Consider the following 72,089-nt stretch of genomic DNA (forward strand, 5'->3'; position numbering starts at 1 on the left):
AATGTAAAATTGCACTTTGAAGTTTCATCCCCTAGTTGAACCTAGAAAACTATTACAGACAGGGAAAAGTGTAATAAAAATTCTTGTTAGTTTGTCATGGAAAATAATACGCTATATACATCAGTCAAAGAAACCATTAAGAACGTTAAATAAATTAGATTCACCACCCTTGTTATCAAAATGTTTTAAAAGTGATATATGGTGAAGTACTTTCATTTAAATTTTCTCCCAAAATAAATCAAATTGCTTCTGTGGTACGTCTCATTCATGATGTGCACAATAATAACATTCCGGTGGAAAATTTAAACGTCACGTGATATATCTTGGGTGTTGGATTTGGCAACGAGAGGGTTGTGATTGAAAACTGAGTGTAAAGGAACACAAGGGCGATATAGTCGAGGATCGAGAGGATCCGAGAACCGAGCTGGAGGGGAAATGCTCGGATATCAGTGAGATCCGGTGTCGTCGCTCCTCTGATAGAGAGAATACTCGGCTGATTGGAGCGGCGTTGGAGCAATTTCCTTCAATTATCGGAAAGGTGGACAGGTATCGTCCCACGGTTTCTCCCGACGCCGACAACCGACGGTACAATGGACCGCGAAATACATAACGGCCACGTCAGTGTCGACGGCCTTCGAGACGTATACTTTCTTTCAGCAGAACAATGGACTCTATTCGATTAGAATTTCATCGTAAACGTGGACGCAGGGTCCGAGGTGTCCTTGCTTAGGCGCGTCGAGTGAGAAGTTGCGCACATCTTCGAGATATTTGGGAAGACATTCGATACTTGTCTTCAACTTGAGTATATTGTAGGAACCTTTTAATCTTACTAAGAATAAATAATGCAATCACACATTTATAATATCACGTCTGACTTTGCTCACGACTGTTTTTACCATTCACACTCGGAAACAATCACACAACATCCATGCACTCACGACGCTACTCGCAAAAAGGCTCTTACGATACTTAATTTTATTCTACCGCCTTCATTAATGGTCAACGAAAGTAACTCACATTTTTAAAATAAGAAACGACTCATTTTTAAGAATGTTCATTTGTTACTCGATAACTAAGAGACAAGTGAATGAAATTCTCTCCAAAAGTGGCATGCGTTTATTATTACATAAAATAAGATACATGAGGTATTGTTATGTACACAGAATACATATAAAAGATACAGTGATGGGAGGTACTAGAGGTAAATGACGGAGATCGTGGCGTGGTCGGTCTCAAAATGACGGGCATCGGGGAGATCAGTCGAAGATGTCGTTGGGAATGGTTGTCCGGCTGAAGGATTACCAGTGTGGGCCAGCACTGACTAGTCCTCCTACTCCTGCTGGTCCAGCTGATATGCTACCAGATGGTCCAGCGATGATCGCTGGTGCAGCAACGGGGCCAGCAAGGGCTGCTGGGAGCGACGTTGGGCCAGCCAACACTGCGCCTGAAAACAATTACACATCTAACAATGGCATAAATTTTCCACCCTTTTTAACGTAAACTGACAATTGCAATTTCTCTATATTTATTTTTCTTCTCTATACCTTATAATTCTTTCAATTTTCATTGTACCGATATGTATCTCATTGGCTTTTATTTTTGCGATGCTAATGCATATAAAAATTTTTTGTGTGGCTCATGAAATTTTGTTTCACACATTATTACATTTATGTCATTTAGTTGGTGCAACTTGTTTTCAGTTTTTATGGCCTACATGTACACTATTGTACTTTGAAATGGCAACCGGTAATAAACCGAGGCATTTCAGACAATTAACGAGCGTGGAGTGTCGCGTTCAAGATCTCGTTTACCCGGAAGAGCGATAAAAATCAGAGTCCTTGGCGTGGTCAGATTTATCGGTCATTGTGGAGATCAAGTCCGTACAGTGAGTGCAAAGATTAGATACGGTCGTGTTCTGTTAAGAATAGATGCCTTTAGTGTGCCTAATCAACGTAACTGGCTATCGTAAATATTGGAAAATACACGATGAAATTCACGGTAGCTAAATCTGACAAGATAAATATAATAAAAGTGTCTCATTCAAGGAGCATGAAGTCTCAGGGTATTAACTCTTTGCACTCGGATGTTAGAATTGAACATATTCAATATATATTACAATATATGTAATACATCATGAAACATATTGTCAGTGTCAACGCTTCAAGGAAGCTATACAAATTTATAATCAAGTTTAATAATACCAAAAAAGAAACGTTTCCAAAGTTCGACTATTTAATGCATTGTGATTCCCATTTTGCAATGAGATGGCGCAGAGTGCAAAGGGTTAAAAATGAAATAAAAAGAGCTTAGTCCAAGAAGATGGGCGTGCTAAAAGTGTGCTACAACGAACGAATATGATGATACGAGAGTCAACATACCCCAAGGAGACCAGGCTGGAGCAGCAGCAGCGCCCCAATGAGCTGCGCCCCAAGGAGCAGCGGCCCAGGGAGCAGCACCCCATGGACCAGTGATAGCAGCTCCTCCGGATACGCTACCAGAGACTAAAGAAGGTCCGGCAACGGCTCCAGTCACGATAGCGCCTCCATCAACAGCTCCAGAGAGGCGAGCAGGTCCAGTGGCGGGTCCAGCGAGCGCAGCGGGTCCTGCGATAGGGCCACTAAGGGCCGCAGGGCCCACGTGGGGCCCAGCAAGCGCGGCTCCAGGCGCCAGCAGGGATGGCGCTGCTATCGCCACGGACATGGCCGCCATGAAGAAGACTGCTACCGAGTTGCACATGTTGAGAGGTGAGTCGAAGGGGTTTCTCTGTTATGCTTCCAGACGAGTTTGCCTCGATGGTTGGAGTGGATGTGCTGCCATCGAACGGCTTCGGTGGCGCTTTTATAGGGGCATTGGCTGTTGTCTTGGATCTTTGCTGCTCCCGCCAACCCCAAGGGCGGGGCACAGGACACGCCAAACATTCTCTGCGGGCTGGGCGCGTGGCCGTTTCATGGCTTATCAGCATTATGTCAGACATCGAGCTGGCGACACGCGGACAACGATCAACGCCTCGGCAGCGTGCTCGTGGCGCAGGGGTCACGTGCTCTAGTTCAACTGTTGCATCCGTTTCCAGCGCTTTTTACGATTGCTTCTAACCTTGCTGGGATACGTACCCTTTCAACCAGAAAGAAAGATCGTTCAAGCGAAAGAGATCGGTTGCAGAATAGAATTCCGAGTGGGACTTTTCGTCTGGCTACTGGGCTTTGGTAGCTTTCTTTTCGTTAAGAGTTTATGAAAATAGAAAAAGAGCACATGTGTCACGTGGTATGTGAGAATATTTTAATTGCCATCTTTGATAATTCATGTATTTGTTCTTCGAGTGTGGGGTCAGTTTAAATTAGGGATGCAGTGATAAGTATTCGGTGCGCTGTTTTTTTGCCCGTTTTGTCAATTTTCTTTTTCATTTATACATTATACGATCTCAAAGGGCGTCCATTTTAATTAATTAAAGCACCAAAATCGTGTCTTCTTCCTTCTGCTTTGGGAGAATAAACGAGGTAAAATTGATAAAGGAATCCTGTATCTATTACATGGTTTTATCAAGCGAGCACAGCAGAACTAATTTAATTAGCAACGTGTCGTTTGGACCATGAATTTATTAGGCCCTTTCCAATATCAAGTGAAAGAATAAATTTTATGAAATAGAAACTTTCATACATATCGATCTTGGTGAGGAAATTTGCAAAATTATTATCCAGATGATTGATGCTATTATCCAGCTTTTCGTTAAATAAAAATTATAATCAGAAATAGAGAAAATGAAATGAGATATTTCAAAATGAACAAGCAGAAATGTCTCTATGTAACAAATCTGAACGATTCTCCTCTGTACTCTGTCTACATCCACCCTTCTTTAAAATTATTTTTTTAATTATATTCGTTTCAATCAACGATTCAAACGTGCAGTTATGAAATAAAAATATCAAACAACAGTAAATACAACACATAAAATAGATATTCACACATTCGCAACCGCTGACGTGAATTCTCGTCTCTTCGAATCTATTCCTGGCTATGAAAAAATTATGAATACCTTTTTATTTAATATACTACATATTTACAACATTGATACTTTAAAACATATATTGTAATTTTTATCTTCGCCTGTAAAATATCTGCCGGTCGCGGATGTCAAAATAAATATCCAAATCGATACATGTATTATTCGATAATGTTCTCAATCCCTGTCGAAGGAATGTCTTGGCACAGCATGTCCCGTTTATGTTTTCATATTCCATCCGCGGAAGAGGACAGAGAATCATGGTCATTACAAAGGCACCAGTTATCTCGACCTTCGTAAGTCAAGAAGACCAGGTGCACGTCTCGTCCCTGTCTCGTCTATTTTCGCGACGAGGAGACCCTGATTTAGGTGAGTACGCGTCGGCAGTCAGGCCATTACGTTGTTGCATCGTGCATCCGTTTAGGCGAGGCACGGGTTGCGTTGCCCACGCGTCGAAGTCTCCGATTGTCGCCTGGAATGACGGTGTCATTGTAGTCGGGTACGCGTGTGTTACGGTGGCACCAGCCTCGCAATGGATCACCGACCGTGCCACGGATCGTTTGGAATATCATTGCTGGGCGTTGCGTGCACTTTCGAAGGTGACAAAGGTGACCAGCGACGCGATTGTTTGAATAATTGTTTCACGGGCCCCGTGAAATATTTCAGGGGGGGGGGGGCGACTTTAATGCCACGCCTCATTTAGGAGAGCAAGAATTCCTTCCCTTGTATCCACGGAGGCGTGAAAAACGCCATGGGTCTTAAAAAGAATTTTCTAGGATCGCAAGTAACGCTCGATGGTCTGGGAATTGAAAAATGAAAGGCTTTGGTTATAAATGCTGATCGGAGGGTATGAATGTTTAGCATTGAATGTTTCGTTTTTTAACTTCTTTTGTGACTTTTTTTAATACTCCTCCACAATGAAATTTAATATGAATTTAAAGAATTAATTAAGTAAAAGTAAATGTAAATGTAAAAGTTTTGCTGTATTTGAAAGACGATTGCTCACTTGTGTCTTTAATCATCTCTACAAACAGTTTCAACATTCAAATTATCAACAACACGAAGGCAAGAAAAGAAAATGAAGAATGGCTTTGTGCAAAGCGAATAGCGAGTCCTTTGTAAATTTAAAGGACGGTTCATCCCGACATTTTATCAAAAAGAAACCACCGAGTATGAAATGTTTACTAAAAATAATTGAAAACATGTTTATATCAAACTGTAGCATTGTATTAAATTGGTTTTACTACATCTATGTCACGATGGGAGTCGCGCGGATGGCAATGCACATATTTCGAAGTCGTACATTTGAATAAAAAGCAGTGGAACGCCGGATATGTCAGTCAGTGAAAATATATACGGAATGCCAGTGTTTTATTTCCGGAAATAATGCGAATCGTTGAATACTGTATCTCGTGGGCCATTACAAAGCCCGAAACATTGCAAAAGCGGATTACGAAAGCCGTTTAGGACCGCGGATTGCACCCATTCGTTGATTGTTACCGAGTCCATCGTTTTCCACGATGTTTTATTTTTATCAAAATTTGTCGAAACTGTCGTTGCAAATTCGATTGCCTCTCTTGGAACAATACTGGCCCTCCATTTCTAGCTTACTGGGAATTCATCAAAAGCTCCAGTTAACGCGAAAATAACCGAATTTTGTTCCAAAATAACAAATTCAGGGAAAAATATAACTGTAATCGTTTGGTATTGAAGATGAGTCGTGACATGAATTGTTAGTAAAATACCAGGCTGTTGTTTATTGGTTTTTCGTTGCATGATGGAAAAGTTGTGATTCTGGTCGATGGAAGGGAAATTTTGATTTCATGGGTTCAAAAATTGCAATAAATTAATTAATGCAACAATTGCAGCTGATGCGAAGTTTTACTTTCGAAAGCTATTTAAAATATTCACAGCAGAGGGATTCAACATTCTGAATGAATTGAATAGTATTACGAAAGAAATATGAAAGAGTATAAAGATTAATATTAAAAAATATAATGAATTATATATTTATTCACATTTAAAAGTGTATGAATTGAGATGCCCAAAACTGTTCCCAAATTCTCATTAAACATGCAACTTAAAACATGGTCAATCTTCTTATCATTATCCTACACTAGATCTACAATTTTCCCAGAAGAAGGCTATAATACTAACATCAAAATTATTTTTAAATCTAACAAATCCATTTATATTAACCCTCTAAGGACAGAATTAAAAATATTATACTCAACACATTTGTATTTTTATAAATTTAAAAATATGCGTATAAATAAAATTATGGGAAGGAAATGTCAACAAGCACTAGGCGCTTAAAAATTAATTTTAAATTTGTGGTTGGCAGTAGTAACCAGTTGCCTTAAAAGGGTTAATCTCTTCAAAGACCAAAGCTCTTTCTTTTGTCCGCTAATAACTGCCCTGAAAAACGAAGCAAATTTTCCTTAAATTCAACAATTTCTACGTCTTGACGTCGTTGTTTCGTTGGAACGAAACGCACCGTACCGGTATCTTTTAATCTGGGCGCGGTCAGCGTCTCCAATTTGATCAAAGGTTGCGTCATGGTGTTTGCATTCTTCTCCCGGAACCATGTGGGGCTTTTTCACCCCGTCACGGTCCAGCAGATTGCGGGAGCAGCCCCGCCCTTACCCCCCGATAAGTTCACCGACCCACGTGTCCCGCGTAAGGCAGCTATAAAAGCTCACTTAGCATCAGCTTGCACAGCAATGTTCCTCTGTGATTGCTGATGGAAAGTCGCTGCTCGGAATCTCGGTGGCCTCCGTTTACGTTTTCCACGGCTGCTACCCGATCGGTTAGGGGAGGGAGCCACCAAGAAGGAACGTGTCCGGGCCGCTGGATCGCCAATTCGAGATTTAATTAGAGTCATCTGCGACCCTACCGATGGCATTCATAGCCGAGGAGATCGCCACGATGGATCTGGACATCCGATCGAGCGCTGACGTCTCGTGGTCGATGGCCACGAGGAATCCTGAGGTAAGATAGAAAATATACTGGTACCAATTCCATACATTCTTGACGTGAACCAAATGAAAGCACGGATCTCAAGTTTAATTGATTCAACAGGGATTGGAACGCTGGCTGGGTTGTTCGGTATGAAAAGTGTTGTCATTTTTGTTACGTATAAGGTTATTAGAATATGTGTATTAATAGATCGCGTGCATTTGAAATTATGGTTGGTTTCTGAGGAATTATTGTCGGATGGTGTCGGTGTGATAATAATGAAGGAATAAAGTGGAAGATAAATTTAAACTTGGAGTAAGAAATTCTGATATGCCACTGATTTCAAATCTTAATTGATATGTATTGAACACTCAGCATTATTTTGGATGTGGTCATTTTGTCACATCTTACTAATAATTTTGTTTTATTAATATTTCTCAGGATCGATATTTCTCAGTGTCGTATCATCTATAAAAAAACTTTAAAGGAATAGAAATGAAATTTAGATCTTCGAAGAACTTTGTACCCACAGAGAAATCTGTAATATTATTGATAAACGAATTATTCTATTTAATTACGAAAATAATACAAATAAAAGAATAGTAAATTAATTATAATAACGGTTATTTCGAGTCTGTCAAATATTGATCTCCATTTTTATACTTGCAAGTTCCTCCACTTATGTTATTGGCATTTCTACTCTTTACAACATATCAAATTTTTACTTCAACCAAAAGTGGGCCAATAAAGTTTATAAACAGAATTGGATCTCGAAATTTCGAGATGGCAATTTCAATCTCGAAGACCGAAAACGTTCTATGACGTTCGTTGAATATGGACCATGAATATTTAGAGGCTGTCGTTGAAGTAGACCCATATCAATCATGCGAAGAACTTGCCGAAACTCTAAATTCGTCGGTCGTAACCGTATTTCGATATTTGAAAGGTATCGGCGAAGCATCGAGACTAGGAAAATGGACATTGCGCGAATATACGTTCCCAATTCGTTATTATTAGACGTCGGGAATTTGAAATATGCAAGAATCATAAAACATTTAAGCTTAATGGTATCCAATGATCTCTGGTACATTTCTGGAAAATGTGTCGAGATGACTGGTTTCGGTCAAGGATATTTTTCGACGGACACTCTTGTACCGACTGTTGCACTTTGATCTCATGTGCCATAAATGAGAAGTCGAGTAAATATTCACCTTTTCACTTCTCCTCTCTCTGATGATTATTATTAAACACCTTTATTATGCACGTATTACATTCAACTATAATTAATTCAGTTTAATTTGAAATGCATTGTTGAAACAGAAACAAACATAAATCACATAAAAAATCGATGATGTTTCCAGTATCGAATCGCAAGCTATTACAATAAGAAAAGAGTGTCTAGAAATTTTTCCAGTGGGATACATTTCAACTCATCTTAAAAAATTGGAATTACTCATAATTACTCACAATTGCAACGAAAGTTTTCTTTCCATATCTTAATATTAACAAAATTCTGTGCAGGTTGAGTTTCATTTTTATTTCAAACTGTGTACACCAAAGAGTTAAGAACCAGTATACTTACTGGTACAAGGATTATGAGTGAGTTGCAGGTGGTATCCCTTTTTCCACTTTCCTTTTCGAACGGTAGTGCATCGTGTACGAGACGTCGATGTTCTCTCCATTATTCGCGAGTCGAGTAGAGAAAATGGATCGCGGCGCGAATAACGATCGAGCCCCGGAATCGCAACGATACATGTGAGATTTATTCGACTCGTTGCTGGCCGGATTGTCTGACTTGGAAACACGACGCAGCACGCGATATAAATATCCTACTTGCTCCAGAAAAATAGTAGGTTGTTTCAGACCATCTGTAACGATCCTGGGAACCGTTTCCGCAGGAAGTTAGAAAGCAGGCTGGACGATAAATCTCGCGTCTCGAATCAATGTTTAAATACCCACCGATCTTCGTTTGCACACGTTCGATTCATACGTGGCTGTCTTGACACGACGCCAATACGAAAACATCAAGTGTACGCAAAAGTTCGACGGATTCTTCAGCTATGTTCATCTGTCGATAGCAATAGAAGCAATATAAATGTAGGTAGGTCGCGATGTTTTTTTAAAGCAAACCAGTCGAAATATGTGTCTAAAAATGCATATCAATGGCGTTTTGAATATCACTTGCAAAAATTTAATTAAGTAATTACTGTAATTCCTCAAAGAGCCGAAGAGCACGATGCATCGAACTCCATTTTCAAACTGAAAATGTGATTCTGCCAGCTATAACAACATCGAGCAGTTGACTCTGAATAATCGTAAAATAACAAGCATGAGCGACAGAAATCAATCGTTTTCACAGTTCACGTATTCGCGATCCGGGGAACCTTAGCGTACATTTAATGCAAAACGATTCCCTGATATCACTGAAGAGCCTAACGAATCCCTCTGTTTTTATTTCCCCTCTGACATTTGTATTCTCAGGCGAATCACGGGTCAGGCGACAGCGTTCATCGTCGACGGTAGTCGATGGAAAAGGATCCATCGATCGTCCTTCCTCGATCTCCGCCAACTCACGAGGCATTAACGATCCAGCCGTAACCGTATCTACCTCGTTATCGGTCACGCTACTACCTGTCCTTCCCGCTCGTAACGACGCAGGGGTTCGCGTGGAACGCGAAAACAATCTGGCTGTGCTTCTAGCTGTGCGTCCACCGAGATCGATCGCTATGTCCACGGTAGCCGACAACTTGTTCTCGATCGTGACTTATGACAGGCGAAGTGATATTGTCTCGATGCAGGGCAATCTCGTCAAGCCATCTTGGCCACTTAAACTCTAGATACGTGTTTGAATATAAGGCGATGAATCTAGAGCACAAAATAGAAAGAAAACAAGTGTTCATTCTCCAGGCTTTGTATACCGAGATATAACGATTTAAAGAAATGTTCGCGCGCAATGATAGTAGACGGCGCTGTCTATGACGCGCATGTGATTAATTGAAATGGCGCCTAACATCACACGTTGAATATTTAAATTGGTTGTAACTTTGTAAATAAAGCCAGGGCGATGTTCGTTCATCTGTCATTTTTATCTTGTTTTAAGTTCTAGTTTCATCTTCTAATATTATTAGCATGCATTGTTTAGAGACCAACCTGTTATTTCAAATTCGAGTAATGGTTATATGCAATTTAAGTATGCTTGAACCTCTTTGAATCACCAAGAATGTATACATACGTTTGAAAAGAAAGTTTCTATGGAAAGTTGTTGATTTCATTTGACCGAATTGTGCATGTTACATTTGGTTACATTTATGACTTTAATAAGAACTGTCTCTGAAACAAAATCCCCATCATTTGTTAATTGTCAAAGGGATTTCAAATCAAACAAATTAAACTTTGATTTCCATAAAGACTTTTATTTCAACCATGTATTTAAATAGCAGTACCTTGAGAAGAATTTTCTGTGCTTTTCTAACACTTCTGCGATATTTACCACAAAATCTACCTCATATAATTTTAGATTATAACACGTTGTATAATTTTCCAGAATTACTCGTATACATTGTTAAGCGAGCGCTGTACCGCGTGGTCATTAATATGGAATTAGTAATAAATAATGTAACTACACTCTGCATAATTTGAAATCATTGTAACAAGCCGTCAAGGTAAAAACATCGTGGCTTGAAAGCATTTGCTCATAGTTTGTGTATCGTGAAAGTACCGCGTAACGTTTCTGTGAATATTTAAACGATAGGAAAGAATAATGAAACGGAAACAAGATGCAGAAAATATCCGGGAACGTTCTGAGATGTAAAATATTTATGTTTAGTTTAGCTGCAATTACCTGCGTCTCGCAAAGTTGGTAATTAAAAGAGAAAGAAATGAAAGCGTAGACGATAAGCGATTTCAGTTCTAAAGGTTTCATTAGGCTGTTGATTACAATAATAATGGAATCACTTTTCCCTCCAACGTTTACGTTTTTGCTTTTATAATGTAAATGTTTCCGCGTGCTTTTGCGAGAGAGAATGTTGCCATTTTACAGCGCGTTTCCGTTTCTGCTAGTCCAGAGATTCTTAACGTTTTATGTGCCATGAACTCCTTATAGAGCCTAATGGCACCTCTTAAAAAAATGTACATTAAATACGTAGACATAGACTGTGTAAATAAAGAATAAACGGTATGGTATCTCAAACTACTAGGTGTATCTTCGCATTTATACAATAATTCAAAGTTAGGTATCTGTCTCAAATTATAACACAAGTTTGATAAATAACACATATATCACGTATTATACTCATACGAAAATTCAGTCAATATAGTTAACTAAGAACAGAAAATGTAAAGTACTTAATGAAGCCTAGAACAAACATAGCAAACCTTCATTCTATTACTACAGTATATATTTCTGAAATAATAAATTATTTTAAGGAACCATATATGATATTTCTGGTGTGCAATTACTTTTGCCTGTTTATGAACCCTAACGAGACTTAACGAAGTCAACAGACATTTTCGAGTTCATGAATGTCCACTCAGAAGCCGCAGAACATGAAATTCAAATTTCGTTGACATTCGAGATACGAATTCTCCGAGATCTCGAGGTTCGCAGACCCAAGAATCTTTGGTGCTATTCAATGGACGATCCATCGCAATCGGGTGACCTTTTAGAATTCGTGAAGGTTCGCTGCACTCTCGCAATACAATCATTGATGACGAAATTTGGTTGCGTGACTAATCCACCGAGATGGAGCAACGATTTTCTCATCAAGACGGAACCCTGTTCTCGGAACGCCTCCCTAATATCCGCCTTCCCGAGGAACGGCGAAATAGATTCCATCCTGACGATTTTGGTAATAAATCTTCGCGGACTAAGATGCAAGAACAGTTAAACCGTGGTGTATTTCACGATCGCTTGAATCTGGAGATAAATTGTCTCCTCGGTGGTCTCCACTGACTTTGCATTTACACGACGAAAGCGTGCTTCAGTTTCCAGCTTGTAATTTTCTATGCGGAACTTCCGACGATCGTTGGCTGGCTGGTCGCTTCGAGTATTCTCTTTTTAGGGACGTGCAAATTTAACGAATCCTCGGTTGCCCGTATTTCCAATAATTTATTCTTCAGTGACTCGTAAGGGAAGCACCCAAAGTGTAATTCGAGTTTTCGAATGGAACTTAGTAGAGATGAAGACTGCCATCAAGATCAGAGACATGAGGATAGCAATCATAAAAAATTATCATGAAAAGTAACACACGGAAAGATGTACCTGATTAATTTTGCTTCGTTTCCTTGGATTTTGCTAAACATTATATTATTGTTGTGTAATTTATGTGTTTTGTTTTAACGTTTTCATTATTGTATCATATGGTGTTCTTTATACTAATATTTACATACCTGAAACCGCAAGTTAATTACCAGCATGTCAACTACTACACCAGAATCATGTAAGTACAGCAATAAATGAAACTATTGTTTCAGAGTATCTAGCAATGATAATAGCTATCTACTAGATAGTAAAAATTCCACTCTTTAACGCGAATTTTCAAATTATCGAGTTCAAAATTCAAAAATTCAAAATGGCGAACTCAATATGGCAAATTAAATTCATTGAACATGTGAACATACTAGGCCATACATTAGGTAGTTATCAAATTTTTATTAATAATTGAGCAATCTGATTTTGAAATTTTGTAATAATTTTCCTTCTAACCACATATTTACTAGATATATTTAGAAGACTACTGACCTATATAGAAGCAGATCTGTTTACACTATCTATATAGAATCAGGTAGCAAATCTTGTCATACATAAATTAGCAGTCAAGCTTATCGGAATAGTAGGAGTGACTCCGTATGAGGAATTTAAGTAGCCATTGTACCGGTCGTAAAAACGCGTTGAAACGGTTCACGAACGAAATGTTCCTTGCGTCGCAACGCTGACGGCTGAAATCTGCGTCAAGAATAGAAGTGACCTTAAAGAGGTAAATGTAACATACAGATTCTGCGATCCAGGTTCCACGCTCGAGAGCCATGATAGATAACACAGTAAATCGTATACGACCTTCCAGTAAATTATGCACGCGACATTCGTTAGTTCAGCGTTACTCGAGTCGCCATCGTCTTGTCACACCTGTGTCGAGCTATCGATGAAAAAATCGACTTTTGCGCTCCCTTGCTGGGACATTGTGGCACGGATTCGAGTGCAATCACTGGTCCATGAATGCCTTTTCAGTACTCAGAGATCACCGAAGTGGAAACACTTCCAAGTTTTATTTCGAATAACATAGAAAAGATATTAGAGCGTCGGTTCTCCACACTTTTTCCTTTAAGTTCGTAATTTCTGTTTCATTTTATTGTTTTCAAGTAGGTATTTTAATTTAGAACTTAAATATGGCTTGCTACGAGGATTCATTTAATTTTTGAAAACCCCCAACACATGTAAAGGTACAAAATGAAAAAAGAAAAATATAATCTTACAGTAATTAAATCCCAATGACCGATGCATTAATTGAAGGAGTCGTTTAAACAATAACATTAATTGTTTCTATCGTCTGAAACATTACGAAATGCTCTCCACTTAGGAAAACCCTGTTGGCCAATATTTTAAATAATTCTTGTCATTCACATAGAACATATAAATCGTAAAATATCAAGAAATGATTAAAATGATCAATATTCTAATCTCAGATAAAAAACAATCGATCAAAATTGATCTTTGCACACTTCTTCCAATGAATTTAATCCCCAAACGGAAACACTTATGGTTAAATAATAGCGCCCCGATCGAGAATTAAACGTGTTCCTGCCACTGAAATGTCTGTGGGCTCCTGAACGCCGATACGAGAATTCGTGATCAATTAGAGATCGATCTGATCCTGCCAGTCGCGATGTTAATCCAAAGATTGATGGACCGTATCGTAAGTCACGTTCTTAACGACCTTACCCTTTTCCATGTCTCTCGATATACCTCACCAACGTGTCGAATCTGTGTCAACGGTTCAAGTTGACACCAGTTCCTTGTACGAGCCTCGTACAGCCAGCAATAAATGTTCTTCGTAGCAGAGGGATACGGACCACATGATCAATAAAGATCTCGGATCAACTACACCAAACGTTTCCGTAGGCCGTTTCGCATTGTTACTTCGCGTTGCTACGACCGACGTGTTAGAATTTCTGTAAGAGCACTCGACCTGTATTCTAACCACTAATCTTCTTCGTAATACAATGTTCTCTGTTCTATATACCTTGGCACGACTCTAAACTTCAATTGTGTTAGGTGCATAAATACGAAGATATAAGTATTAGCACAAACAAGCATATTTATGTATAACTCTTGATACGTTTTTCGTAAATACATCTATGCAAGAATAATACAATATTTAAATCCTTTAATTTAATTCCCTCTGGAGTACTTTATTATTGTTTCCCTAGTAATTGGTTTTGAGTCATTTTCGACAAGCAAGAAATTGAATTTGTTAACCCGAGTTTCTTCTCTCTGGAATTTTAATTTTATGTCATTTTTAAAGTTTTAATCCAATACCTTATATACATTAAGGCTATATCTTTAAATTTTACATATTGAATAGAGTTGTAACTATTCAGAAGTACCATCGAAATTCATAAGGAATATAAATGAATATGCTTGTTCTATAATAATTTTTATTTAGTTCTACCATCCTATCCAGACTCTTGTTAATTGAATTAGGAACATTAAAACGCGTGCAACATCCCTCTACGTTTCATTTTATATGGTTGGCGAGGTTGCAAATACACAAAAGGGATAAATAATTACATGAATGCGACACGTGACGTCCTTTCATCGGGACAGAGGCTGATAATGCGTCCAACTGGCGTGTAATTAGATCACTGCTCGATAAAATGGAAGAGATAACGAATTTAAAGCGACAACAAAGCTCAGCCTCTGTACCGACTCCGCCATAGCGTGCAAAAAATAAGATACAATTTTGATCGAGCGATCGAACTCCTGGAATTCGCGAGTGAACAACACGGCGTGGCTATGATTGGATCATGTTCGTGTATTATCGTAAGAGATCAAAATTAAAGTTACACCATAAATAGCGAGCTATGAAATTCTACGTCGCAGTGTGCCTGTATAAAAAAATATATTCCAACGGGTACAAAAATAAAACACTTCGTATCAAATAGTACTGTAACCACATATACAATAACCCTTTCGGTCCTGAGATGCGTGTACATTGTACATATTTCAAAGTTCACAACTTTTTGTGTGCAATACACTTGCACATACGCAAGGTATTAATTAATTTCTAGCTCTTGGACCCAAAACTCAAACTGTGTGCAAGTCGCATTTTTAAAACGTCACTGTTCTAACTTCTATAAGCTATTTCATTAATTAATTGTCAGATGAATTTACTAAAAGGAATCTAAACTTAATGCAGTTTTGTGACATTCACACATATAAAACCATGCAAAGGACCATTCTACGGTATACTTTCGAACAGTATACTTTCGATTTGTCCGAAATGTCAAAGCTCCGAAAGGGTTAAGAAAATAGCATGAAAATATATTGTTTTATTATTGTTATCGCGTAGCGGGGATCGTCGTGAAACACTAGCAACCATGAATTTAGCACCTTGAGTTCGTGAAAGGGCGACCGACCTTGTAAACCGACGATGTTAACCGAGAGATATTCAGAAACTTATTTTTCTCGACAGCTCACGTCCATTACCAGTGGCCAGTGTGTATGCCACCGTGGCCAGTGCCGTGGGCAGTGATTTTCCCAGAGGGTCCAGCGATCACCACAGATCCAGCACTGGGACCAGATACAGCGGCGTTTCCTGCGTGAGGACCGGAAAGGACAGCTCCGTGGGTCGCTGGTCCGGAAAGAACAGCTCCGTGGGACGCTGGTCCGGCAAGGACTACTCCGTGGGACGCTGGTCCTGCGAGCACAGCTCCGTGGGACGCTGGTCCTGCGTACACTGCTCCATGTCCTCCGTGTCCTGCGTATCCACCGTATCCTGCGTACCCTGGATAGCCAGAGTAACTATAAGCAGGAGCTGCGTAACCGAATCCTGCGGATTGAAACGGAGGTGAGTGTTGGTGAATGATATGATGATAATTCTTGAACATATTTCAGTATTTGAGTCTTAAAGATTGAAATAGAATTCTATTTGATACAGTTTAGGGAGTATGATGAACCGCGAGAGTAGAGAGCGAGGATGTGAATCTTTCTAGCAAGATTCTGAATTTTAATTAATTTTGACGTGAGACGTATCATACCTTAGCTATTGTATAAATAGTTTATTCTCATGTTCAGGACAATAATTAAAGTAGATAGAAAGTGGTACTGCGCTAGCGATTGTGCTACTGCAAGACTTTGAATTTGAATTAATTTTGATATGGGATATATCATATTTTATCTACAAGTATTACACTCTCAATTTCAGAACAAGAAGATATATATAATTGCCTAGTCAGCATGACAATTTAAAAAATTAGAAGGTTGGAAGTAACAACTTTTCTATTCAATTTAGAAACTTTATCTAATTTATCTACTCTATGTAAGGTCCTCCTCAGAAAAATGATATTATTTATTCAAGTCTAACATAATTTGAGAATTAGATAGGGAATCCGTTGTACTCTCCTCTTTAATTGCTTTACACATACAGTCAGACCCATAAGTACTCGTATCCTTTATGTCCATTTAAGAAAGTCTAAATTAAATGAAAGGCGTGATGTTCCCAAACAAATTTTTCATTAAAAATATGTACAGAAATAGACTTTACACATGCATATATTTAGAATGAAAAATTTGTTTGAAAACATCAAACCTATCACTTAATTTAGACAAATTTCTTCAATAGACATAAAGCTACGCATATACACAATTATTTTCAAACAAATTTTTCATTACAAATATGTACACACATGTACATATACTATACACATGTACAATCAGTGTAATAAGTATTCGTGCAGCAACCATTCAATTTAAATCGGTTGCTGTACGAATACCTCTTACACTTAATGTATATATATCGAATGAAACATTTAATTGAAAACATCAAACCTGTCACTTAATTTAGACAAATTTTTTCAATAGAATAGAGGGTACGAATACTTATGGGACTGACTTTACGCGAACGACCACGAATAGTACGATTACTTACCGCCTCGTCCATCGTAGGGTCCGTCGTATCCTTCAACGTGAGCAGGGCCAGCGATGGACGAAGTGACAACAGCAGAGCCAGCAACAGCACCGGAGACTTGCACAGGTCCAGCAACAGCGCCTGACAGCTTGGCTGGGCCTATCGATGGGCCAGCCAACGAGGCGCCTCCCACGTGGGGACCAGCAACGCTAGTTGGTCCCAGAGCTGGTCCAGCGAGTGCTACGCCGTGTGCGTAGCCGAGGTGACCCCCGTAGCCTCCTTGATAAGCGCCCCCGTAACCTCCATGATAACCACCCCAAATTGCTTCGCGACGCTGGCGCGGCACAGCGGCGCCAAAGGCGAACAGGACTGCCACGATCAACTGAAAATTGGAACACAGTTTTGGTGAGTCTTCTTCTGTATATATTTTTTACGGTGCTTTTGTTTTTAATTTTTATTTTTTGTATATGGCGATGCAGTGAGGAGAAAAATATTAATCTGAGAAATTGTATTTCTTGGGTATTTCTGAGTTATTGGCATTGTTAGTTATAACTGGTTTATTATTGGTCTTCAGAGTAAAATGTGAACGAAGATTTAAACATGTATTAGTTTTGGAAAATAGGGGTAAATGTAAGAATTGTAAGTAATTATGTTAATAGGAAAACCTGGTGCCAAGGTTTCATGTCATTGAACTTGAAAGAAACTTAATGTGTAGAATATTGGTTGGGGTACAGCTCTGTGCTATTATCAACCTAACCTGGAATACAGTATAGTAAAACTGAAATGAAATAATCTAAAATGAGAAGAAGATCCTAATATAGAATATTATAAAATAATATAAAATAAGAAAAGCATCCTGATACTGATATTGTAAAATAATATAGAGTATGAAAAAATCCTAACATGGTATATCATAAAATATAAAAGAAGGAACAGATTCTCCTACATGGAATTAAAAAATAAAGTAGAATAAGGAAAAGGTTATTGCACATTAGGACAAAAAGACAGGAGAAAAATCGAAACACATTCTCCCTCTTCTTCTTATCCATATTATTTCATCGCACTCTTAAAATGATTGCATCGAGCAAGATTAGGTAGCAAAACATAAAGTAATATCACCAATATGTATCTTATCAGTCTCGTCGCATCTATCTTCGAGCATCGAGGTTACCAAAAATCGACGAGAAAAGCGGAAGAATCGCCACTGTCACAACGTCACTGTCGAATAAACCGATCAACTCTGGATCTATCTAAATAATCTCCAGATACATCGAAGCGCGCCGACGAACGATCACTACTCGACGCTTCCGATCGTGGGATCGAATACTTACTAGGGCCTTCATCTTGCCAACCGATTGCTGAGTGTACCCACGGACGACTTGGCCGATCTTTATATACTTCTCTTGGATCCCGACCGCGCCCCCGTTGATCCCTTCAAATCATATCCGCTGATGGTGCAGCGTCAGCCATTGTGCAAGAAGGTCACCGTCATCCGGCACACCCACCCTTGGGACTAGGTGTCCCATTGGCCGACCTTCGGCGACGAAACGTTGAGAAAGAGTTAATTTTCGCTCGGCGAGGAATCTGGGGAACACTTTTTTCCTGCCATTGTTTCTCCACCCGAGTTCGCATTTCTTCACGAACTGCCAAGCCTAACCGTGTCAGTCTTTCTCTCGTCCACTGGTTGGAGCGTCGAAGACCAAAGCGTCGAGTCTCCAGAAATCAGAGAATCGATGGACGTGTCGTGGTTTCATGGGTTCGTGACCTAGAACGAGCAGAAGGTAGATTAAATAACGTGGAATAGAAAAAGGAGTCCGATTGATGAGTATATTTGTGCTCAACTAACTGGGAGATAGGATCTTGAGGATTATTTGTGCAACTTTGTTTGATAGGAATCTTCTTGAACAGGATAGGTATAGACCAAACTAATAATTTATGTATTAAGAAATTTCATAAATGGTAGGTGGATTATTTGTCCAGCTTTGTTTGTCAATGATCGTTTCGGATGGGCTGCGTAGTCCAAGCTAACAATTTACATATTGAGTAACTACGTAAACAGTAGGCGATTATTTCTCTAGTTTAATTTGGTAATAAGATTCTTGGATAGGTTGGGCAGGTCAAGTTAATAATTTATGGGTTGAGTAACTACATGAATAGTGGATGAATTATTCGGTTAGTATCTTTGGACGGTAGCTGAGATGAAGAGATAAAGGTACTTCTCGATAATCGTTAGCAATTATTAAATAAAGTAACAGGTCTACTTTAATCTAGTTGCCTTCTTCAGATAAATCGATTTAATTCTAAAATACTGAATTAAATACAGAACAGAGATTATGTCCAAACCGTGGGGAAGGTAAACATTTTAAAAACTTACATTATAAACAAAAAAAGAGATACAATTCTATTTTCTAACAGCGAAAATTACTAGCACCATGAGGACAGGAAATGGCGGAGAAAATCTATTTAATTCTTCGCCTAAGGGTGAAGTAGCAGAAAGGACGAGTTATGCAAGGAAACGTGTAAATTAAAAACTTTCAAGCGTTGAGACCGTCCTTCTTTACGCTTGAGGGGCTCGAAAAGTCACAAGTCGTCCTTTGCTCGTCCACTGGGTAGAGAAACCAACATCGCAGCTTCCATCCCCCTTTGACGCGACTCGTCGATGGATTTCACGACGTGACGACCGCTTCACTTTATAAGGCGGAACTTCGTAACGAGAGACTGTCTTTTGGTGGCAACTTTCGTCTCCTGTCGGAGTCACTGAATCCCCATTGTCGATGGACGAAGTTGCACCGTTCCAGTGCACGCTGAAATGAACATGAATCGTTCTGCCAGGCCATCCGTGAGAACGTTTCGTCTTCCACGCGGACCAACCGCGCCTCGAATACCGCGATCTTCACCATTCGTTGGTCGATTCGCGATTTCCTCGCAACTTGCTCCATAAAACAGTATATCAATACTTCGGGATGTGGGTCAGGCTAAATTGAGACATATACATTATATTTGGAGTGCTGGAGAATACCGCAAGACAGTATTGTACTAGTGACGTTGTATGAATGTAAATTCTTAATATACAATTGATTTTCTTTAAAATAGTTTCATCGTCAATGTATTTAAATACTTTTACCCGCCACTAAAGCTATTATATTTTTTCGTTCCTAAAGTAAATTGAAATAATTAGATTTAAACTGCAGATGCTTGATTTAACTATCACCGCTTTGATACATACAGTCAGTCCAATAAGTATTCGTACCCTCTGTATTTATTGAAGAAATTTGTCTAATTTGAACGAATGCTTCCTGTTTCCAAATAAATTTGTAATTATTAATATGTACGCGAATAAACGTCCAACACGTACACATTAATCATTACAAATTGATTTGGAAACATGAAAACGATCATTTAAATTAGAAAAATTTCTTCACTATACATAAAGGGTACGAATGCTTATAGGGCTGGCTGTATTTCACCTACGTCCTAGATTAATACATCATTAAAAAGTGATGTCTTTTTGTATTTTTGTATACCACATCAAGCAGTGTCTTCAAGATCAATGAATATTGAATTTTTGTTCCTAGCATGAATAACGTTGGAATTGTTAAAGTTTAAAATAAAAGAAATGACTCAGATTTCTTCAAAATCCCTTTCATTTAAATAAGACGATACGTGCTCTAAAACGTAGCTTAGCTCGTGACGTGTCCGCGGTTAACATGGAATTAAAATTCGAGCACGATCCCATCATAAGTTGCGCGTTATCCCCTAACTGCGCGATACTTTGGGTGCGCGCGCTAGATCATAGCGTGGAAAGTAGGACAGGTAAGCTGGCGGACTTTCCTGGATCCCCGTTTTTACACAAAGAAAACTACAAATTCAGAGACAAGGATCTACTTGAAATTTTTCGACTGAATAAGAGAACGAATCTGTATTAATTGGACTGAATTATATGCATCTATGACGTAAACTAATAGACACGTGCTAAATATAATCAGAAAGTGTGTACGCAAATGCAAAATTAAATAATAATATTATGTGCTAATTGTAGAAAATATTCAATTCACATTATGTGTATTTCATGTATGTTGAATATTTTATGATACGCTACAAATGCATAAAATCCACAGTAACAATATTGAATGCAGATATTACACATATGTAGATTTACTGTTTGCTCGCAACGTGAAATGAACGTAATCGTATTATTGTATTAATACATCAATCCTTATTCTCAAGAGAATTTTAAGAAATTTTCAATTTAATTTTAAGGAAGAAGTAAGGAATAAAGAAAATAGAAGCTGGAAGTACGATTACACAAGGGACAGATTGACGCAACCGAGTGTATAAATTACGGAAAATCACAGTGTAACTGAAACGCTCGGGCCAATCGCACCGAGAGGTTAATGATCACGTTCGGTTATCCTACTTATTCATCCATTTATCGTCACAGCGAATCGCAGCTCATACTAATTACGTTACTCTTACGTCCGCGTAATTGGCTCTTTTGTTCCAGAGGCGCGTTTCAAACGACGGCGTCTTTATTCGCGGTGTTCACATATTCCCCGTCTCCTGCCTACGTTCTTCAACCCTTTATGGTTGGACATATTGGTGAACGAACAATGGGCAGGCATTTTAATAGGAGATTTTTCTATTTAAGATATTTCGATAGTCTATTCCAATATAATTAATTACTCAAACATTTCGAACATTCGTGGAGAGTTTACACGATTCTATTTTATAGTAACACTAGGTTTACACGGTTTTGATCCATTCCTAACTGTACAAGGTTTTACAGAAACCGTTTATATTTTTCGTCAACCATTTATGTTAACCTTTTCCAAATAAAAAGGCAAGTAAAACATTTCCAAGTAAAACATATATCCAAATTTATTTTTGTTTAAAGCTTTTAATCAGTTGTAGTAAATCGACTTCACTTATTACAGCATTATCTCGGTAATAGGAATCTGATACAATTAAACTACTATTAAAATTACTTTTATCCTTTCAACACTATGAAATATCTCACTAGTCTACTATACACTCAACTTTCATATTATCTACATTCCTCAACAAACTTTAACAAATTTATCTCAGATGAACACTCAGTGGCAAAAGAATATAAGAGAATTAATAATTGAATAACGCTTGGGAGAACACTGTTCCTAAATAATTATTTCGTATCGAGTTCCTGACGTTGACCTCTGCATGATCGACCGTATTTAAACGAGCTGGTAAATGCTATTTGCATAGTTCACGCGTGCCGTTTTTATTCTCTCACGCCGCGATTCTTCAACCTCTGTGTTCCCCCTCGAAAAATCGTGGGCGTCGAGCCGCGTCATCCTCACAGGTGAAGCAACCGATCGGCAAGCAGCTCCAAGTCGAGCGCTAGCATTACGGCTGGGAAAGAGTCACGTTCTCAGGGATTAATACGGTTTTCTCCGCCACGTATTGCCTGCAGACGAAGCTGTGGGGCGTAAGCACATCGAACGTGACCTTTCCTCCACGGTTGCAAAGAAAGATGGGATCTGCAGTGCTCTGATTATCGCGCCTACATCGATACACATTTGGATCTCCTGTCTTATAATATAAAGTCACACCTTTGATCAATGACACGTTCACTGCACAAATCAATCAACTCCACTTTTTGAAAAATCTTAAATTTAAGTGTCAAAGCACTTGGTATAGTCATAACTTTTCGGAATGATAAAGATTAACACCATTAAACGACATTTCTTTGGCCACTGAAAAATAAATAATTTATTTCAGAGACCATTTTGATCGCATTTCTCAACTTTTTGTTTTATGAAATCGATATGTGTAGTGAATGGCTCAAATGTGTCACGAATTAAATAGCAGAGGGAAGAATTCAAGTTTCTTCTCGTTGGTAAGAAATAATCTTTTTGATATTATGTGTACCACGATGATGAAATCTACGCGATAGAATGATTTTACATAAAAAAATGAAAGAAAAATGTAGAATGAAGTCTCTGTCCAGGTGGTTTCCTTTCCGTGAAAATTAATTTTGAATATGCGTGGGGCACGCAACAATTTCAGTACAACTAGGTCAATGAATTTGATAATACATGTTTATCATGGTAATATACAATGCAAGAATACGGTGGTGTTGAAACTTTATTCTACATTTTCGACTTAGAATCATCTCCTCTTCGATTACACTTCCAATTATTGAACACCTTGTGTAAATGCTCAGTAGCAATGATTTTCCATAACAAGAATTGATCAGTGGTTTTTTTACAATTCTTTCCGTATTTCTAGCATTACATTCCTTCAGTTAACACGTTGGCTGCCAGACTAAAACTTGTAAAAATTTCTAGCAAGTAAAAAGTTCATCTCAAGACTGTTGAAGATTAGATATTTTAACATTTGTCGTAGTATTTAATTTCGTAATCAACTTAGTTCACAAATTCAATCCAAATTTACTTTCATTATCGTCTCACTTTTTGAATTAATTTGTTTGGTTCCTTACTGGAAAGTCCTGTCACCCATTCCTGACGTGGCGAACAACGTGTTAAACAGAATCACGGGTAAAAAATTGCGATCTACACAGTTAATCGCAATCCACAGGCTCTTCATAAAATTCAAGTGACCTTTACCTACATCCACTCTCGTATTAACCTGATTGCCTCAGAACACAGTTCGGGTACCCTAGTGACTCGATCTCTATCGTCGTGTTTACTATCCTTATGAGAACGGTCGAATTAATGTGAGAACGTCACGGGTAATAGAACAAAGCGTAGCGAAACGAGATCATAAGCGTGGAACGAACCGCGGTAGCGAGTGGGACCTTTGCATCCGTTTTCTGGCGCGATATTAGTCGAGCAACGATTTACGGGCCATTGCATCGATGGGAGGTTCGCTTAGGCGTCTTGAAATTCGTTGCTGGATAGAACGAACGAGGAGGAACGGCCGCCCCGTCGAGATTGAACGTGATCACTGCTAATGGTGAGACTGACATTTGCAGTCATTGTCTGCGCCGCGGCGCAGATGCAATACATTGGGATTCTTATGGGAGCAAAGTAGCCTACTAGGGGCCTGGAGCGGAACCGTGGCGAAAAGTCGAACGTGGCCGAATTGTTTTCCAATTTGGGACATTCTCGAGGCCATTTTGCATCGAAACTATAGGGAAAGTGAGAAATTTTAGAAGAGAGAAATTAACCAAGTGCGAGTGATTGTTGGTATTTTTTGCAAACCAAATGTCATTTTGATTCAAGTTCTGTATTAAATTATTTTATTTACACCCTTTGCACTCGGATGTCTCATATGAGGAGATATCGTGAGTCGAGCAAATTGTGTTATTGATTACGTAGAATAAATTTATGCTAGGGCAAATTTTTAAAAGGTTTCAATGAAAATGTTTCCTTGAAGTTTTCTTATTGAGAACACACGAGAAAGCAAACCAAAGTATGGTATATATACAGAGATTTAGAGAAAAGTATATGAGCAGGCGTTACGTGAAAAGAGTATAAAGTAAATGGTCTCCTAAAAGAGGCTTCAAGGTTTTGTTTTTACTAATAGAATATGTCTGTCAACATGGCGTAATGGACAGTTTCAATTATATTTAATTACAATCATGTGTACTTTATTTAAAATATACCAATTGAACATATTCAATGTGCATTAATACAAGAATATATTGAATACATCAAAAAACAAAATTCTAAAGGCTGTCTTGAAAGATCGTTTATGTTTGCAGTGGTCTGAACGCTTCGAGTAAGCTATAAGAATTAATCAAGTGTAATAATACCAAAAAAGACACGTTTCCAAAGTTATACTATTTAATGTAATGCGATTCCTATTCGCAAATTTTGCAACGAGATTATACTAAACTTATGTTTGATTCGTTTATCGATACCTCTTGAGTAAAGTGGTGTAAATTTATACATCCATGTAATCCAGTAAACCAGCAACAGATCAAAGGATTCGATAATTCTCCGCATAATGGGCCTTTAATCGAAAATTGACCTACCGATTACCGTGTAATTTATCGTCTCGGCTGCATTGCCAAACAATACCGATTACCCACGTGAATCAAAACGCTGCTGTTACACCCCGTGGCTTGTTTGATCATAAATGAGAAATGTAATCGGCGGCTGAATGAAACACTGAATTATGTATGAACACGCGTACCTCCTTCGCTCAAAATGATACAGGAACCAGTCCGTCGACCCATATAAACGGTGGTCCGTTTCGACGACGTTATGAAAATTCACGAAACGCTCTTCAGTGGTCTACGTCCAAGCAACGGACTCTCATATCCATTCAAAGCCACGGGAACGACGCTCCTCGAATTCGTGACTTTATTATAGTCGACCCGTTTCATTGGCCAGAGGCTACTATTCTCTATCCCATCAGGATGATTACTCGAACCTTTACGATGCTGGTCTCGTATAAACATCGCGACGACATCGCGAATTAATTCAAATCACCTCGTGAGGATCACTGGTAATCAAATTTCAATTTATCGAACGGTGGCTGACCGTTGTCTGGGGTTGAATCGTGTCGTTATTTAGTCAAGTAGGTGGTGGAGAAGTCCTAGTAAATTTTGAAAGCAGTTTAGGAATAAATAAATTAATAAGTTATGCGCAGTCAAGAGGCCGAAGAAAAGCGTGATTTTTGTAATTTTTTATTCGAACATTGTTATGTAATGGGCTATTTTAGTCCATGCACAAACATTTTACTGACAAATAATCTTTACAAATTAATTATCCGCTATTGAAATATCCTCGTTAAGATTGTTTCATTCCATTATTAACACATCCGCGACCGCTGACGTGAGTTCACGTCCCTTCAAGTTCTATTTCTGGTTCTGAAAAAGTGATGAAAACCTTTTTATTTTATACAATACATATTTACAACATTGATATTTCAAAACATATTTTATAATTTTTATCTTCGCCCTAACGATACAAGTTCGCGATGTTCAGCTTCAGAATTTGATTATTTTCGTCAGTACTCGGTGTGAGACACGCAAAATGAGCTAAATACATAAACAAGTCCATAAAAAAAGAATCTCCATTTCCATAAGTACGGAGCTGTTCTCTGGATCAATGAGAGCATCGACAAGGAAGGAGAAAATATAAAGTTTACAGAGTCAGTAGCATTAGGAAAGATAGAAGAGTGCATTAGACCAGAATAAGGATAAAGGAGGCTTATAATTGGTCACGTTTAGCAATGAATGTGATAGTTGCATGTTGCCAGGAGGTAAAGGTGAAATTTAATCGTTCGATGTAACCTTCCGAATTCGATCAAGAAAGGAATTGAAAGATCTATGCGTGGGATATCGACGCGAGGATCGACTACGGGGATCACGGACGCATCCACGAGCGCAGTTCCGTTCGATGAAACCGTCAGTCTCATCGGAGATTCAGTGACGAAATGACCTTGGCCGCAAAACCCAGGCTCGCACGCCTCGCGAGCAGATTCTTCTGGGAACTCGTGTAGGTATAGCACACCCCCGAGAGTGAAAGGACTACGCCTGTTCTAACGCTATAACGCGACGCAAGCTAGCCTCTTCCACCATTTTTACGGCAATTCGCACGATTCGCTGCTTCTGGTCAAAAGTCATACTCATTACTGATAAATTCTTCATTGTCTTCGTAAATAGACAATCCTGCATCGGACATGAATTTTTCATTTCTTTTTAATTTATCATGGAAGCTCCCTTAGTTCTATATCTCACTCATACCTTACTTTTTTAAAGAGAAAAAAGATTATTTTACAATGGATATGTATTAAGTGTTTACAAAATGTGGAACTGTGAAATTTATGAATTTATGTATTCAAGAAATTTTATTCAAAAAGGATGAGAATACACTTCTATATCAAAATAAATGAAGAATATACTACAGCATAGGCAAGTCTCTTGTTGTCAGATTTTTAACAGGATGTATCACAAGAAATAACGTATTGTATTCATGCTAGTAAAAAATGAATTAATATAATTCAGTTTGGTAATGTTTACTGGCTCATTGACATATAAACAAGAGTCTTTATGCTACTAAACACATATTTATATGAACAATTGAATAATACTGACCTGTAATAGCATGGTAATGTTTGTTTTTCTTCAAGTTAACGTTTATTGTCAGCAAAAAGCAGCTCTAGAGAACTAAATATCAACTCCTATAATACACATTAACAATATTTGTTCATGCAACGTCCGAGAATATGACTTTGCTGTAATATTACACTGCATGGACAGCGGTACATGCTTCTTCTAAAAATATTGAAAATCATTACTAACCAATAGGTTACTACAATTAGCTCGTGATTTCAGTCAGCAAACGTTTCGTTTTAGTTGCTTCGTGTACCGACGGCCTAATAGTTTCCGAGATATTGGACCACGTAAGTTTTGTCAACGCCCCTTACGCTAAATGTTAGCATTAGTTTAAATTACTTTAAGATCAAAATCTAAATTCAACTCATTCTTAGCACGGGCGAAGCCGTGCCGAGGCCTGCTAGTTGCATATAAACAAGGAATAGATGCAATCCCCCAAATACCTTCGCCGTCAACGTTGAAGCTGTTGCTGGTCGAACATAAAACTTTAATTTACGTTTAACCATACATTGTTACGAACATATTTATTGGGATCCCAAACAGATGTGTTTCCGTATTTCATTGTATATTTTGACCTACTCTGCGAACGACAGTCGTAAAATTCACGAATGCTCGTTGAAGCCGCAGAGAGGCAAAATCGACGAAGTTGTCAATGAAACGGGGGAAAAGAGTATATTAAAAGAGTGAGGAGTATAAAGCGTAGGTAATATAAGAGCATTTTATCTTTGCGGGCAATGATACGTCGGTAGCACATTCGCGGATAAGAGAGTTTAGAACGCATCGTTAACTATTTAAGTGCCCCCTGGGGCAGAAACTATTAGCGTTATCACGCGCGAAATCCACTTTCAGCCTTCCTGTTACCGTCTTTTATAGCAATCCGCAGGAAAAGTGGCCGTGGATGCAATTAGAGCAAGGAATACTCTATCGAAGTAAATATTTACATAAACGACTTACATCTTGGACTGTCCTAAATACCTGCAATTCCGTATTAAAGCTCAAATTAAATCTAACTTACGCAAAAACCTTAACAGTATTAAACACCTGAAATCGTCTCAACACTCGTCACTACATAACAAGATATAACTTTACATCTTCCACTCTTAACCCATTCATATATCATACGGAAAAGTGGACAATTCGTTCTTACCATCACTATGTTATTTGATTTTAATTTCCAAGTAAATTGCCTAAGTGATACAGAGCTTTAATTCCAAAACTATTGGTGAATGCAAAATTTCAAATATGGAAATTGCATGGTAAAATGGGGCTCATGTTTCAGCGAGAAGGAATTTTTGTTAACTTTGTTATTTGAGGAGATATGATGGTCAAGTTTCGTTTCTCAAATGGAACTATATATATTTTTTTATACCATGCGATAGTATTTTTTAAGACGAATTCATTAAGCTTTAGGCTGATCGCACACGGCGCAACTGAACCAGTTTCAAACCACTCTGAAACTAGTTGCATGTAACCGTAAATCTAGGTAAAACAAAGATAGTGGAGTAGGTAAAACAAAGAACGCAAACGGTTTGCAACACTAATTTCAAATCGGTTGCGCCGTTAAATCTATAAAAAAAAAAAAATTCACGGTGGATTTAGATTTCATTGTCGAACTGATCCGATAAAGTTAACTCGGGAAATGTATAAATTCTATTCCTTATTATTGCCGCAATGTCAGTTCTACATGGAAACAATATGAATATGAAAAGAAAAAATTAGAACTTAATCACTCCTGGAGCTACAACAATTTCGTTGCTCGAATTGTATTTATAATATCACCATTCGAAACCAGGAACTTAAACAGTTACTAGCAAGATTCTTGGGAGATCCTTGTCTTTTCACTCAGATCGAAATTTCATTTTCCGAGAAATAGCGTTCTTCGAGTTTTAGTGTGCCCGACTGTTATAGAGAATCGATGGGCTGATACTTTCGAGGGGGATAATAAAAATGAGTGGAAAATACGGTAGTACACCACGTTTTGCCTCTTTGGCGGTATCGTCGATCGGCTCAGACGTTCGCGAAGAGGTTCCCATCGGATTCCGCGAGTTAGCGGGCGCTCGATGGCTTTTATTTTATTCGCGGTCAACTGCAGAGCCGGGAAAGCCTCGTTCGTTGAGTTCACCGGCGCTCGGGAGCCTGGAAGAGATTTAAAGTCCCTTTAGCGGACGGTTAAAGCCGTATTTGTGGCCGACCGATGCTAGAAAGTTCGAACCTCTTTCCCTGCGTCGAATATGATGGGTCAGCGTCGAACGATCAGCCTTAATGCTCTTTCAATCGAGATCGAGAATACTTCTGATCCCGAGCGGAGGATTCCTGAGCTCTTCTCGCTGGCAACTGCTGCTCGCGATCATTTGCGAAACTCTCTCTTTCCCACGTCATATCCTAATCGAAAATGAGATCGGGCTCGAGACAAGCACATCTTCAGCTTGGAATTTTAACACCCGAGGATAGACTTCGAGGACTCCATCTACTGGATCTTTAAGGAATCTATTTACTGATCTTTCAAGGGTCCTTAGTTATTTCTTAAGGACATTTTATTCTTTGTTAAATAGAAATTTGTTTTGGTATAATTTCATTCATCAACATCTGTTGAATAATCAAGTTAAATTATAAGACGAAATTTGAAAAGGTACAGATTTTATACTGAGACAATCAACACAAATTGTTTTCTCGAAACGTGTTCTTCGCCCATTACCGCTAATATAAAGTGATTAATTCTTCATAGATTTTAAAAATAGCTTTCTGTCAAACTTTTATAATACAATTCAACAAGTTGCGTGTTTAATTTATTCCTTAAGTAGCGCTGCGGTGTGATTGAAACGTGGAATGAGCGATAAGCTTTATATTCAGGAAGAGAGTTTTTGCTAATTAGGTTTGAATTTACTGTTGTATATTAAAGTAAAAAAGTCTAGAATCTTTGATGAACTCAAAGTTTAAATAAAGAAGAACTATAGTTTGTTGGCTATCAAAACATAATGCACAAAGCATAAGTACTCTATGTTCAAATATATGAAGTCCTCTTAACACAATAATAATAAATATAAAAAAATATAAGGAACTATAGTGGAACTGATTTCTATAGATTTAAGCATTTAGTGGAAGTTTATTTTTACATTATAGTGTTCCACTATAGTGCCTCGTTCTTAAATTATTACAGATTCTTCGCAGTATTAGTATTTTACTTAATTGTTTTTTTCGATAGTTTCTCTATTAACAAACGGTATATAAGTGTCCTTCGTTAAGAAATATTACGTGTTTTCTTCTTATTTTGATAAAAATTGTATGGTTGAAAATATTTAGCAATAAACACTTCGTCGTAATTACACTTTATTTTAAACAACTTTTAGATTGATCAATAATTTGTAATTTTTAATAATGTTTCTAATTATGTTCATATCTTTTGTAGCTCCATTATTGTTCTCTAATATTGTTTAATTTTTATATGTACACTACACCACCATACAATTTTCAACTATCACTGAATGCATTTACTTATGATGATTTCTCTTAAACACAAATTTTAATAATATATATATTGCAGTTTACTACAACATTGCTAACAAAAGATTCACTATCTATTTAAATAAATAACTATAATACCATCATCCGACCAGCCATCTAAATTCAGTCATTCAAAGCGAAAGTATTGTTTCGAATCTAATCTATAAAAGAACTCGGAGTCCCCGCTAGAAAATCAATGTGAAAGCTTGAACATATCCTGCTCCTACGCACTCTAAAAGCTTCCAAACGTACTGGTGTACAGCTATTCTAAATAACAAAACATTTTTCGAAACTTTCCAAACGCTCTCCAGTATGCCCAGCCAAAGACCCCGCATTTTCTCATTTTCTATTACCGCGAAGGTGGAAGTTTAGAAACAGAGTTTCTATAGAGAATCCCCTAACTCAGCTTTTGATGCTCGTCGTACGAGTTTCCAGTTTGGCCCATTTCACGCGACTCTCTCATCCGAAAACCTGTTCAATTAAAAGGTCCTCGTCGCGAGGTTGCAACGCCCCCGCAGTCTGGATATTATTCCACAAAGCGTCCATTGTTCATCCTCTTGATCATCCTCGCAAGTATCGATCCGTGTACAGCTTACAAAAGCGACGAACGGATCCCTCTGTAATCATCGATGAACCAATTACCGTTTAATGTTGGCACCTCGTAGGAAAGGAAAGACCATCGTCGTAGCTTAGAGTTACCTTTGTGACGCTCGCGTAACCTGCTGTTCGACGCTCCACTTCCGGTAGAATAGATTCTGCGTGGATTTGCGGATTATGTACGTCGAACTCTCGAGGTCGATTCGCCATTTTGATTGGTATCGGGATGCCAGTTGCTGAAACGTTTAAACAAATTTATGTTACACTAGAATTAATTAATATGGCAGTGTTTATTTTGTACAGAGTTATATAAAGTTTGCATATAGCAAATATTTTGTACAGAGTTGAATAGAGTGAATTAAATTTTTGAAGGGAATATTTTTCATATTTCATAGAATGCATTTGTTAAATTGTAAGAATGTTTGATATATGGTTCATTTGTCAGATATCTTTAGTTATTGTTTCTTTTCTACAATTGAATGTCTGTATGTATGCATGTTTACGTATGTTGCAGTTGATTGTATTCTTTATTCAAGAAGTGAAATGGAATTTCTTGTTGACTTCTTTTCGTGTGAGGCAATAATATGCATTAGATATTTATTAACATTCTGCATGTATGGATACGTGTATTTATGAATGTTGACGTTTGTTTGCCTTACATCTCAAGAATGATTTCTCAGAATATCATGAAATTTCGAATGATGATTGCCACATCGTGTGACCACTTCATAAATAGCTTCATAAAAAATTCATAACTTCGATACTTCATACCCTCGTAACTTCGTAAAAGCTTCATAAATACGAAGTATTTCCAACTCTATGAATATTCCAAGTATGATATCTTTCACGTAACATTTTCAAAGTACCCGCAACAAAGTTTACAATGAACAATTCCAACGACCACGTTTTTTAGTAAATCATTGCCCAAATAAATTACGTACCGATGCATGTTTCTCGACATCCATTATTGGATAAAAGGAACAAGGGGAAGTCACGCGGTCGAAATTTCACTCACGGGGCGGAGACACGCGACGCGAGGGGTCATTAGCGCGTAAACGGGCAATTTCGATTCGAACGTGGAACTTTCTAACGAGCTGACGGCTCTTGACAAATCTGTCGTTAGCAAACCAGATCCGGACGATCGGGGTGCAGCGAACCGTAAGCAACAGGCGGTCGATTTCGAGTTTAATGTTTCGTTAGAGTCTCGGTCCCTTAAACGCATCGAGAACGGATATCTTTCTTGGTCAGTTCCACTCTCTGACTGATCCTGGCGTAAGTTTTCCGTGAAGTGGCCGATCCAGCGCTACGGTTACCGTTGAAATTGCCCTTTGTCCAAAGTTTATCGACTTCTGATTGGGGGAGAAAACTACCTTCGGCCAAGTTTAATGAATTGGAACGCGACTCGTTGCGGGCTGTTCTTTCGAAAGTAATTTAATTTAAGATTGTTACGTTAGGAAATAAGCGGTGTCGATCCAGAGCCTTCAAGGGATCTAATGTTTATTTGATTTGCTCGGTTAAAGGGAAGTTGTCAGTTGTCAAGGGAAGATTTCATAGAATTCTAATTAATTTAGAATTTTAATATGGAAGTACTTAGAATTATTGTTAACGTAGAAATTGTGCAAATTCATTCAAGTGTTCTCCAGCAAAATATTTTGTTATTGTTCTGAATGCAGTCCATCGGGTATCTTAGATTCAGGGAATAAATGATCATTCTTGTTTAGAATCATCAGAACAGATTTATATATGAATATATCTGTATTACAATTGTATAGCATAGTAATAAGATTTAGATAATCGATATCTTGTACCTTTTGTCTTTCACTGAATAATTATGGTAACTATTTGTCATACCTACGTTTATTCAAACATATTAAAATTAAAATAATATAATCTCCGTTTTGGTTTCAAAGGTAACACATAATTTCAACGAACCTTGAAGGCCCTCTTCAGACCATCTTACTTAAAAAGAATTAACTGAATCACAACAAAGTCAGAAATGCTACAATAAATATTAAACTTGCTGATGCATCCATTCCAAGAAACCCAAAAAACCCTGCCCATTTATAGAAATGGAATGAAATGAACGAGAGAGTCGAGTCAAAGGTGGAGTGACTTCCAGGAGAAATATTTTAGAAATTCGTAGAGAACTTTTCCAGATTACAAAGAGTTGAAGGAGCGATGGATAGAGGGAGTTAGCAAGTTAACTTCGGTCAAATAATCCTATTTGAATTATTAATATTCTTACCTTATTTCGTGACAGTTCCCTGACAACGATTAATGGAACTTCCAGTTTTCGTTCGGCCTGAGCCAGCGTCACCCTTGTCCCATCTCCCGCGGATGACTGAGCTGCGTTCATGACTGGTACAGTTCATCGTCCCGTGAAAGTCGAATAATCGCCTCAACAACGTTAAACCATAGTAGCTATTCGATAATGCACGACGGCGAGTAAACTTTTGGGAGCGACGACAGCCTTTTGAGCTCGCCAAGGGAGAACGACGTTCCGTGGGAGCTGTTTGCTCTTCGCAAATCGTTTTGATTGAAGGTCGTATTCGGGTCGCGTTCGTGGAGTTTCAGACCTCGAATGTCAGGATGAAATGGTTATGAGTTTAAATGCTTTACCAGACTGTCGAATAGTTTATCGTTTCTTATGGAATGCAAAATAGTAAGAGTTACGTCGATATGAGGAGTAAATAACGACTTAATCAAACTTGGACGAGTTATTATGTATTTCATGTTGTAATTTAAGTTTCTGTTTTTTCTCCTTTGCTTTAAGTAATATTTGATTTCTTGGAGATTCAGAACATTCGAATAAACAGGTTTATTTCAAGGTCTGAATGTTTAATTATAAGGTTCTTTGATAAACGTTAAAGAACAACAAATATGAATACAATTATCTACTTTATTATTTATATTTACAAGCATCTATTTTTATTAATATCTTTGGAATAATTGATAATTATATATCTTCACTGATAATACACTATAATAATGAGTGTTGCCAATCTTATATTTATCTGTTCCTAAATTTTTGATAGCCCCAAACATGATCCAATGCATAAGTAGTAGCATTTAACAGATTGTTGAAAGCTTACAATTAGTCGCAGTGACATTTGATTATCCTTGAAATAGAATATTAACTCATGTTTAATTTTCAAGGCACTTTCATTTTGCTGTCTGCATCCATGTCCTCGAGTATTTCCATTCTCTTTGCCTCAGTGTTAGGATCAAGTAGTAAAACAAATAAATGAATAATGTAAATTTTAATGCCATTGTACTACAATTGACCACGATAAATCGTTAATTTATTTTGAATTTTCAGGTAGACTGTTAAACGTGACGATGATCACCACGATCGCATCGATTTGGCGAAGATTATTCGACGTTTCAGGGGACAATGAAATAATTGCGAGAGTGAGTTTTAAATACTGATGCTTTATTTTATATAAAGTATTGTATAAATGTATAAACGCTATAAATATGTGGTATCTATCTATGGTGGTGGTGGGGTGCTAGTCGTGATCGCAAAGAAAGGGTATGACGAGGGCGGGCGGGGTCGGGGGCCGGCAGCGGCGCGCCATCTATTTACATTCATTCACTCACGGGAAGGGCTGACCTACCATAATCTACCGGTCTCTCTCTTTCACTAACATATAACACGATTATATAATATATGTGTATTGTGTGTCTATATACGAGTACACATATAGTAATAGTGTGTGTGCGCGCGTGTGGCTATGTGTTCATATATATATATACGCGAAGGAATAGTAGTAATAGTATGTATACATGTATATATATATATAAAGAGAAAACATATTATGCGCATGGACGAGTAATGTAATAATAATATGTATGCTTGAGTGCGGTGGTAAGTATAACAACTTGTGAACCAGCGACGAACGCGATCGGTGACGATCTGTCCGTGGCGGTTCATCGGAAGAGTAGAGAGAAGAAAAAAAAAAAGAGAGAGTAGTAAACATGTGTGAAGAACGGCGGCCTTTGCGGATGGTGGACAGATCGCGAGAGAGAAAAAAAATTAATAGAAGTGTGCAATTGGAGCAACTGGATGGACGTTCAGAAAACAGAACAGACCCAGTTGGTCCAACGACGAAGCGCCAAAGCTTGTCCACTCGCTGGGTCCAATGGCGGGGGCAGCCGGGTCCAACGTGCTTGCGTTGACTCGAGGTTTTGTTTTTTAGTTTTTCGTGCGCGAGTAGAGGATCTAAGTTTTACGTTTCGCGAAAGCTACGACCCGCTCGACAACCGTAATGCCGATCAGTTTTGAGAGGTTTAGTCGCCCGGTTGATCGCGACTTTGTGGATCGTCTCGCGTCGCAATGAGGGTAGAAATCGCGGCTGGCAATCGCGGCACCGCTCGGCGTTGTCCTGATGTCGGGTAAACCAGTTGATGAAAAACGAAATTGACTAAACTTTCGACCCGTGTGCAATGCGCGTTCGCGCTATGGACGGGTCGCGTCGACAAAAAGGGAGTGGTCGAAACGGCGCCGCGGATCACGAATGGCCTGGGCCGCGATTAACACCTTCCAATTGTTAAGGGGGAGTGGGGGCTCGAAAACCCGAGATCGATGGCACGGGGTCAGCGTGTCGGGGCTTTCGGCTCGCGCATGTACACCGTGTCTCGATATATACCGACTGGACTTGCGATTAATACTCCGACTATATACCGACTACACCACTAACGCCGGCGCTTTGACCATGTTCCTAGGTTGGACGAAGCTTTGGGAAGAAGACGTTGAGCGCGTTTGAGGATCGTTTGAGACCGGTATGTGACTGTGGTGGGAATGCCGCCGTCGCCGAGCCGAGATCGCTGGGGCCTTAGAACGTCTAGTACTTGCCGAGTACCCCGGGGATGATGGCTCCGTGGGAGCCGAGTCCGGCGTGGATGGCGCCAGACGGTCCGTTGATCACAGCAACACCACCGTCGTGTCCGCCGAGTCCACCAGCGATGCCTCCAGCTCCTCCACCCACAACAGCGATGGCACCTGTAATACCCAAACCCGGTACGATTATAGAATAGTCTAAACAGCTAGAGCTGATTTATCGAATCGGTGATGTAATAGGATGATTATACAGACCAGCGCCACCGAGACCAAGAGCACCACCGCTAAGAGCACCACCGCCGAGACCAGAGGCGGGCGCGGCAGCAGCAGCGGCACCAGAGCTACCATCATCACCGTTTACGTTTCCGCTTCCAGCCCAGAAGTTGACACCACCGTTGGATGGTCCGACCAGGTTAGCCGTTCCTTGGGATGGTCCTACAATGGTGGCGGTACCACCGGAGCTACCGAGGACGGTGGTGGGGCCAGCAGCAGCACCGATCAAGCTGGATGGTCCAGTACGGGGTCCACCTACGCTCTTGGCTCCTTCTTGGGGTCCAACCAGGTCAGAGGGTCCGGTCTGGGGTCCAACGTTGGCTTTGGGTCCTTCGGCGGAGCCAATGTCAGCCCTGCCGCCGAGCACTCCTGCACGAGAACAAACCAGATGAACGTAGGTCCCTTTCGCGGTAATCCTCGCGTGCGAACGAGTTTAATGTTCGGCGTAACGGAACTATCCACGTGGTTACGCACCACCAGAGACGATCTGTTGTACACCAGCAGCGCCAGCCGCCGACGCAGCACCAGCAGCATAGTTGACACCGAGTCCACCGGATCCCAAGCTGGACGCACCGCTCTGTTGGAGAGCGTTCGCGGTACCCGCACCCGCGGCAAGTCCTCCAGTCAGACTAGCGCCACTGGCGATTCCTCCCAAACCTCTGCCGATGCCCAGGCCTCCATAGCCTCCAATGCCATGACCACCGGCAAGAGCGATGCCACCTCCATGGGCGATTCCGGCGCGGGCCGTCGCCACTGCCAGACAGGCGAACACAACCTGCGACAGGGAACGGATTGGCTCGTAAGAATCCTCCTGGAGATGCACCAGGTGCCTCTCGTTCGTCGATAGTATCGACTGGTGAAACCACCGAGTGGAAAAACGACGCGAATAGAGAGACAAACGGTAATGCTTTACGAGAGAACGTACTATTTTTAGAGTAGATTAATGTTAGCTCTTCTAGTAGTACCGATACATGGAGCAACTTAATCGAGTTCGAATCCTCTTTGATCAGCCCGTTCTAAGAAAGAATTCTCTAACCGCGCTTCGAGTGTCGGTAATCGGCAGTCTGGATTTTAAAACGTTACGCGAGACTGTATATCGGTTTACGGAAGAGTCGTTACTATCGTCGCGGATGCAGACTCCCATTGGCTGGTGGTCGATTACCACGGACCCCGGGTCTAGCATAACCGCGGCTTTCACTTTTGATGTTGGCGCGTAGTTCCAATCGGGAAACGATTCCGCGTCACCCGGGAAACCGATCCCGATCGGCTCTCGACCGCGTCGAGCGTGAAAGCACCGACGCAACCGTTCCAGTTAATATCGAGTCGCTGAGATTTCGTAACGTGTGAATCCACCGTGCTCGAAAAAAAAGGAACGCGAAAACGTAACGTTTCGCAACCGTGGAGATCGCGAACCCATTACGCTTTCGCGGGACTGTGTCCTAAGCTGCCCCACCACCGATCGAACCCGTCGCCACGCCTAACGACCATATTAGGGGATGAAATTCCGTCTCGTAGGCCGATAGGGCCGTGAATAGGCTGGCTCGGTGGTCAAAGAGACCACGTCTTACGCAATCGCGAGGTTAGAGTCGAAAATTAAGACTGACCATTAGCAATCGGAGGTGCATAATTTTTCGCGAGAAGTCGAGTGGGCCGCTCGAAGAGGACCCTGAATCGGTAGAGTTGATCAGCGATGCGAATAAAACTTCTGATCGCGAATACGAGCAAAGAGCTTTATCTCGTGATTAGCTCGTAATCGAAGAGGTTCGAGAAACTAAACTCCCTGAGATCGCTTTCGTGGGATCGCGACGGAATGCTCAAACGCGATTTTTCTTCCTATTGCTGGAAACGACCGGTCGAGACGTTGTACCACGAATCGATCGACGCCGTAGCTGGAGAAAATCGCGACGAACGGGTGCGGACTTGGTCGTAATCGCGGAAGATTGAACGGTTGGAAGCGTGCTGCCCGGGGACTTAAGTTGCACTTAAATGGCACCGCATCGGCCTGGTATTATGCATATTCCAACGACTTGGCGAAACTTTCACATCCCGTTTACGCGGAACGAGGCACCCGTGCGACGTGCTCGACCGAGCGTTCTCGCGATCGACACACGACGATTTCGAAACGATTCCTAGGCTCACTTTGCATCGAGATCGCGAAGGTGACGCGGAATGATAAGTTTAATCGTGATTTTCAGATGCTGGGGGTCAAACGATCGCGACAAATCGGCAGAGAAATCGTTCGAGATCGATGGAGATGACTCGAGGAAACCACGAACAAGAGTAACAGCGAGATGGCAAATGGTGTTCGTGAATGAAGATGCACCGTGGAGAGAACCGGTCGTTGCTGAATGACGATGATACTACAACAACCGGTTTCATGACGCGGTCAGTGTACCGTGCGACGGGACTTCTCGTTGCATGAATGGAGCGCGATAGAAGGGCAAATTCTGTCCGTTTGTTAGCCCCAAGGAGCAAAGAGGACGCAAGAGCACCCGAGCCGTGACATTGAGTTACCACTCTGTCGTCGCGATGTCTCGTAACCCAGGAACACCGAGATCGGTTTACTTGTATCGTTAGGAAAGTAACCGGAGAGATACCCGATTTATCATCCGATCGAGTCGAGCAGCTACCGCGTTGAATATCTATTCAACGACTCGAGAAAAGACCAAGGCTTGTGTCTCGAGACGGTCCGGTATCGTTCTTTAAACAATGAAATCGTGTAAAGGAATTGGAAATTCGATTGCCACCGAGGCAATATATATTAATCTCTACTGTGAACTTCGACGTAAAAGTGAGAAACGTTCGAGACAACGAGTCGCAACACGTTGCAGAGCAAGTGTTTAAGACTTTAATCCCGATAGTCGCGGAAAATCCGTGAAAATTCGAATACCCGAACACCCCGTGGAATCACCAACCCCGTAGTGGATACTCACAAAGGTCTTCATGTTTGGTATGTGTGTGGTGGGCTGGTAGTCCGGTGAATGACTGACTTGGGCCGGGCCGACGGGCCTTATATACGCCTAACTCTACTCTGGCTACGCTCCACAATCACCATCCTTTCGAAAGCAAGGCGCTCCACCACCCTCCCCCCAGAAAAACTATAATCCACGCCGTGCTAGCGGACTAGGCATAGACGAAGGCATAGTCCCACCAGCTGCTTTGGGGCCAAAGGGGGGTCCCCCCTTTGCGGCAGGCGATAGAGGTTGCTAGTTGTAGGTTGCTCGCGGGGTACAACGTGTCTAACGAACAGCCTCCTACTCCACCCGCCCCACCATCCTGCCCTAAGCGCTCAGGCATCTACGGGCCGCACCAAGTGCAACCAGGCACCACCCGGGTTACCTGGTCACCTACGTTGTCCAGCTCTCTCGTGCAGGCGTGGTGCGCGCAGTTTGCCGCGAGAACGACGCACGAAACTTCGTCACAGACGTGTGTCGGCTCGTTTCGGGGTCTTCTCCATTGGCCTGCAGGTACATCAGACAATTGGTACCTCGATCGAGTCGTCATCTTTGTCCTAGATTCGGTTTTTCTTCAGCCGTCATGATCAATTAAATCTTCCTAGATGGGTATATCGTTAGTCGATGAGCCAGTCCACTGTCTTCGGTTTTGATGTAGGTTAATTAACGCTGCAGGGTTCATTTGTTATTGGCTTGGAGGAGTTCGTCTGTTAAGGGAAATTGTCTCAAATTTTGTTATGGTGTGAGATTATGTCGATGAGCTAGACAACATTTTCATGTCGTGTGTTTACATATATTGTTTCGATGATACGGCGCCTCTACATTTTGCGTTATATATTTATCTATAACGACTGCTTTAATTCAACTTATAATAACTAAGAGCAGTGGTAATTATTCTCGACGGTATTTAACTCATAAAATATACAAGCCATTGTACTAACAATTGTACCAATCGCACAACGTCGCGTGAACTTCAAAGTCCGATGCACGCAACTAATATCTTATGCCATTATATTCACGTGGTATTTACAAGAAAATTTTTAATTTAACAATAAGGCAAAAAGTGCAATTTTTATATTTTATTCAGAACTTTCATTATATGTAACTTCACCGGATATTATCAGCTCGTTTTACGTCAATATTATCATGCATAAAGAAGAATGACTCAGATAGGATTAAATGGTTTCGAGTGGCGCACATTCACGAAGGCCATTACGATTATTCTTAAATGGAACAGATGTCGTAAAACTAAAACTCATAATCAACTATATCGAACGCTTGAAAGTCGGGAGTTATATTGCCTACCACCTATGCTGATTAGATATTTAAAAGAAAATACTTATTTATATACTTAATTAGATACTTAAAAGATTACTTCGATATATCTTTCTACGATTAGCATATTGTGGTATTCATAAAAAAATGTTTAATTCATCAATAAGGTAAAAATCCTGAACGATTTCTTTTATTCGAGTTATTTACGCCACAAGGGGAAATGCAACAGTAAATTTTTGATTATCTCAGGGATGGAGGTTACGAATGCAATATAATATTCTAATGGCACCCACAAATATTCAAAGTTGCCTGCCTGCGGAGAACCCTGGCGCAGACCCTTCGCGGAAAATCGTCTCGGCTGAAATTAGCGCAAACGTGGAGGATTAACGAAGAGGATAACCTGCGAGCGCGAGGACTCCGTTAAGCGAAAAATTGTTATCGTCGTCGGACTGTAAGAAGAAAGCTGGCAAAAAAAAATGAGAGGAAGAAACTTGGGGTCCAGGAATGGCGACACACGCAGTCCAGATTATGGCCCGCTCGTTACGTGGAAACGAGGTCCTCGCATCGAAAAGGAGTTTCGCGTTAGTGGCGAACGTGAAACGTTCTAAGGAATTGGAACTACAGGTCGTTGAATGGCCCCAAGAAACCTGAATTCTTTTCTAAATAGATTGCTTGCCGTCGCCGCCGTCGCTCGTTACTTATTACTTCAACCTACTAATTCCAGCTGCCACGTTGCATTATGCGGGAGCCTGAAAATAAGATGGAGTAGCCGTCGAGAGGGTTGCCCTCCACTGTAGGGGCGATAATTTTGAATTACGGTTCGCCCGTGTCGTTCCATGCCGAAACAGAGTTACCTTGGGGATCGTGGCTACTCGGAGCACTAAACGAGCCAGTAGCGATGGGACTGAGACTTGTTTAGACCACCGAATGTGAACTGCACAGGGTGTTTAAGTGAAACGATTTAACAGAAATATAATACCCAACCTGCACGGAATCACACTTTCATTCAGCTTTAATATTAATATATAAAACATCAAATGTTTCTTTATCATCAAATTTTTGTACTTGCTCAAATTTTTAAGAATAACTATGCATACAACGTTAAGGAATGGTTTTTGATTCACCTAACCTCTAAGAGTTAACTAATGAAAATAAAATGAATTGTGTTTGAAATGGGTTTGGAAAAGTGTTGTAATTAGGAGTGTAATTACGATTAAGATAATATTGGAAATTTTTTGTGGGAAAAAATATGCTTCAAAACAGGAGATGAATTTCTAGTTTCTGTTAGCAACGTTGTATCATGATGCTTCAACCCTTAAAATATTTTACATACATACAAATAAGTATGAGCGGTGTTAAGTTATTTTACAAATTAAAGAGTGCCCCTGCCGATTATTTGTATTGTATCGGTTAATTTTAATCATTCATGTATTTACTAGCTTAACAGGGAAAAACCACTCTTTGATACAACATAAGATAATAATTTATATGTGTGTAAAAATAAATAAATGAATATGAAAGAATATATTCCAAGCAAATAATGAAGAAAATATACAAGAACAGAAACAATGTTAGATAGGATTTGCAAGTTATATATGCATATTATTCGAGCCAGTATGACAGTGCACGTCTAGAAGACTGAGATTAATAAGTAAGGCACTGGATTGATCCCATCACTATGTCCAAGCATTTCCTTGGTATCTTGAGGATCTCGATCCAGCTACCAAGGGACAAATTCCTCGAGTTCATGCAATTCGTCTGGATTCTACGCCAGCTGAGATTAGGAGATCGCCCGTTTCGACAGTAGTAACCTTTTTACAGGACTCCAACCCTTCGAAGGGCTTCGAACCGCAGACTTCTTGTACCTCGAGGAAATTCTTGGAAACGTTACGTTTAAGTAAGACTGTATTCCTAGTTAAATTATTAAACACTTCAGGTCATGTACTATTTTTATTTTCAATGAAAAACGAAGATTTTCCAGGACATTAAACACCATTTTGTTTGTCGAGGAATCCGATCGTATAAAATATATACAACATTAACAAGTTTACATTATGAAGTTTACGTTATGAATATTAATAGGATCGATTTTTCGTGGCTCCACTGTGCTCACGTTCGATAAGAGTTGCCTTCCATTAGACATTGTCTAAAGAAGTATTGTTTCTGGTTTGAGACGATCGAACTTGAACTCCAAGACATATTGCGTAACGGTGTATGACTCTATTATTAGAAGCGCAAATTTCACTCTGGACGTTGATCAACGTTAGAAAGCGGATACATCGGTGGTGGGCAGACTTTTGCAAAGAACTCTCATCGCAAAGGTGCTCTTATCAATTCGCGAATGTGTAAGTCGTTACCACCGACGTAACCAACACTACTCCCACTGGGTCTATGTAACGTGAATTTATTTTTGCTTTTGTGGAACGGAGAGAAGACTTTCTCTCTCTCTCTCTCTCTCTCTCTCTCTCCCTCTCTCTCTCTCTCTCTCTCTAGGTATTGTTTCAGACTGTTATTTATTGACAAGTATATGAAGTGTTCCATGCGGAATAAGTTGAGTATTTGTCTCCTTTGGATAGGAACAAAACAACAATCCTTGTTTTAAATAGTAATTGAAGGAAGGGCGAGAGGAATACCTTACATCTACAAATACTTTTCGAATACTATTGAAGTACTTGATTGCTAGATTAGTACTCGAATTGTAATCGATTTTCAGACTATTGGAATACTGCTCAAGTACTGTATTCAACTATTCACCTATTTTGAATAGTATTAAAAAATATTTGACTTTCCAAGCTCCTCAAATAAACTTGAGTACACGAATACTAATCAAATATTTAATTACACGAGCAGTACTTGCATAACTGACTATCCAAATAATATTTCCACTCATCAAGTATCGAAGTACTCCAAGCATGCAATGAAATAAAAAAATTCGACAATAAGTCTCAGCTGTAGAATTCTGTGCAGGTTCTCTTTCATCGCGCCGATTCAATGCTAAGCGCGAGACGACGCGGGAGGTGAGCTAAAACGACTCAAAAGAAAAAGGAAAACGCGACGACCCTGGGAAAAACGGTCGCGCGAGGATGACTTAATCCCAGGTGAGCTCGGGACGGCTAATTAAATCAGACGTAATTAACTTCGTTTTGAAGCGTTATTCTCTTCGGCCGTATCACGGCCGGCTAGTTTTCCGGCTCGCGCGAAGTGAAAGCCATTATATTATTTGGCGTCCGCGAAAAATGCCGATCTATCGCGAAAGTCGCCCGCGCGTGTCTTTTCTTGCCAGCCCTGACCGGTTTCGAATATATAAAGCGATACGTTGACTGTTGGCGGCTCTTTGCGTTCTCTGTTCACCCTCGAAACGGTAGCAGGACCGATTCCTGCCTGAGAACGCAATTAGTCGCTGCTTGAACTTACAAGAGGCAAAAGATTTCTTTTTGTATAGTAATTTGTACAGTAATTACGACGTTGATACGCCAATTTGTACGATACTTGCGGAGTTAAGGGGCTGTTGCATTATTCGGTGCATTGTTGTGTTGAGTTGTGTAACGCTTTTGTAAAGTTTGAGCTTCTGAGATATTAGTATCATTTTTGAGAAGGAAAGTATCGATATTGAGTCGCCGTCAATTTTTGTATGTATGGATTGTTTGGGATCCTTTGAGTCCAAATACAAAAAAATCGAATACAAGGTTCTGTATGTGTGTATGAACGTATGATTGAGTTTGTTTGTATGCTTCAGGTGTGGGCTATTTGCACAGTATGAAGTTTGGCACCTTGATGTATATCGTGGTACACAGGCAAGTGTGTGCCACACATGCCATTACAATTTTGGTATTCAAGACCATGTATGTATGTTGCTGCTTAACTCAAAATCATGTAATTTGGTGTGGTGGTTTGTCTAATCATACATAATCATTCATGACCCCATGCCATTGATGCTATTCCATTTTTAAGAATATTCTGTACATGTAAATGTCTGTATAAGTGTATATATGTGGACCATATATTTTGACTTTATATCTCTTATCGAAAGTGGTTCATCAGAAAATACTAACGACGTTCGTTTCATTAAATTTTTGAAAACGAAAATATACACTGTGTAGTTGACACTACCGCAATGAAAAGTTGTATAATACAGTCGCACAGTTTGCAATTATTGTTCGAACAGTTCCAACGACTGTAATTGGAGAAATTATTGTACGAAAGTTACGTCTGTAACTCCTGCGGTGACCGTCGATTCGTGTTCAATGAGAACTCCGAGCATATCGCAGAAAGAAAAAACGGAGTCGGACGGATAAAGCTGTGAAGGGAGTGGCTGGAAATCGTACGATCGCCTGATTATTTAACACAAATGGTCATTGTTGCACAATCGCATTCATTTCTTTTGTCTATAGTAACACGGTTCAGTGGAAACTACCTGTTCCATTAATTGTGCGTTTTTTTTTTTGGAACCTTTGGACTCGCTTAAAAGTGGGGATATACTCATAGTGTACTCATAGAAATAAGTAGAGAGTAGTAAATTTGTCAAGGTTTCAGAGTGATATTTACATAATTATAAATTAATCTTCTATTTCCCATTCACCTGTCCCCCCAATTTCCTTTCATGTTCTATTCACTAGAAAAAGTTGCCTGACCCAAATAATTGCTCCCTCCTTCCAAACAACTGTTTAAGTTGAAAAATTGTTCGACCTCGCAAGGAATGTTCAACTGTCATAAATTATCGAATCACAAAAAATTGCATGACTCGAAAAAAATGACACAGCTATGTAATGTCCCCAGACACCACAAAATCCTAAACGCTATTGAAGGAATACATGAAGGGTACGGAAAGAATGAAAGGTGAAAGAAGGATAAACGAAAAAAAAAATGATAGACAGATGAAAGAAAAATAAGGGAATAGTTTCATTCAACCTTTGAAGGCCCCTAGCTGTCGGAGTCTCCTAAACTGCACCTACAGTCCCTGACTTTATCCTTGCGAGCGAAATGTCCAACAGAACACTTCACTTTGTTTCTGTTCCTATCTCTACTTTTTCCTCTTCACTGTCGTTTCATCAGAATCTTCAGCAATGCTAAGGATGTCTCCTATTTGGTCTTGTTTGTTGTCAGAATTTATGAATGATATTCTGAGTTGTCTATCGATGCTGATTGTACATGTCTTGTTGAAGCTGAACTATCAGCCTACAACCAACCTTGATCGGAAGAGCCACTGTACAGCCAACTAAACATACCTCTATCGTAAGAACGATGATTGGAATAGTCATCTCTCTTAATTACCCAATTAATTGTGGTTACCAAATGCAGACTATATTCAACTATACTATTCTAGCATGTATCAAGCTAGAGCTCTTCCCTATCAAATATTCGCATTCTACAGAGCACCAATCCATCATGATCCGTTCAGTACTCTGATTCGATCGGTTAACCTTGCAAAGGTCACACCGTAACACGAATCCTCATCGATTCAGGGTTGGGATACGAGGGTTGGCGCGTCCAAGCGCGCTGTGGACCCGTCTTAAGGACCGCTGACGGCTTAGAGAAAGGGACACGCTCCGATTGGTGCGATCGATGCATGAGAACGGCACCGTTGCGCCGTCGTTGTGTGCTCAGCGTTCGAGAACGCGCCTCCATATCAAAGTTCATCGCGGAATCGCGTGAGCATGGAGGACTGGGCACCGTTACTTTTTCTACCGACGAGGTCCGTCGAACGGAGGATTTCGTAACGTTCAATTAGTGCAAGTTCCGCGCGGAACGCTCAAGAGTTTTGTGGACTTTGAGCTTATGACTTCACGGGTCCGAGAACCACTCAAGTTAGGGCCTGTAACTTCGTCGGTACCAAAACCACAAAATTCAGGATCTATAGCCTCTCAGGTCCCAGGATCACTGATCAGTGCCATTTTTTCCAGAAGGATCACGAACTAACATTGAGAATTCCCACCTAACACTACTCAACAGGTGGGCACGACGATGATATTACTCATGTTATCCTGCAGCTACTCAAGTTAGGGCTTGTAACTTCTTGAGTCCTGAATCCACCGAACTCAGAGCTTATTAGGTCCTAGGACCACTGAACAGTGCCATTCTTTCTCAATGCAAATAGAAGTTATCCTGGTTATCCTAGAACCAGTTAACTTAGGATTTGTGAATTCTCGAGTCCCAAAACCACAAAATTCAGGACCTATAGCCTCTTAGGTCCTAAGGCTACCGAACAGTGCCATTTTTTTTCTAATCCAACCAAAAGTATCACAAACTAATACTGACAACTTTCATCTAACACATCTCTACCATGAAGATGATCCTTCTCATCGTTCTCCAACAGGGACTTGAAGTTTCGTCTAACATCAGTCACCAACAGCGCGAAGGACGTTCTCTCACGGGCTATTTCTATTTTTTACTACAGATTTGACATTTCTCCCAAGTATGAGACTCGGAGGCCCCTACAGATAGGTAGGTCGCCGCAAAGTCGCTAGTCCAAGAGGACACTTACAGTTTCCAACTTCGTCGCGACTCCACGATCCTCGAATGTTCCTTCCACTCACAAACGTCCAGCGTGCCTAACGAAGTAGCTTTCTAGGGACTTCGAGATTCATCGATCTCGCGGATGAAGCCTGAGCAGTGACCAGCGTCGGTGGTATTTATTCAGAGCTGTAAATTCTTGAGCAAGTAATTGACTAATTGCCATTACAATTAACTCGGTCGCATGTAATGGTATTTGCAATTACTTAACCACCACCAGTAATTAAGAATAGGGTATTGCGTAATAACTAAAAAGAAAGTAATCAAGGATCACTTGAATAACTACTTTCTAATTAAAAAGTAATTATTCCAAATTGTAATGAATACAAAAGTAATCATTACTTTACAGCTCTGTATTTACTCGCCATTATACGGGAATAAACGTCAGCCACGCAGGACGTTTATATCCTGGCATAAATTTCCTCAGTCGTCGTTCGCATGGACAAGCGCGCGTAACTCATAACGGCCCAGTTTTCCTGATTCCATTAACGCCGCGGCTCTTTTCCTCCGCGTTTTCATGCCGCGCGCATCGTATTACGACACGCGCGGCAATTAAACGGCAGGTTCGACGTTTTTCGCTGAACGTTGCCTAATCTTGGTTAGATACTTTAGCGGAGTTATATTGAGGCAGGAAGAAATGAGTGGAGAGAAAACGTGCTTAATACTGGCGATTAATGGTAAGGGGTTATAGGCTCAGAGGCTTCGGTGCTCTTTGAGAAGAAATGGATAACATTGCTGAGTGGTCCTAGATTTTGATGCTCTTTGAGAAGAAATGGATAACATTGCTGAGTGGTCCTAGGTTTTCATGCTCTTTGAGAAGAAATGGATAACACTGCTTAGTGGTCCTAGACTTTGATGCTCTTTGAGAAGAAATGGACTACTGCTCAATGGTTCTAGAAATCGGTGCTCTTTAAGAAGAAATGGACTACTGCTCAATGGTCCTAGACTTTGCTGATCTTTGAGAAAAAGTAGATAATACTGCTCAGTGGTCCTAGGCTTTGGTGCTTTTCAAGAAGAAATGGACTACTGCTTAGTGGCCCTAGGTCCTATGAAGCTGTAGGCCTCTAGATGCAATGGTTTTTAGTTCTAAAAAACAATTGACCCTCCATTTAGTGGTTTTGGAGGCTAAAGGGTTATAGACTCTGCGTTTAGTGGTTCTAAAAGGGTGCAAGCTCTAAGTAGTTCTAGGATTCAAGGAGTTATAAGCTTTAAGACTCCTGTGCTCTGATGCGCCAGGCGCGAAACTTATATTAATTATAGCGAGAAAGATTCAAGCAGATAGAAATAACTCTAGAGAATACGTCTCTCAGACTGCTGGAGATTAAAGTTGGGCGGGACTTCAGGTATCTTGCCTAGATGAGTTGTACAACGTAGAAGGGATATTACGTTCAACGACTATAGCATATACACTCACTCCTATAATTATTCGTACCCTCTATGCCTTTGAAGAAATTTCTCTAAATTAAATGATAGGTTTGATGTTTCCAAGCAAATGAATGCATACATGTATAAAGTTTATGCTTGTGTATCTATAATGAAAAATTTATTTGGAAACATCAAATCTATCGTTTAATTTAGACAAATGTCTTAAACAAACATAGAGGGTGCGAATACTTATGGGACTGACTGTAAACATAATTTCTTGTCATGTTCCAAGACATGATGAATTTGTTGTCTGAACTCTGTTATCTTGAAGTCTATTCAGAATCACTTTTAGAATCTGTGAATGTTACAATTGTATTCATTGAATTTATGTAAGGTTCCTTGTTTATGGTACATTTTAAAGTACGGAGAATTTGAACTAGGTATAAACAAGGTACCAGATCTCTTACATAAATTCAATAAATACAATTGTAACATTCACAGATTCTAAAAGTGATTCCGAATAGGCTTTTTAATCCTTTGCACTCCTATGTCCTACTCGACATTCTTTCATGTCCAAATCTATAGAGAACATCAGGATCATATGATAAACACGATCTTTTAGATAGAAAGCCTCATTTCATTTTCGTACATCCCGAAGGAAGACACAAGGATTGTGCAGTTTGCTCAAATATTTTTTTTGTGAAACGTGCGAAAGAAAATCAGGATTGCATCCTAGAAATTGTTTCAAAAGATATCATACACTTGAAAATTACAAAATACAACAATAGCGTGAATAGAGCTGATATTTAAGTGAATTTTTTTATTTATTTATTCAAATTGGCTCATTTTTTAGTTAAATTGAATTCCAAGTAAAACATTTAAAAACCTTTGGAGCTGCTGGTAACGAAATCGAAATATAATTCGAAGTGCAAAGGGTTAAGATAACAGACTTCAGACAACAAATTCATCATCCTTCCTTTGACTGACAACTGTACTATCCACAAATACTGTAATCCTTGTTTCACACACGACCCTATCGAAAGTTTATCTTTCCATTTCAAGGTGGTTGGATCTACGTAGGATTTTCGCCTAGCGTTATCCACGGTTCTGATGGAATGAGGTTGCCATTCTACGGAGATGGTGCACGTCTCGACCTCCAGACGGGAGAAACTCCGATAAGGAGGCGACTCGCGGACAACGAGACGCGTCGCGGACGACGATACGCGTTCGCTCCAATTTTTATGTAACATCAGGATGTGAAACTGGAGAAATTTTAGTCGCGCACTAGGGGATCCGTGGGAAACGCGTGGTCGTTCTACGCCGCCAGAGACGATACCGCACGTCCACGACGGCCTAGACGTCTTTGGATGCGTTGCGATTACGTTGGTATTATTACTATTACTATTATTATTATTCTTACTGTGGAGGGTCTTTACTGTTGCGCATAGATGCAGCGTATTGTTATATAAACCAGGGATTCTCAACGGGAGCCAAGACGGATTCACGTTTCATTTCTTGGGAGGGCCATGAGTTCAAGCTGTGGAGGAAACAGGAAGGAGCAATTTCAGAATGGACAATCTGTAATATTATAATAATAAATGTAGGAAGAAAAACACGATATCGGCGATAGATAATAGCCCTCTAAATTGAGGAAGAATGTTGTCTGGTTTCCATGATTTCAACAAAGTCAGGAAATAGATCAAGCTGATCGTCAGATTGAAATCTAAGACGGAAAATGTTATGCAAAGTGAATAAATGTTTGCTGGTAGAATGGTGATCATTGATTCCAGAGAGGAGGAAGTTTTAGTAATGAGAAGAAAGGTAGCAAAATTCCAAATATGGTTCTTAGAGGTTTTTAATTCATTCTTTGAAGTAAAAAAGTTCCATTTGTTAAACAAAATACTACATGCCTTTTCCTGAAAAAATACTGCTCTCACGTGCTCACTCAATCTAATTTTTAAATATGTAGGATTACGAGTTTGCACGACCAAATGCTGAAATCATGGCACGCATCACTATGTATTTCCGCGGAATGAACTTGAGGACTTCAGACTCAATGCTACGTGATTCCATAAGCCGACTCGTAATCTGCTTAACATAATACTACATAGTTTCGTGAGATGAAGCTTACAGCTTCTCAGCGTATGGTTTCTTGTATCGGATACTGTTCATTAGTTCAAGCTTAAATTCAATGGCGTGTATCTTCTTCGTAACGTAAACACTGTACTTGGCTGAGGAAAATACTTGATCTTCTTGCTTTTTATTTATTATTGAGACACTTTACTTGAACTCAAACATGATTCAATAGTTACTGGACACGACGATATGTGAGCCATTCACTGCACAAATCGATTTACTCTACTTTTGCAAAAATCTTATTTAAGTGTCAAAGCATTTGATAAAGTCACAACTGTTTATATTAACAATAACTTTCCCGAGTAATAAAGATTAACACCATTAAACGACCTAATTTTGTTGACCATTGAACAATAAATAATTTCTTTCAGACGCCATTTTGATAACATTGATTTGTGCAATGAATGGCTCATTTATATGACATCGAGTATCATTAGAGGATATTAATGAGACATAATATATGAGATACAAAGAGGTGAGGCATATTTCTAAATGTCCCAAAACGATCATTGTTTGATTGTGAATTCTTAACTCCAATCGATTTTTCAAACAATTTTAATTATATTCAAGCTTTACAAAAAATCATAAATCACAAATCGTGATTTTTTGTGAGCCCAGAAAATTAGATCACAATAAACATTTATCTTTACAGGTCACTTCCACATTTGTATCCACTTTTTCAGACGTATGTTTCGGTTAATTAAACCACAAATCTCGATGTCTGGGATAAGTTAGATACGCGATCCGTTGGGTCAGAATATTTGTGAGTTTTTCTCGTACAGTGGACTCACGGGAGATTCGTAAATAGCTTGCGCAACGTTAAACGATATTAATCGCGCGATAATGGAGTCTCTACATTGTAAATTCGACACTTGTTTGGTCAATACCTTGGATAAAATACGAGTCGGTCCTGATACACAATTTATTCGCGACATGTTTCAACATTTTATGCCATGTCTGCTGTCGCGGCAAAATGGATGGACTCGCAGCGATTTTAAGCGAATCGACTTTGATCGATTCCGGGCCGAGTGGAAGCCTAAATCCTCCACGCATTGATGTCACCACGCGCTCTGGAACCAGGCCAGCAGACGTGACAATTATATCTTATTACTCCTTCGTTTTGAGACAAAATTGACTCGTTGATCTTGATATATACACAATAACCACAACTTTGGTGTATAGAAGATCTTTCATAACATTTCTCAACTTTAATGCATGATTCATCTACGTGAATTGAATCTTCACTTTAAACTGACTCTATGTTTTCCTGTTCGATTCTAATTCATGTACGACTGTTCTTGGCTACTATTTTGTATCGAAGAAGACTTACATAAGAGATTGAGATGTATATTATTTAAATTAATAATGTTTGACTATCTGCCTATTTTAATTAAGATAATTTATTTTTGTAACTCTATTATTTTTAGGTTCCAAACCAGAAAGGAATTCCATAATTCACTGGAGACACGATAGTACCTCCAGTAATAAATTCTAAAGATTTGGTCGGTTCGCCAATAACAGAATCCTCTTCGGAAACCATTTCTTTGAATTGTCGGAGAAGATTAGAATCCAATTGAACTCTGTCGCGGGCGAGATTTTTCATTGGTTGTTCGGAAGCAGGCTGTCGTTTATCAATAGCGACAAGGATCGTCAAAAGTGCATAATTGCAGTTACGTGAGCACCGTGTCGCTTTCTATCGCTTTATCATCGCAAAATCGGGGTTCTTTCGCGTGGCACGCGTCTACTTTCGCTGCTACCGAAAAACTCTGCGACGTGCACTTGGCCTGGCGTTTGGGGCATCCTCCACCGGAAGTAGCGCGCGAGAGGAGTGGGAAAAGAAGTCGAAAGCGGAAGGACGACTCGTGTCATGGACGACGATGAAGTGGTGCCTCTACATTCAATGTTTTCTGTTACGTATAAACTTTAAAAATTATTTTCTAGAATTCTAATGAAAATTCAACCTGTATCGTTACGGATGAAGCTTGGAGAATTAATGTTACTGGAACATGAACTTGTGTAATTGTTAAAGCTATTTTATAATTACGTAGGTTAGTTTCTCGTTCAAATGTTAACATCATTTTGTGTTCACTTTTAATAATTTTATGTAGGCGTGTATCTATACAAAAATGTCTGTTTCCTTTTTCCTAGGAGAAATCACTTATTTACATATGAATCTTATCTAGATCTGTATACCTACATCTATACTTACTTATCTATGTGTCTTATCTGTATAAGCATTTATCATGTCGTTTTTCTTATCCCCATCTAAATTATTGGCAAAGGAATTGAATTCCACTCAAGGAGCTAAGTAAACTTTCCATCTACTACTACCTTTAATAAAGAAGAAATTAAATGAAATCCCAGTGCCTTTACCTTCCTCTGAACATACCGCCATGTCACATATCTTGGTTTCACAGCGTTCCCATCTCCTTCCTACTAATTTCCATTTTCTTTTTCAATCTGCTAGTACTAAACACGATGACACAATTGTCCCTGTTATTCCTTTCCATGATCACTTTTGGGTCTCTTTCTTCAAGGTTAGTATCGAGCAACGATTCCACCGTGTTTCCTATTTGTCTGCAGTTGTCAGAGCCCTCAAGATACTTAATTTCCAGGATAATGGGGGCCCAGTGGGAGGATTAATCGAGGTGGAAGAAGGAAAATCGAGCACAAAGGACAGCGAGACGCGCGCCTCCGCTCGCGGCGTGTCGGTTCGCTTCAGCAACTAGACTCGAAAGTATCTTACGCAATAGGCGAAGCGGGATAGTGTGGGCTACCGCCGTTCAGCGCGGGGCTGTCCATCATTTCCGTGTTCTGTTGGCTTGGTCGTGAGCGCATACTCGCCTAACTCTGTGTGCACACCGACGATCAATCCGTGTTCCCTGCGCTGCTGGTTTCTCTGTGCCGCTTCAGTTCCATCTACCATCGCGATCTTATTTCTCGGTTTACTCGAGCTTCTCCGACTGCCTTCTGGGCACCTGTCTCAGGCACAAAGAATCATGAATCTTCCCTTGGCGGGTGCAGAATACAATTGGTCGAAGGTTATGGATCATCGACTCTTGTGGAGCTTGGGAGCGAATCAGAAGGTGTACAAATCATTCAAGTATACTGTCTTGAACATTGTTCGGACGAAAATCGAATGTATTTGGTGAAGAAAAAATGGAATATTTTCTGGTAAAAATATTTTTTTATTTAGTATTGAGAGTATGGATTAAAGAGAAATTTAATGGAACCCTTAGTGTGTAATTTATACCATCGATAAGGTTTGTCCTTTGAATGTGGACATTGTTCATACAAGACGACTCGTAGATATGATAGAATTGTATACTGCACCTTCGATTTCTTTTGAGAAAACAGAATCACGTCTCGATTATTTATAACTAGAACCTACAAAATGCAAACAGTATGCAAGAATATAAAAAAAATTGAAAATAAAGTTCATGTTATAATATTTACAGAATAATATAAATTCCTGTCTAGGTTACATTCATGTAGGCATGTTCGCGAAGATTTTATTTTGCATAAAGATCCGCAGTCTAGTTATAACATTCTATTGTCCAAATTCTACCCTTTGAAACTGTATACCTTTTATCGAAAAATTGTTACACAGTCTCCTTTTAATAATAATTATCTCTGCCTCTGACTTAGTCACGCACACGTCAACTACGCAAACTTTAACTTCCATTGCTCGAAGGCAATTCGTCGCGATTGTTTAGGAGGACGTGAAACGTCATTGCGAGATAATAAATTCCCTCCAAGTTTCGCTGTTGGTTAATAGTAGTTTATATAATAATTACTTTCTTATGCTAACTCTGTACTTTCTGCGTTCGCGTGGAATCGGTGCGGTGATCCACGTCAACGATATTTAAGCCATCGCCAACGGGCCGCTATTACGACAGTCCGACGACGATGCAGCCGTGGAACACGGATGATATGGAGGCGAAGTATAATTTCCGTGTTCCTGTACCGGGCTCACTGTCACGCGTACCTTCGCGCGTAATCACGTTAAACGCTGCCTGAGCTGTCTCCTGCTTTTGTCCCACGCACGCGATTTCTTTCCAGGCCCGCGTCTGTCCCTCGACGAAGATTCCGTCCTGGCAACCTTCTAGCCGCGCTGTTGCATCAGGCGGAGACGAAGGTTGAATCCTTCCTCGTGTATTTAATTATTTACCTACGGATCGTGCCAATTTTTATATAATCGTCCAAGCTTGGTTAAAAGTAAAGATTAAAGATTTCTTTAACCCATTGACTGCCAACTACGAAATTACAATTGGTAGCAAATATTTTTATTGCCGTTAGAGTTAGGAATTATTAGAAAGGATGAATGAACATCTAATATAGTGTAAAAAAAAACATATTTAACATAACTTTTTATTATAGAAATAATACCTTAGACATTAATTATATATCTTTGCACCCAGGGCAAGACGCTCTAAATTTTCCTGGCAGTGATTGGATTAATAGATACACTAATGTTTTGACTTTTGATTAAGTCATTTGAAAATAGAGTTCTCTATAAAAACAACTTTAAAGGCTCAGAAGTAAACGAAACAAAGAGAACGACAATAATCATATACAAAAATTGTTTCACCTCGTTATCCAAGCCACTAAAATTGCTTCAAAAATTACTGCGAACACTTGGACCCAAACCCAACACCACGATAAATATTAAATCGATATTTGACAACCGGGTTCTCGCAAAAGATTTCCCAATACTTTCTCTAAATAATAAATAAAGAACCAAGTGACTCAAGCATGAGAAACCAGAATTCGTTCCACCTTTCCACCCTGATGCATCGTCCAACGGCGATCAAACGGGGGTTCTGTGACGAATTTCCTTCTAATTAAATAAGAACGCCAGACTTGCGTCCCTCGGCGATCGTCGCTTCTCGCGCTCATTAGGAGCAACGTTTCGTCGACGTACGGAACCGTGGAGCAGTTTCTGGCGTCGCACTTTCGAGAAAGAAAAACTGCAACGCCCATGGAATTTTCTGCAACGCGCCATTTTTCCCTTTCGTCTTTCTGCTGCAATATCGGCGGCCGCTTGCGAGAACGAGTCCAGCGAAGTGCAGCCTTTCCTCGTGACTCTCCGCACGTCCACGGTGCCACTGAACTAGAATTACCGTGCACACGTTCTCCGCAGAACGGACCGCGCAATAATTAACGCGCCGATAACGACGATAAGGATACGAGCGATTTCCGATTGTTAAATCGACTATGACCCCGTTCACCGGATCGGCCATGAAAAACTCCGCTCCAACCACGTCTCAAACTGCGAAATAATTGGGAAACGTTCAGCACTACGCTACATAGGTGAGAAAAATCTCATCTGGATAAAATAAATAATCGTTCTTTTCTCTCCGTTATATTTTCAACGTGAATTTTAAATTTATCTTGGTCGGCGTGGGATCAGTGATGTGATTTCAGTTAAATTCATTTGGGGATAGCTTTTGTCGCGTAGACTCGTTTAGTTATGTACGTGTGATGGCCTAAGTACTGTATTGTAATTGTCTAGTTTTATATGTGATGTAAGATATTGAGATCGAGATTTATTTTGTGGTATATTCTTTTTGTAATTTGTGTTACATGGAAATATACCTGGAGAGGATCTGGAAATGGATAAAATATTGTAATTTAGATCCTCGGAATACAAAGATAGAAGACTCAAGAAAATTCAAGAAAACTTTCTTGAAATTACTCTTAATTACAACAATATTCATCGCAATACTTTCTGTATATACTCAAAAATACAAAAGGCCTATTATATCTTAGTTTACTTAATTAATTCTGTATTTCATTATACATTTATCATTTTCCAAAGAACGTCACATTTGAGCTTAACTCTTTGAAGTTAGGTGGGTTAAATACTATCCCACCTTTTGGTTAGCTTCACTATTTTATTTAAAGTTTTTCATTCATGCGGCGATACTATAAACTAACGCTAAAAATGTAATAAGCGGAATAAGAAAATGAATACAAGTCAAAACGCGTTAACAAGTTATTGACACTGTTCTTCCGTGTAGCTTGACTTTTATTTTTCTTTTATAATCGAGTACAGAAACATTTAACAAAAAATTCTCGCATATTAAACTGTCCGAAAGGAATTACGAAGCAATCAATCATTCCGAATAACAAAGCTTGCATTTGTTTGACTTTTAAATTCAGATGTGTAGTTCTGAAGGCTGACGTCGATAAGGTTAACAGGAGATGGGAAGTGACGTCTGTGCAAGGATATTTCCAAAGGGGGCCAGAGATTAGCGATGGAGAGAAAATTGGCAGGCAGGAGCCCCAATCGATCACTGCGAATCGCCTAGCGTGGAAAGAATCCGCGACCTCTTTCGATAGAGCGGCGAGCGCCTGGGATCGATTTCCCTGAGATTGGAATTGGAGTTAGGGTTGCACCAGTCAACGCGGTATGCGTATGCTAATTGATTGTGCAACGCTCTTCCGGTCCCTGAGCACCGTGCTGGAGGGTAGGTAACGACTGGCCGCCTCTCTCTTTCCATCTTTCTACAGGGTGTCCCTAAAATCTCTTGCTTTCATTAAAAAATTATCGCTCGAAATTACTTAATTGAATTCAATGTTAATGGAATATCAAGAAGCTTGCGATGACCGTTTTGTACATCTGCTGTATGATCTCTCCTGATGGTTTTTAGATAAAATTAAATATACAGTCAGTCTCATAAATCTATGTCTATTGAAGAAATTAGTCTAAATTAAATGGTAGGTTTGATGTTTCCAAATCAATGTTTTATTATAAATATGTACATGAATAAATTTTTCACATGTATATATTTATAATGAAAAGTTTATTTGGAAATATAACGTCTATCATTGAATTTAGACAAACTTCATCAATGAACATAGAAGGTACAAATACTTATGGGGCTGACTGTATGTATAGTGATAATATAATAATATGTTATGAAACAAATTTGTTGATATGTTTACATGTACATTTTGATGGAGATTATTGGAGACTATAGTGGAGAAACGATAACGTTATGAGTGTTCTTTATATTCTGTTCTTTTATTGGAAACATGTTCATATAGGCATACAGTGATAATATGTTACAGAACATATATTTTACACATTCATTTTGGTTGAATTCTTAAATTCTGTGATGAAGGAAAAGTAACGTTATTGTCTTTCCTACTTCTTGTACCTTGTGCAATCTTTTGATACAAATTTCCGCTAAAATTATCATTACTATTTTTTCTTTCCTCGAATTTCGAAAAGTCCAAATTTCTATCGCGGGGAGAGACGATAAAGCCCAAGTCCCAACAAATAATAAATGAATCGGTAATCCTCTACTTTTTTCAACAGAATTTCCGCGAAAACAAAGTGTTAAGCGTGATTTTCGGGACACCGTGTGTATCCCCTCGTCCAAGTTTCTTGCGCAGTGTCTTTCCTCCTCCGTTTCCCTTATCATTCCACCTTTCTCCGTCTGTCTCTCGTTTCTCCGCGAGGAGCAGGACACGCCTAGGCGCTTTATATGTGGCGATCGGTAATGGACCGCATGTCCCGTGTAAAAAATGCTCTGGTTCGCGCTTTGGAAATACCCCCGACCATTTTAATCCAGTCCCGGCGTACAAAAGTTAACGAGTTTCCACGCGAGCTCGTTAAACATTAGTTTTCGTCGTGCGTACGTGTGACACTGATTGGGACCGGCCGAGATTGGTGCTCGATTCAGACGAAATGGGGCAATCGTCTCGGTAGGAAACTCTTAAAACAGTGATCTTACCTCCTAGTTTCGAATGATCGACACATTTTGGTATCGAAGGGTCAAGAGTTCGTTGCTCGATGGAAAAGGCTTGACTTTATGATTTGTCTTTAATGGAACTATTTAATTTTTTTGAAGTATTTGTGATTAGTATGTGTATTTAGTAGGGAAGGTATGTATACAAACGAAAGATGTTATTTTGTAATTATTGTGAGATGTAGAGTTTTTAAAATATTATGGAAATTGTATGTAACAGAGTGGACAGTGAATATAAATTGCGAATGTATTTTTAATAAAATGCATGGAAGGACGCCATATGATGACTATTGTCTAAAAATATTGATAAATATCAGTAAATCAGTTCTCAATGTAGCATGGGCCACTGAACACCTAACGATCTAAGAAAAAAACATAAAAGAAAATTTATAAAGTATACTAAATGTAACTAGTGCCTTCGTGACGATCCTGTTATTAAAATTTATTTGGAATCTTCTTTTAATAAAGAATACAGATCAAACGCAAGTACAAATGTTTCCTTTCCAGTTTCAAAGGTTATCATCTTGTTTCTGCGCATACATCTCGTTTTTAGCGATCCTCGCATATCAACTACATTAATACACCTGTTATACAAATATATTTGCTTTCGTGCCCGGTGCAAAAAAAATTCATTCTCATCAATTCTCAAGATTGTCAAAATTATATAACATACGAACCTTGCGAGCATTGCCACGCTTCTGAATTGATGGCTGGAGAAAGTCTTATACGAGAACATCATTCCAGATACGTATTACACGGCAAATTACATGAATCAAAGTAGCGCTATAAAATATTATATACGTGCGTTGTTACGAGAGCGATTCTACTACTTCGCGAAACGTTAGTCTCGTGGGTGGTAGCTGCAATGAGACCACTCATGCATAAAATGTAATCTACGCAAATCTGGTAATACCGGAACACGTACTGCTTAATACCGCCAATAAAAAAAAAAAAAAAAAATACATAACCAACGAAAATAATAAAGAAGGGCATCAAATATATTTACTAGGTGAACAAGAAAATTCTGAACTGTCGATTTAATGCAGTAGAAACTATTACTAAATTTTAATAATCACAATAATTATTAATAATACTACTAGCACTAACAATAATTTTTATTTTAGATTTAACTCTTTTAATTTGGTACATTGAAGCTTTTCTGAGCTATCGATTCTGAGCTATCGAAAATTCTGAGCTATCGATTTCATGCAGTAGAAACTATTACTAAATTTTAATAATCACAATAGTTATTAATACTACTACTATTACTACTAACAATAATTTTTATTTTAGCTTTTCACCCTTTTTGCCAGCCTAATATATTCCATCCTCTTTTTTAAGTGAAGTTATAGAAGCAATTTTTTCTCTGCTCGTGGCATAAGGTCGAGAATCTCTTTCCAACCTTACGCCATCTAATGTAAATCCGTGCAATCGCATCCCCAGAAGCTGGGACGCCTCGATGAGTCAGGATCATCAAACGACGTTAAACGACGCTGCAAATTACGGATTCCGGTGGCTCGGTTTCGAAAGCCGGCGGATCCCCGGCGATGGCTCCCGTGCCAAACGACGGTTGTTACACGTTTACAAGCTGATCGATGGATTTTACAGCCAGGGGAACTCGAATATCTTCGCCTATCTGAAATTCCAATCGACTGGCTGATCGATAGCGAGAGACTCGGACGTCCACTCTGTCGCTGTACAATGGATATTTAAAATTCTAATCTGACCCACTCTGTCAAACCGCAGGAGAAAATCTGAATCGCGGGCACTCGATTGAACGCGATTGGAAGAGCAAATGATCCACGATGGGAAAGAGATCGTGCCGCGGTTCGAGACTGTTGGGGTCTCGATGCAAAGAGGGACGACGGTGGATCGTGCTCGAGCGTGAGAGAGAACGCGTGCGCCGTGTAAACAGGTGAGTATCCATTAACGCAGGAACTATTGAAAGGTCGACGATCTGGGAGCGAGAGAAATATTGGAAATGAAATTATACTGTTATCTTTAACCGTCGCAGGCAAATCTAGATCAGCGAGGATAAAGCATCGTACGTAGCAATTGCAATGAATCAAAGAATTATTTTCCTTTTCCGAGATCTTTCATGCATGCATCTTATTGTGAGATTAACAATTGTGGATTGGATCCATTTATTATTCGTGATTGTAATTTTAGATTCCTGAGTGAATTATCGCGCAGTATATGGAGAACATGAAATTTGAGGAAACATTTATTAATAACCGACTGCTTTCGCAGTTCGATGAATATTCCTGAACCAATCAACCGCGTAGCTTTTTGATAAATATTATTGCCAATATTCGATATTGCGCGACAATATTGATCCTGTATGAGTACCGTAGCTATTATCATTGTAACGCGATCAAAGAGTCAACTCGTCGCGTTCGACGTTACTTTCGATTACCGTCGCAATTTGCACCTCGGAACGAACCGCCATTTTCCTCGAGAGTTTGTTTGCGCTGCTAACAAGCCAATGGAATAGAGTCATTATCGCGGTTAACCATTCGTAAACGTCGGGAACGCGATGTTTCGATACAAATTAAAGGATGGGAAATTAAAATACATGTTACGGACTACCATTTTGGATCCTGAAATGAGCTACCATTTATTTTGACTTTAACTCCTTTCAGAATCATCCTCAGAAGTTGCAATGTATCTATAAAGATAATATGATACTTTCACCAATTTTCTAATTCAAACACTTTACGTACACATTTTGAGATGTTGTTCAAATATCAGGAATACCGTGTTACACGAGTAAAAAATTATACAAGCAAGCACAGCTTGATACTTATACTTTCTTCAAATTTCATGCACGTAGGATATCCTTTACATGACTTTTAATTCCATATTTGACGCGATGCAATTTACTCAATTATATTGTTAGAATTCTGTATGTCCGTGATTCAGTTATAACTTTTCCGTAAATAGAATGATAATTGTACCTGTGTAAGCGAATGAATTGGAAGTCTTTAAAACAAGAATTGGAAGTATTCATTAAAAATACTCATTTGCGTTTGCAAACAGTATTTAAAAACTTAAGCACATGTATGAATAAATTATCTAGATATTAGGTGGTCCGAAAAGTAATGTCATTTTTTTCATATTAAATTCTTTATAAGTTTCTATTTTTAAACCATTATGTATACACCCTTATTATATACAACCCTGTGCAATTAAATGTGCAAATGTTCAATGGAAGATAGATAAAAATCAATGAGGTGATGAATGATTGATAAGTACTGACATTTGTAGAAACGATATTGCTTTTCAGTCCACCTAATATTATTGGCAAATCCACGTGCATTTTCGAGTACCCATCCTTCGATTCGTATACACACAAGCTTGTCCATGAATATTTTTCAACCAACTGCGTGCCACTTTTCGCGTCTCGTGACATTTTTCGACTACTTCTCCCTCTCTAACGAGCGCAGCGCGATTAAGGTGGAAGCCGGGAATACAATGCTGCGTCTGAAGGTGGTTCGCGATGCATCGAACCCGAATGAAGTGCAGGGAAACGAAAATCCCTCGCGGAAGAAGGAGAACGGTCCATTAAATCCAACGCGTCGCTCTTGTGCCACCCTCTCACCTGCGCACGTGTCCCTTGACTGTCGAAGCAAGCATGTCGCTCGTTCGAGAGGGGTCCGTTCCTTCATCGAGCCTGGAGAAACGCTGAAGATATTCATAGATTCGAAAGGAAGCCAGAATACGAGCACGCGACCAACCTATGTATGTCTTCAGGACGTTTTTCACTTGAGACCAAAAATAAATATATTAATCGAATTGAGTAACCGCGAATTCGTATAAAAAAGAGGCGCTACTTCGTCAATTTCTTTCTCAAACACCGTTGACAATGATCTTCTATAACTTTGTTTGTTTGTTTAATAATATTTCAAGAAGTCATGTATATTCTTTCACTAACAAAGATTTATTCGTTAGAGAAATATTTAAACCGAAGGCCTGCTACGAAAACAGGAAACGCGAGCTTCTGGTGTCACTGAATTTCAATCGTAGTTTTTATTCGTGTTTCGTATAATTCCCGTTTATTATCGTAGTTCTGCCTTGAACACCGAATACCAAGTGGTGCAGATGTAAACAGCTCAATAATGTTGTCCAAACTTTCCCCATCGAAATTCATAGAAGAACACGGGAGGAGAGAATTGTTGAATTTCGCCAGAATGGTACCGAAGAATAGACTCCTATCGACGCAGAACGACGTCGATAATGTCCGCGGCTAACCGACCAATGACGTTCGTTTTCATTTCTAACCGAAATACGAGAAGAAAGAAAAGTGGACGCGTCGATTGCACCGCGGGGTATCGGCTTGAAAGAAGGGAGGGTGGAGGTCTCAATGAAATTTCATTAAAGAGACCTCTGTAGCAGGCTCTCCTGTAACAACAAATAGTGGTTATCCGATTAACGCGGCTGCCATACAAAGTTTTGTGCGTGAGACCCACCAGACTACTATTTTCTGAACGTCCTACATCTCTATGATTTGATGAATAAATTACTTATACTAAAGTTTATTTTTAAGTAATGATAGATACTTCATTACTACTGAAAATATTGAATCTATATAATTTAAACCTAATTTAATTAGTCACAAAATGCCATCGTCTAAAATATTTCATGTTAAACAACTTTTCAAATTATGTAAGGTGTCTCACAGTGATCAAACATCGATAAAAAAATTTTATATGAATTACATATAAATTACATATAAATTACATATAAATTATGAATTACAATAAAACTCTTCAAACTAAGTCGAAGGAAAAATTGTGGAAAGAAAATAAATAATAAAACCCTTGCAACTCCCTCTCTTTGATCACAATGTTAAAAACAAGATCAAACAATGCCAATAAATACTTAATGAAACCTTCTCGATTGGAACTTTTATTTTGTATTTCATGTTGCTTAGCCAAATACGAGTGTGATCCTAAAATGGATCTGTTAAAAAATTACCGACAGATTCGAAATGAAAGAAAAAAGGACGCGACGAACGCGAGCGGATTGTACAATGAGAGTCGCGTTTAAATTTCACCGGCAGCCGGAAACGCGAGACGCGGAGATCGGTTTCTAAAGAAGCTCGCTCCCACGCAATGACACACTCGTCATTTCACTTTCCGCAACGAATTGCCGTGCGCGGAACCGTTCACCGTGGAGCAGGGCAAATTGACGTCCACCGAATTACGTCCAGGGTTTTCCGCCCGTTAACTGACTCGAGCGGAAAACGTAATCGCACGACCGACTACGCTAGGCTAGAGCTCGCGAGCGACCAGGAGGACTCTTCCTTTCGCGAGGCTTAGGTAAATTGCTGCAATTTTGGCTGCCAGACTGAATCTAGGACGGGGAAAGCAGTAACGAAAATGTTAGAATTTAGATTTCTGCTATATTTGAAAATCATAGAATAATTGTACCAGTGGGAATACGTATATTAGACGTATGTTTAGATATATATTTTTCTTTATTTTTTAAATATATGATATATACGTCGCTTGTGCGTATGATGGTAAATTGTATTTGTATCTAGAAATCCAGAAAACATCATTTAGGAATTCTTTAGTTGGAATTTTAACAAATGAACAAATGAATTTATTTCGTTAGATATTGCAGAGCAAAGAAATTAAACCATCATATTTATCATTTCAAAGTAATATTGGTAAACATAAATGAAAAAAAAAAATAAAAAAGAAATTGGACATTCATACAAAGAGCTTCTGCCTTCATAGCACTTTCTCATTCGCATTTAACAATATCACGCGTGATCCCATCCAAGAAAGTATAATAAGAATCCACTGTTCTATGAGAGCCATGTGTCTGACTGGTAACGATGTGACCACTTCGCCGTTCCACTAACGAGTGCCTCTTCACTCGTAAGTTTTGTCTCCAATCATCTTCAAGACACTTCAGAACCCATTGATTTTTACAGAATTTCGTGTGACCTGGTTAACCTTCTATAACTCCACATGATTCTAAAGTCACAAGAATATGTCTGGGAATGAAAGTTTCCAGGTTCTGAGCTCCCAAACATTCGAAATAAAATGTTTCAATAAACTGAAAATTATATAAAACAATTAAACACAGTTTAATAATCTTCTTTAGGAATACAAAGCATTTCAAATTGGGATATTCTCTTCTAAAGAGACACTTTTACATAATTCGTAGAATGGTGGCCATTAAGTACCCCTTCTTTTCCTCAGTTCAAGAGTTAATAGCCAATATAATCTAAGTTAATATAATATAAATCGGTAATCTAGCTACCGTAAACATTTTCTCAACAATTAAATTTGGTTCGTGGGGAGTTAGTCTAGCAAAAAAAAAAAAAAAAAATTCAGAATCAGACGATGAAGAAATGCAACCATAAAAAAACTGTTAAGTGAAAATCTGCGCGTTGCGGAGGCAAGGACGAGGAACATGGCGGAAAAGTGTGACACGCGGGCCACCGTAACCGCTCCCGTTCACCATATCGATATTTTTCTCCGGATCAACGGCGCTGGCCCGACACGCTACAATTCTTTCGCATGCCTAACCGCATATTAATGCCTGCCAGCGACTCGGTACGCGGGCAGGCGAGCGTGTCGCGTAAACGTTGAATAATAACTGCATTCCGGTCTACGTGGCCTATCCTGGAGCAACGTTAGCACCAGGAACATACCTGACTCTTAGTGTACTAATAGATAGGCGTAACTATGTATATATTAACAGGCGCAGGATCGACGGAGGCCTGTTACCCGTTGGAGTCGCGCCGACGATGGAGCTACGTCTCTGCTTTTCTTCTAGTCGTAAAGTAACTGCACTTGTGGCAATTATTGCTCGAGTTTCAAGGTTTCCATCTGATAATTTCGTTTTATATTTTTTTATAAAAATTGTGATGTCTACTGCTGCGAACGTCGTGCCACTTTTCCATGTCTTAAGAGTTCCTTAAAGTATATTATATGAAATATTATATTGCTGTCATTTTATGGTAATAATAATGATGACAGTAAGGTTGTTATGTATTACACAAATACTGGAGTCAATTGTAAATTATTAAGAGGAGAATGTTGCAAGCTGAAAGTCCTGATCACTAGCGAGCATCATGTCGAAGTGCTTTTGCTCTTTGGAAGAGGAATACTCCTCTTATTTATCAAGAATTTTATATGAGAGCAAAAAGTTACATTCTTTGTTTAAATTTCTTTTTTAATTCGTAAAAGTCGTTTATACTGTTACTGCAATTTAATAATTACAATTCATCAAAGGAATAATTAGCACTTTCCTTCAAACTACTGTAAAAGCGACAATATTCTTCGGGATACACTTTTATTATAATATTAGTAATACATTGCATACATGAAAATAAAATTGTTGCACACAGAAAATATTTTCGCATAAATCCTAATATATTTTCAAAGCATTTTTAATATTTTAAAAGACAATCATCTTGATCATGCGTTTTAAAAATTGTTAAAAGTTGATACATCAAAATTTCAACAAAATCATAAGTATATCCGACTTGGTAATGACCCTATAGTCTGCTGTAGCGTTTCAATATTCATGCTTCTGTGAAGACTCGTTCAAAGACATCGCTGACGGAACTATTTAGTATGTTACCTTGTTGAACGCGCTGGTAACAAGCTGCACCTGCTCGAAGACATTGTTGATGTAAAAAGCGTAGATTTCCTTCCTTGTTCCGCTTCTTCTTCTTCTTGTCCACTATGTAACCTCGTGGGTCTTTTCAGCTTTTTCCGTGGCACCGGCACTTTCTACTGGCAGAATGGCGTCCCAAAAGATTTGAAATCGAAATTCAAATGCAGTCTCTGCCAGAGTCGACAATTGACGTCTCCAATACTCTAGGGAGACTCGAGGTCATTCCTCTATCTCTTACTTTTCTGTTCTCTCTTTTATTTGTGCACAGAATGTTTTGGCTTCGTCTATTCCAAAACACGAGCCAACGTTACTTTAGTGTATATTAGGTAGGTCATTTATTTTCACTTCTAAATTATAGTTATCATTGATCAAATAATTATTCATTTAATTCCTTCAAAAAAAAAAAAAAAAAAAAAGTAAACGAGTTGAATAAATTAATCGTACAAAAACGTACATACATCGTAAACTTTGAAATTTTGCAGAATAATGTTGTAGAAGATATTTTAATATTTTGCACGATTGCTAATTAATTAGAATTTTTCAATTATGAAATGATTTAAATTATCAGAATATCTCTTCTTTTCTCGTCAGAGTGTGGAATTTATTCCTTTCACCCCTCCAGCTGTGGTATACATAATATTTGAAAATTTTGTTCATTTATTTTATTCCGTATTCCATATATTGATTCATTTTATTCCATATTTTATTCTATACAATTAAATTTATACTTTCATACCGTTTACCAGTGACATTACAATTTGAGAAAATGTTGAATGCGCTGTAATTTGCATACTTCCCCTATAAATTCTCCAGTGTTAACGTAATCAATTACATCGTCGAAGGTAGCTTTAGCCTACAGCGCAATGGAACGCTTTATGTAAGCCGCGTGCAAGCGGGTATTGAAACAATGTTACCTCTTTAAGTGACGCAGAAGACGGAAACGCAAAGTCTTGTGCGCGTGCCAACCACTCGTTAATCGCCTGAACAATGCCTCTTCCTCGAGCTCCTGCTTTTCAACGCGGTCTCTTATGGCAGTGTTATTCAAACTTCACCTGCATTACAATAATTTATTGTTTATTTCAATACTCAACCTCACGACATTATAATTTATAATGTCACCCTTCAAGAGAGCCAGTATGTGCCTGAAATATTTGGTATGATATCTTGGTTCGGGAATTGAGTTGATTGCTACACCAACAGACCACCTCTAATTGCAAGAATATGGCCACTTTTTGTGGATGTAATAAATAAAATTAGAAACGATTTACGTAACGACCTGATACGAGCCAAAGTGATAGCGAATGATAGGATAACGATCGATATTCAAGGCACGAGGGTGATGCCTCCGAAACCAGCGATTCTCTAATTAATAATTTGCGTCCTTTGACACTGCACCTTCGTTTATTGGCTTAATAGGGAGAAGCGAAACTGAATGTAAACGGTATCATAACTCTTGCGTCATAGTCAATCGCGCCAGTCTCGTTGATTTCGAGAGGGCACACAGAGATTGACGAGTCGATGACTCTGGATCACGCAAAACCTGAATTACTCTGGTCGTGCAATGGCTATTTTTACTGGGGCCTTAACGCCCAGACGATTACGAGCTATAAAACAGTCAGACAAAAACTCTACAAGAGACTCAGTCACCCTTTCGCAGGGGTACCAACCTGCATCCTGGAATTTCCGACTTTCGATGAAGCAGAAGGTTTCTCTGTGAAAAATCACGTTTCTGTAATAGTAATACGTTTGTACGAAATATTAATTTATTTATATTTACTTAAATATCATTACATAATATTATTATATATATTTGTTCAAATATTTATCATACATTTTTTTGGAAAAAAAATATAACCGACTTCGAAAAAATATTAAAATTGCACTAAAAAGTATGAAATAATTTCCATTTCATTTATATTAAATGATATTCAATAATATATTAAATTTCTATTCCCTTTACATTAAATTATGTCGAATAACCTTTTCGTAGTCCTTAAGTAACCTCCTCCTTTTCGAAGTCGGTTAAAAATGAACAACCACCCGTGTGCATGATAATAGATCAATTTCGTGCAAATAGAATAATATTTAAAGTCGTAGATTCGAACGTCAGTGACACGTGGTCTCGATGCGCGCGTTTGCCATAATTTCGGTGAAAAATTTAGGAAGAAATGCCTCGCGGTAGTGCGCTAAGGGTTGTCGCAAAGTCGCCGCGTCAATATTTGCGCCAAATGCGAGAAAATTTCGTTGCATTCGCCTGATCCTCGGCGAGGGTCGCAAGGAAAGCAGATTTCCCACCCCCTTGGCGTCAAATATATTCGTGGCAAACTATATTTGCCGTATAACGTTCGACGCCTCGGATCGTTCGAATTATTCCAATAACTCACTTGATCCGCAGATGTTTTGAAAAATACGTACGCAGGTGCCCAGTGAAATATTTGCGATTCGATTAACGTTTGCGGAGGTGCTACTTAGCGAAACGTTAAATTTACGCTTGGCATGCTAATGTATATTTGTCGGATTATCGATGGCCGGGGAAAGTATTGTCTCTTCGATGGAAACATGTGTTTAGGTAGTTAAGGAGATATTTTTAAAATATTTCTTATTCTATTAATTTGTTATGTAAGTTCTAAAGAAAATACTTAACCTCTTCACACCCTTGGCCACATATGTGGACGTTTAGTTTTTTCTAATTATAATTATTGTCAATAATAAAAAGAACAAAAATTTGATAATAACTTATTCACTACAGAATCCCTCAACAAGAGGAGTACAAATTTCATGTTTTGGGCACTGATAATATTATTTCTGATGTACAGTTAGATATATAAGAAAACCGTAAAGATAAATCGTCCCTGAAGAGGTTCAAATAATCAGGAACCTTCTTTCAATAAATATTATGCGATTCAAAATATGGAGCTACTGCCTACTAATATGTTTGATTTTAAAAACGAAAAATCCATACGACATTGGTGATAAATGAAAATTCCCATTAATGTATGCTTCGATATACATCGTATCTAGAGACGCGGTAACGTCTCGACGCCAAGTACATGAAAAAATTTCCGTCACTCTGTACACTGTACTGGCGCTGACGCTACCACGTATCTTTTACTCGTAAAACTGCGATTCCGACTTAACCCGAAACTTCTGTCGTTAATATCTCGTCACGCCTGCTGTATTTTCTAAATCCAAAGGCATTTTTCTGATGTACATCGCATGTAAGCTTTCGAATAAAATCAAAATCAATAAAATCGGTCCCTGTACAACTAAGAAATTGTAGATTTTTCTTCTGATTCTGATTCTTATTCGTATTCTTTTCGTCATTATCCATATCACCTCATAAATGATACCAAAACCTCGAACGAAATCATCGGAGTACCCGAATCGATCACCGTTCGCTAGGAAAAATTCACAGCGATCGTAGCAGCGATTTTCGCCCGACGTGGAAGCCGATTTCCCTTTCCACGGAGTCCGTTGAAGTTGCTGCGTGGTTGCCGCGCACGTAGCGGCCAGATCGACCAATCCCCTCGATAGTTCGATCGGTCGAAAGCAGCTCGCTCGCTCGCCGGGCACTTTTTGCTCGGACCGAAGGCATTGTGAGTCGTTGCTTGCGCAATGATAGCGCTCGCCGGCTCGCTCCCGATAAGTTCATGCTCTAGAATCCAGGCCGAAGGCGTTACCGTGCTTATAACCAGCTGCTGTGTCTCCAGGAGTCACCGTGGCTGGCGTTATTCCTCCAGCTCCGGAAGCATCGCATGATGCTCCACCGAGACACGTCGTTAAACGCGTTAGACCACGATTTATCGATCCAGGATGATGGATCCAGGCCATGGGAGTCATCTAAACGCTCCATTGTTACGATTAGGGGAGACTAGAGGATACCGAGCGTCATTGTCGGGTTTTTAGGTAGGAATGCCTTAGAGAGACGTACCTCAAGACTGATTAACACATTGGTGACCGGTCACGAGTAAACTCGTGTTTGCACTTGCATTATCTATTTCACTTTATGAAACCCAGAGCGATATAGAATAATGCAAAAGCTTTGCTCATCGTGATATGTATGTAATATATTTCATTTCAATTCATTGTGTTGGTAAAATATAAATAAAGTTTATTCGAGTTTATTTAAATTGTTTTAATTTCACATTCAATTACGAAATAATCGCTTATAATAAAAGTCGCTTCTGCGTGAAATTGCCGGTGAACTATGTGTTAAGGGATAGTTTTACGATCTTCAACAAACTATATTCTTATACGTTGGATTCTGCGTTTTATAATCGCTTCCAAGACCTTTACAATACTGGGTCGATTGGAAAGTTCGTGTGTTCTTGCTGTAATAGCTCTTTATCTTTCTGCTACGTAATTTGTTTGTAGTTATTCTTTTCTTTTCAAAACGTACGTTATTCCTTTACCTCTGGTCGTAAAGAAGCATATATTTGAAGAGTTTCAGAGCTATCAGATAGCTCCGCGATACAATACGATGCGCGAATCTGAACGAACAGCTCCGTTTTTATTTACTCAAAATAAACGCTACCTCGTCTCGTCCTAAAATTTCTGTAACGCTCTCGAAGATAACGCCCGAAGAAAGGTATTCCAAGACAATGGAAGCCGTCGGCGTAATGTAATACAAGTTCTCAGGCATCGATAGGTTGAACATTATTGGCCCAAGTTGCTGCCGTCGTCGGTACTTGGCTAACCATCGCCGCGAGGGAGCAGAACTTCACGGTTCTAATTCAGACCAGGCCACGCAGCGAGAGTTTTGTACCGGTTGCCGCTGTTATTCGACACCTTTTCAATGCTGTCGATGAAAGGGGAAGTTCGCTGGTGTCTGCAGGGAGCAGTCTATGCTCGCGTTTAAACGCAATCCTTTTACGAAAACTATGCGTTCGACTCCTATCTAGGTGGCAACCGAACCGCACCGTTGGTCGAAGGCCTCGTCGACGAGTTTCAATCGGTTTCAGTTTCAAAGGATTTAACTTCGGCGTCGTCCAATTGCCCATCGGGTTGCGTTAATTAATGCCAGCGTTCGGCTTTCGCCGTTAATTGCTCGTAAAAGTTCCCCCTACCGCGGATGGCATTCCGACTCGTCAAAGTCAAACGTCGCTGACACGCGTTCTCGACGCTGGTACTTGTTCTGTAATGACAAGACACGTGGTGCATGGCTCAGACGTGGTAAAATTCAATCCAATCGGCCAAAAAGAGTCGCAGTTCTTGGATCAGATCCCCTTTTGCTTCGTGAACCTGGTTTATAGAAATTATAGTACATAGTTTTTATGAAATTAAACATATAGTTCGAACACATTTTATTGAAATAGGAAGGTGATAATAGTCTGATCGAACATGACCAGTAGTTATTATCACATTTTCATGGAAACGATTGATTCTTGAATCTTCTGATATAATTATGTTTCCAATTCTTGTATTATACATATTTAGAAAATCGTTTCGGACTTGCATATATGGAACAATATTAATATACATAGAGGAAGGATGCCGTCGTTCTTTTAACTTTCTTTTGCTGAAACACTTCTTTCCTCCACATCTGTTAACATTGTACCAATTGGTAACGATTAGACATTCCATTAAATTCAATTATATTTTTTTGTTTTCACAACAATTTTTATTTTTTTATTTATTTAAAAGTCATGAACCCACGGTATTATCTATACAAAATGATTATTTGTTACAATTGGAGTAACTTATATAACATGAAGGAATTTAAGAACATTTTTTATTTTGACCATCCACTAGAATAATTTCTCGATAAATATTTACACAATATTTTATAATTCATATAACGATGAAAGCATTAAATACTATGTCAGTAATAGATAAGAAAGTATTGGTTGTCCTAGCAAAAAGCCTATTAATAGGCTAACGATCGGTAAAGTTTCAACAAAAGCCAGATAACTTCCTTTCAACAAAAAGTATTAAATGCCCCAATTTTATGTATCTAATATCACCACTGTTCAACATACCTTTAAAATATAAAATAATTCTCTAAACCTCTTACCTTAAAATAACATCACTACCTCGCAGCATAAAACCATACCACATACTTAATTCTAACCAGTGCAATGTCCAAACTA

General features: G+C 39.2%; 3 protein-coding genes across 3 annotated transcripts in view; all 3 read right to left on the reverse strand.

Moving 5' to 3' along the window:
• LOC128889582 (tetra-peptide repeat homeobox protein 1-like) overlaps window positions 1-2,814 on the reverse strand; it is a 6,955-nt gene extending 4,141 nt beyond the window's left edge. Inside the window, exons 1-2 of the mRNA XM_054147306.1 lie at window positions 2,379-2,814; window positions 1,302-1,444 (exon numbers count right to left, since the gene is read on the reverse strand). Coding sequence (XP_054003281.1) covers window positions 1,302-1,444; window positions 2,379-2,736 — 501 coding nt within the window. The 5' untranslated portion in view covers window positions 2,737-2,814. The remainder of the gene's footprint in view (window positions 1-1,301; window positions 1,445-2,378) is intronic.
• A 12,344-nt stretch (window positions 2,815-15,158) lies between these two features.
• LOC128889272 (cuticle protein 65-like) lies at window positions 15,159-18,471 on the reverse strand. The gene is made up of 3 exons (XM_054146733.1): window positions 18,411-18,471; window positions 17,101-17,461; window positions 15,159-16,002 (listed from the first exon to the last, which is right to left on the reverse strand). The coding sequence occupies exons 1-3, from the start codon at window positions 18,420-18,422 to the stop codon at window positions 15,656-15,658; spliced, it is 720 nt and encodes a 239-aa protein (XP_054002708.1). The 5' UTR covers window positions 18,423-18,471; the 3' UTR covers window positions 15,159-15,655.
• A 16,208-nt stretch (window positions 18,472-34,679) lies between these two features.
• LOC128889270 (spidroin-1-like) lies at window positions 34,680-39,469 on the reverse strand. Its single transcript, XM_054146730.1, has 4 exons — window positions 39,293-39,469; window positions 36,834-37,134; window positions 36,342-36,728; window positions 34,680-36,248 (listed from the first exon to the last, which is right to left on the reverse strand). Exons 1-4 carry the CDS (start codon window positions 39,302-39,304, stop codon window positions 36,091-36,093), a joined length of 858 nt encoding a protein of 285 aa, XP_054002705.1. The 5' UTR covers window positions 39,305-39,469; the 3' UTR covers window positions 34,680-36,090.
• Between the last annotated feature and the right edge of the window lie 32,620 nt (window positions 39,470-72,089).

Source organism: Hylaeus anthracinus, unplaced genomic scaffold (assembly GCF_026225885.1).
Source record: "Hylaeus anthracinus isolate JK02 unplaced genomic scaffold, UHH_iyHylAnth1.0_haploid 11997, whole genome shotgun sequence".
NCBI lineage: Eukaryota > Metazoa > Arthropoda > Insecta > Hymenoptera > Colletidae > Hylaeus > Hylaeus anthracinus.

Excerpts from the sequence above, each read along its gene's own strand:
- LOC128889270 (XM_054146730.1), bottom strand. Across the intron at positions 36,729-36,833 it reads ACAACAGATCGTCTCTGGTG|GAGTGCTCGGCGGCAGGGCT; the intron begins GTGCGTAACCAC and ends GTTCTCGTGCAG. Across the intron at positions 36,249-36,341 it reads TCTTGGTCTCGGTGGCGCTG|GTGCCATCGCTGTTGTGGGT; the intron begins GTCTGTATAATC and ends TGGGTATTACAG.
- LOC128889272 (XM_054146733.1), bottom strand. Across the intron at positions 16,003-17,100 it reads ACCCTACGATGGACGAGGCG|GATTCGGTTACGCAGCTCCT; the intron begins GTAAGTAATCGT and ends TTCAATCCGCAG.